At 45.6% G+C, this 51,481-nt stretch overlaps 12 protein-coding genes and 2 non-coding genes across 17 annotated transcripts; 6 read left to right on the top strand and 8 right to left on the bottom strand.

The window, feature by feature from the left end:
• The first annotated feature begins 3,755 nt into the window (after positions 1-3,755).
• NCU09982 (cytoplasmic dynein 1 light intermediate chain) lies at positions 3,756-6,576 on the top strand. The gene is made up of 4 exons (XM_952872.3): positions 3,756-5,032; positions 5,095-5,188; positions 5,254-5,975; positions 6,063-6,576. Exons 1-4 carry the CDS (start codon positions 4,331-4,333, stop codon positions 6,195-6,197), a joined length of 1,653 nt encoding a protein of 550 aa, XP_957965.3. The 5' UTR covers positions 3,756-4,330; the 3' UTR covers positions 6,198-6,576.
• A 3,000-nt stretch (positions 6,577-9,576) lies between these two features.
• NCU09981 (hypothetical protein) lies at positions 9,577-10,623 on the bottom strand. Its single transcript, XM_952871.2, has 3 exons — positions 10,102-10,623; positions 9,941-9,978; positions 9,577-9,799 (listed from the first exon to the last, which is right to left on the bottom strand). Exons 1-3 carry the CDS (start codon positions 10,373-10,375, stop codon positions 9,701-9,703), a joined length of 411 nt encoding a protein of 136 aa, XP_957964.2. The 5' UTR covers positions 10,376-10,623; the 3' UTR covers positions 9,577-9,700.
• A 3,013-nt stretch (positions 10,624-13,636) lies between these two features.
• On the bottom strand, positions 13,637-16,810 carry NCU09980 (DUF255 domain-containing protein). Its single transcript, XM_952870.3, has 3 exons — positions 16,089-16,810; positions 14,324-15,994; positions 13,637-14,260 (listed from the first exon to the last, which is right to left on the bottom strand). Exons 1-3 carry the CDS (start codon positions 16,486-16,488, stop codon positions 13,827-13,829), a joined length of 2,505 nt encoding a protein of 834 aa, XP_957963.3. The 5' UTR covers positions 16,489-16,810; the 3' UTR covers positions 13,637-13,826.
• A 966-nt stretch (positions 16,811-17,776) lies between these two features.
• NCU15021 lies at positions 17,777-17,866 on the bottom strand. Its single transcript has one exon. It is a non-coding gene; the product is annotated as a tRNA-Pro (tRNA).
• Positions 17,867-18,527: 661 nt separating this feature from the next.
• On the bottom strand, positions 18,528-21,217 carry NCU09978 (hypothetical protein). The gene is made up of 6 exons (XM_953003.3): positions 20,517-21,217; positions 20,229-20,435; positions 19,772-20,134; positions 19,285-19,673; positions 19,115-19,178; positions 18,528-18,999 (listed from the first exon to the last, which is right to left on the bottom strand). The coding sequence occupies exons 1-6, from the start codon at positions 20,957-20,959 to the stop codon at positions 18,726-18,728; spliced, it is 1,740 nt and encodes a 579-aa protein (XP_958096.3). The 5' UTR covers positions 20,960-21,217; the 3' UTR covers positions 18,528-18,725.
• Positions 21,218-21,524: 307 nt separating this feature from the next.
• Positions 21,525-23,013, top strand: NCU09977 (hypothetical protein; the record flags this gene model as incomplete). Its single annotated transcript, XM_953002.2, has 3 exons — positions 21,525-21,767; positions 22,195-22,446; positions 22,579-23,013. The coding sequence occupies 3 exons, from the start codon at positions 21,525-21,527 to the stop codon at positions 23,011-23,013; spliced, it is 930 nt and encodes a 309-aa protein (XP_958095.2).
• Positions 23,014-23,074: 61 nt separating this feature from the next.
• NCU09976 (rhamnogalacturonan acetylesterase) lies at positions 23,075-23,974 on the bottom strand (the record flags this gene model as incomplete). The annotated part of the gene is made up of 2 exons (XM_953001.1): positions 23,075-23,736; positions 23,827-23,974. 2 exons carry the CDS (start codon positions 23,972-23,974, stop codon positions 23,075-23,077), a joined length of 810 nt encoding a protein of 269 aa, XP_958094.1.
• A 529-nt stretch (positions 23,975-24,503) lies between these two features.
• On the bottom strand, positions 24,504-29,658 carry NCU09975 (multidrug resistance protein 3; the record flags this gene model as incomplete). 3 transcript variants are annotated; one of them, XM_011394988.1, is made up of 11 exons in its annotated part: positions 24,504-25,322; positions 25,395-25,588; positions 25,642-25,757; positions 25,817-26,346; positions 26,404-26,579; positions 26,641-27,220; positions 27,267-27,422; positions 27,479-28,507; positions 28,566-28,620; positions 28,687-28,874; positions 28,931-29,619. In XM_011394988.1, the coding sequence occupies 11 exons, from the start codon at positions 29,093-29,095 to the stop codon at positions 24,612-24,614; spliced, it is 3,900 nt and encodes a 1,299-aa protein (XP_011393290.1). In that variant the 3' UTR covers positions 24,504-24,611. The 3 variants fall into 3 exon arrangements, with proteins under 3 accessions (XP_011393290.1, XP_011393292.1, XP_011393291.1); XM_011394990.1 differs by having other exon boundaries at positions 25,642-26,346; positions 28,931-29,658; XM_011394989.1 differs by having other exon boundaries at positions 25,817-26,579; positions 28,931-29,095.
• A 178-nt stretch (positions 29,659-29,836) lies between these two features.
• On the top strand, positions 29,837-33,517 carry NCU09974. Of its 2 annotated transcripts, XM_011394987.1 has the most exons (7): positions 29,837-29,890; positions 30,030-30,343; positions 30,660-30,683; positions 30,774-31,416; positions 31,494-31,792; positions 31,878-32,590; positions 32,664-33,517. In XM_011394987.1, the coding sequence occupies exons 2-7, from the start codon at positions 30,254-30,256 to the stop codon at positions 33,235-33,237; spliced, it is 2,343 nt and encodes a 780-aa protein (XP_011393289.1). In that variant the 5' UTR covers positions 29,837-29,890; positions 30,030-30,253; the 3' UTR covers positions 33,238-33,517. The 2 variants fall into 2 exon arrangements, with proteins under 2 accessions (XP_011393289.1, XP_011393288.1); XM_011394986.1 differs by lacking the exons at positions 29,837-29,890; positions 30,030-30,343 and having other exon boundaries at positions 30,416-30,687.
• Positions 33,496-34,436, bottom strand: NCU09973 (hypothetical protein). The gene is made up of 2 exons (XM_952998.2): positions 34,337-34,436; positions 33,496-34,266 (listed from the first exon to the last, which is right to left on the bottom strand). Exons 1-2 carry the CDS (start codon positions 34,343-34,345, stop codon positions 33,745-33,747), a joined length of 531 nt encoding a protein of 176 aa, XP_958091.1. The 5' UTR covers positions 34,346-34,436; the 3' UTR covers positions 33,496-33,744.
• A 457-nt stretch (positions 34,437-34,893) lies between these two features.
• Positions 34,894-36,647, top strand: NCU09972 (hypothetical protein). Its single transcript, XM_952997.2, has 2 exons — positions 34,894-35,404; positions 35,492-36,647. Exons 1-2 carry the CDS (start codon positions 35,101-35,103, stop codon positions 36,280-36,282), a joined length of 1,095 nt encoding a protein of 364 aa, XP_958090.1. The 5' UTR covers positions 34,894-35,100; the 3' UTR covers positions 36,283-36,647.
• Positions 36,648-37,001: 354 nt separating this feature from the next.
• NCU15020 lies at positions 37,002-37,093 on the top strand. The gene has a single exon. It is a non-coding gene; the product is annotated as a tRNA-His (tRNA).
• Positions 37,094-37,246: 153 nt separating this feature from the next.
• NCU09971 (hypothetical protein) lies at positions 37,247-39,426 on the bottom strand. Its single transcript, XM_952996.2, has 4 exons — positions 38,965-39,426; positions 38,544-38,903; positions 38,408-38,487; positions 37,247-38,347 (listed from the first exon to the last, which is right to left on the bottom strand). Exons 1-4 carry the CDS (start codon positions 39,001-39,003, stop codon positions 37,426-37,428), a joined length of 1,401 nt encoding a protein of 466 aa, XP_958089.2. The 5' UTR covers positions 39,004-39,426; the 3' UTR covers positions 37,247-37,425.
• NCU09970 (hypothetical protein) lies at positions 39,002-40,056 on the top strand (the record flags this gene model as incomplete). The annotated part of the gene is made up of 4 exons (XM_952995.1): positions 39,002-39,015; positions 39,170-39,464; positions 39,628-39,742; positions 39,860-40,056. The coding sequence occupies 4 exons, from the start codon at positions 39,002-39,004 to the stop codon at positions 40,054-40,056; spliced, it is 621 nt and encodes a 206-aa protein (XP_958088.1).
• Between the last annotated feature and the right edge of the window lie 11,425 nt (positions 40,057-51,481).

Here is a 51,481-nt window from a genome sequence, read left to right as displayed (position 1 = left end):
AGTAGGTAAATACACTAATCCGATTAGGATATAGACTATACATTACGTAATTAATTAGTACGCTTACTATACCTATCTACTACGCAAAATAGAGTTTAATTAGAATATTTGCCGGTTGCGCGAAATAGACTCTAATTAAAACGAAGGTTAGGAGAGGGTAATTTAGGAAATTTAATTAAATAATAACTATATTAGTTATTTGTAATATAGTTTTATAATTCGAACTAGAGCGAAAGTTATAGGTGGGCTATTAATTTAAAAATCCTAATAGTTCAAATATAGCCTATAGGTCGCGGAATTAATTATATACGATAAAGTATAGTAACTATCTATATATTTAATATATAAATAATATTTTAAATAGTAATTATATTAAGGATTAATAGTATATAAATATTGTAAAATATAGGTCCGATTATACAATTTTACTTATTAATTCTAATTAAAGCGAAGGTTATTAAATACTTTTAGGACATAATAATAGAGCTATATAGAAACTTTATATTGTAAGCTACTAATTAAGTAGGCTACTATAAAATATTAATCCTAATAGAATTTAATATAATTATTATTTAAATTTGCCTACTATTACTTTCGTCCCCTAAATCGAACATTTCGGATACTCCATTACCCTAATTAATAATAATAATAGGATTATTATTTTTATAATTAGATAAACTAAAATACTCGTAATTTTCCCCCTTTTTTAGCCGAACCTCTTTAGAATTGAATTATCGAAAAGTACCCGAAAATAATTTAAGTAAACCGTTATATTATAAATTTAGCGTATTAAAATTATTTGGGTTTGAAGGTCTATAGTATTGCGATACAAACCTATTCCTATATATTATATATATATAATTAATAATATCGATATTAATTAATAGATTAATATATCTACCGCTATTAGATCGCCCGAATTCTAATTTAACCCCCCTACAAATAATTACAGTAAGAGGCCCAATAGCCAATAATTCTATAAAAATTAATTTAATATTATACATCGAATTCTTATAGTATTTAATATTTAGGGTAAACGAACGATTAATATACTCCATCGTTAAATTAATCTCTTTCTACTAATTACTAATTATAGTATATTATATTAGTCTAGATTTTAGAATAGTATTAGATAATTCTAGGTTAGTAACTTCGGGTCGAAGGAGCTACGAGAAATAGAGTATTTCGGGCTTGTAATTAGTACCCTTTCTACTATAGAAGAAGAGTAGTAGGTAATTAACGATCTACTAGAGTATCCTATAATTACTAAATTAAATAGTACGAGTAAGAATAAATAATAGTTAAATAATATATAAGTATTAATAAACGCTATGGAATTATATATTAATATAATTATCGCTACCCCCTAAGTATTTACTAGTATATTCCTATAAAGTAAAAATTTCGTTATAAATATAATCGAATTATATAAATAAATAAGTAATTCTATTAACTTAAAAGGCAACCGCAATAGCAGCCTCAATACTATTCCAACTAAGCGTAGTAGGATTTAGAAACCCGTTATTAATAAAATTCTATATTAAAAAAGTAAGAATTTTAGAATAAAATATATTATAAAGGAATCTCAATTTATAGTAGAATTCAATCTTAAACTATTTTACCTTTTTAATCCTCCTAAAGCTATAGGTATCTTACTCTATAAGAGGCTAAAAGTACCGAAAAATTAAATTAATAAAATTTATTTTAATATAGAAGAATGTAAGGATAGAAATCATCTACTACTTATAATTATATACGTTCTATACCTTTAACTATATTAATATAATCTTACGAATATATAATATTATCTTCTAATTACCGTAGATAAAGAAAAACCTATTACTAAACTACGCCTAATCTATACTAAATAAGTCGAAAAATAATCTATTGTACAAACAATAGATACTAGCGAATTTACCCTTATTCTCGTTAATAGCGGGCGTTTAAAGAATATAATTTTTAGGTATATAATATTATTTAACTTTAGGGAAGCGATAAGTGGGAAGAGAGCCCTATTCGCCGATAAACGGAAAGAGGGATTTCAATTTCTCTATAACCAAGTAATTTATAGTAGGGCGAAATGATTATAGTATTTATATAAGAGTTAGAATAACCTAATACGGTCGGAAGGGAATAGTAGGCCGAAATTGGTCGGATTGGAACGGGCCTTAAATATTAGGATTACCTATTAATAAGCAAATTGTAAAGTTATATATTATATTCTATCGGCTAGTACCTAAGCCCTAAACTATATTTAAATAATTGTAATTATTATATATAATAATAAGAGTAGGGTTAAAAACGATACGTTTAAGGTTGGCTTAGAAGCGTTAGTATAAATTGTAAAATAAATAATTGATGGTACTAATTATTATAGAAATTGTAAGAATTTTAATTATTACTATAATCCTAATATAAAATATATAAATACTAAAAGTAAATAAGGTATTTTAGATATACTTAGCGATGCTATTAGTATATAGATATAAACCTATAATTTGTAAGAAGAAATCGGATTTACTGGGGGTAATAATATATATAATAATAACTAAAATTATATATATTATAGGCGAAATATAATCGTTGTAACGAATTTGTAGTCCCTATATTTTCTTATAAGCGTGGGTATATTATATTAAGCCTATAAAAAGCGAATATAGTTTAGGTATATATTTAGGCAAGCTATTAATATACTATTTAATAACTAATATAATTTATTACGTATTATATAAATCTACAATATTATATAGCTAGTCCCCCTATAAAGCGGAAGAGGTACTAAACTTTACGAAAGATAAAAATAGGTCGACGTATTTGGGGAGAAATATTAATTCCCGATAGAAATTCTTTATATTGTATAGATTACTTTATTATTAAAGTATATTATAACGCTACTACAATAGAAAATTTTATATATATAATTATCGTATAGCGTATTAATAAGTTGCTTAATATAGGATCCTAATAACTAATTATTACTTCGAATTATTTTAATCTAATTACAGATAAAGGGTTTTAATATCCCCTTAGGATATAAATATACCTAATATTCTTAAGTAAAACGAGTAAAATATTAATCCTAATTAATAATATTTAAATTATTCTAATCCTATAGTAGTAGGCCGTATTTAATTAGGTTTAAGGAGGTTAGGGGGCCGTAGTAAGGGGTTAGAATTAAAACCTTAGGGTCTAAATATATATAAATCGAATACATTACTATAATTAAAATATTTAGGAGAATACTAAGTTTAAACGAGAGGAAAGGCGAATTAAATACGAGCGTAGAAGGGTTATTAAGTAAAACTAGAATAACTATTTCCTAGAACGAATAGTAAATTATATTAAGTAAATTAAGTATCGTAAATTTATATACGTTACTCTAATTAGAATTATAATAAATGAAAACGGATAAATTACATATTGCGACTTTAGGGGTTTCGCTCTAGTTAGAGTTGCGGAGAACGAAAATGGATATATTACGTATTGCGATTTTAGGGGTTTCGCTTTAGTAAGAGTAAATGACTAGAGTTAAGGTGTATCTTAACTCTGACTAGAGTAGAGTTTAATTGCAATAGTTGGGCCCTATAGCGGTTGACGGCCGAAATGCTCAAAATTGGTTTAGACCTGCTACCGTAGAAACGGGTGGGGTGGGGTGGTTTTGGAGGTTAGTGGGTCTGACTGAGACTAGGCTAGGTGAAACCAACAGTCCCTCCGCCCCGCCCTGATCGACGCCCGACAGACGAAAGCGACTCCACCATATCGGAAGGGACTGGCAACGGTCCTCCCTGCGCGCCTGCGTGGCTCTCGTTCCCCAGCTCAATGCCCGGTCCACAGGCGCAACAACGAGCCTTCTGTGTCACGGCATATGTGTCGTCTGTTGGGTTGCACTTTAGCATGCGAACTGAGCGCTGGAGCACCTGGAAGCAACTCGCGTTTCGGGCAATTGACGGCCCGCTGCTACTGTAGGGAAAACACTTGAGAAGGTCCAGCTCACCAGGGCGGTTCCCGACTCTTATCGACCGACCTATGCGGCGTTCTCTCATCTGTTTGCCTTTCACGACAAAAACCCTTTCGGCCACCACTCCACGATCGCACGTTCAGCGCGCCATGACAAGGCCAGACCTCTCACGAGAAGAACTTTGAGCTCGTCACTGCGATATCCTCCCCAAATCTACGTCTCGGGTACAGATGCGATAGTCTCAGTGGAGCTCCTAACCTCAACAACGTCAACATCGCCTCGTACCGTTGAATTCCTTCAAATTTGGAGGATACAGACAGAATTGGGAGCACTCCTCAGTTGCCGTAGGACGGCAGAGACCGAACCTTAGACATGGCGGCCAACACGAACAGATACTCGACCTACACGACCGCGTCGACGGGTTCCGACTCCAGAAATGGCGAAAAGGAGAAGAAGGAGCTCTGGAGCTCCATGTTGGACTCCGTTGCCAGCGCCAAACGTCTCCCCGAAAAGAACATTTTGCTCCTCGGTGGTAGTGTTGACTCCCAGCGCGAGTTCTTCGAATCCCTTTCTAGGAACGAGCTCCGGCGCAACACCGACCGCCAGGGCTCACGCAAACCACCCATCGCAAACAGCTTCGCCCTCGGATACACATATTACGACGTCCTAGATGCCGACCAGGAAGACACCCTAGCGCGCATCTCTCTCTACACCCTTACCGACCCCTCGCCCGCATTTGCCTCCCTTATACAGCCTCTTATCACGCCGCAGTCGATACCGAATACGCTGATAGTTATCCTGCTGGACTGGTCACAGCCTTGGAAATGGATGCGCCAACTGAGAGAGTGGATTTTACTGTTACGAACCGTCTTTCAGAAACTCAACCGCGAATGCTCGGCAACTATGGAAGAGGTCATGACCGTTTGGAGGGAACGAGGTCGAGGTGGAGGGCTCAACTTGGATGGTACCAGTGCTGTCCCGACTACGTCTGCGGATGCTGATGTTTCCCTTCCGGTTGGTCCTGGAGAGTGGGAGGATGCCTTGGGTATGCCACTTTGCGTGGTGTGCCAGAATGTGGGTTATTTGACTGGAAGAAGCTGCGTGGACACAAACGGGAAGCTAACGTAATGATCCAGGCCGAGAAGATGGACCATTTGGAGAAGACTCAAGGCTGGAAAGAAGAGGAGTTTGACGTGGTACTACAGTTCCTCCGAACGATTCTCTTACGGCGTAAGTCATGTCCATCCGGTATCTCTTTACTCAAAGACATGGAACTGACAGATGCTGTTTCACAGACGGCGCATCCCTCATTTACACCACTCCCTCGTTGCCCTCACAACTACCCACTCTAGTGCACTCCAGCCTGGGCATTCATTCTCTGCTCAAGAAGCAACCACTCAAACACAACGTCATCGACAGAGATAAGATTCTCGTGCCCCCGAACTGGGACTCTTGGGGTAAAATCCGTGTGCTCAGGGAAGGATTTGATGTCGAGGCGGTCAGCTCCGGATGGACAGCGGATCTAAGCATACCGTGGCCAAGGCAACCCCAACGCGTCGCCAATGGTGACGATGAACAACAAGGCGAGACAAACGACACCGAGACTGGTGATGAAGAGCATGAACTTGACGAGGATGAGTACGAAGAGCCAACAGAGCCCGATGGATCCTCTGTTGCATTGTACGAGGCTTCTGTACAAGATCCAACCATGGACGCGCTCCATATTGCCGGTTCGAGCAGTCACTCGACCAAGTTGGAAGTGCAGACAACAGAGACACAACAGTTCTTGGAAAAGCAGCTGAAGTTGTTAGATGTATACAAGCAAAAGAACGAGGAGCCAACCGGCCATCTGGCCAGGATAAAGAGCGCCAGGAAAACGACGTCGGACTCGTTGACGGCGGAGGACGACCACCTCAAACAGCAAGCCGAGGCCAAGGTCTTGGAGCATATTGGCCCGGTGCAGTTCAACATGGGAGGCATTCAGGTGGATGCCGACGACATGCTCCAGCGACTTAAGGTAAGGTTTTCGTCTTGTGCTAGCCCACCATGATCTACGATCTTTGTCATTGATTCATGTGCACCTGCTAACATGCTCTCTGCTCAGGAACGCCAAGCCTTCGGCACCTCGCCTGAACCTCTTAGCCCCGAGGACGAGACTGTGGAGGAGACTCCCCAGATGGACACCGAGAACCTGCAAGCATTCTTCACTGGCCTTATGAACAGGAGCCGGCAGTCATGAGCTCCTAACATCATTCCATCCCTAGTAATACCCATCTACTGCCGCTTTCTTCTCAATGACCGGTTTGCTTGTTGCCTCGTGTCCCATGGTTCCTCTTCCCCATCATGCGCGACATAACATTCCAAGGCAACAGTTTTGAAAGGTTGTGAGCATTCTTAGCTCCTGAATAAGGCACATTGATGCTTGAGCGTCGTAAACTTTCATACAAGCCGAGCCCATACCATCGTAAATGATGTTACACTCCAGTCGCTGACGGATCTTGTCCTATGGCTAAAATGATGTAGACACATCCTAAAAATGTACGATACCAATTGACGCACAGAACAATAGTAGAAACATGTATTCAGTCCATATATCTTGTTACAGTATATAAAATCGCAAGTACAGCAGCCGTTTAGTAGCGGGTAGGTCAGACATAGCATCACAGAGGTGCGAACGAGACAACGCTGAGAGTAGCAAACCCTAAAACAACTTGTTCAGCTGGTCACTTGACGACCAGCATCCCAGTGTCCTAGTGTCCCAACGCCCAAGCCTCCAGTCCAAGCCATCCACCACCCTGATTCATTTTGCCGATGGTGAAGCTGCCTGACTGCATACATATATATACCCTATAGTCTTGAATAATCCGTCAACTCGACCATCTTGAATCGCCGCCGTCGCTTTGACTACCTCCAAAACCTCAAAGAGTGATTTCCTTGATATGTGCCTCGAGGCTTCTCGATGAGTTTTAGACAGGTCGAGTGTCGTCGTTCTGTGAGCGAGACGTTCGCAAGTACGCTGAAGACACCTATGACAGTCACCAGCCTCCTCAACCCACCCCCATGTGATTGTGTCTAAATCGGTGTAACCTACCATTAGTGATGATAGCCATCACTTTCTCTCCCACCTCAGAGCCCTTGGGCAAAGGTTCATCAACTCACTCTGATCTCAAGCACGGCGGTTTGTGTGAAAAACTTCGAGCGTATCTACGACCAGCAAACCACCATACAGATCATCAGGTAACTGCTTTTGATCCTGAGAGGATGAAAGTTGGATTTCAAACGATGCCATGGCTGGTGTAGAAATCCTTGACGCTTCGTGGTATTACAATTTTCAAGATCTTCTCATCATCCTGAACACCCATTTTCAATTGCGCATTTCAGCTTCGAAGTGGGCAAAGGCTGCTGCTAATACCAGTCCTATCGCCGGTGGGAATGTTGTCGTGGGGCTCTTCATCCTATGTTGGTAGCTCATTATGTGCTGTGCTTTCGCTTTATATGGTGTGAAGTTGGATGAAATTTCACATAGTCGAGGGCCTGAGACGGCCCGTCAATGACTGAAGGGGAAGACGGGATGTAGTATCCGGCGCGAACAACAACAGCACTCTTCATTATTTTACACATGATTTTGGTCAGCATGAACAAGCTTGGTCAATTGGTTACGCTCTGGATGGGTGATCGTGCGGTATGACTTTGAAGCTATCACGAAACTTTTTGCGCGACCGAAATAACCGTCGCATAGGTGGGATCGGACTGGCGAGTCGCGACCTAGCATAAGAGCAAAAACGATAGGTACCCAGTGATCCACTGTCTCTTTCTCTCTCTTTGTTTCCTTTTTCTTTTTAGTTTTATTTTTCTTTTTATTTTCAATTTTTTTCATTTTTCCAAAGAGATTGGCCAATTCTTCTATTATAGGAGGGTCTTGCCGTCCTGGGAAAGACCCCTCAGGTCGTCACTTCGACATAGTCAAGATGGCGGAGAGTATGGAAAGAATTCGGCCTTGGTGCCGAGAATCCCAGCTAAGTAGGAATTTTGAACATCAGGACAGACCCTGCATCTGAGCCAGATAACGGGACTCCCCATCTAGGCAAGACGCCGTCCGCACTTAACCATTATGGTAGTTACCTTAGCTATGGCATACACACCTAAGACTGAAGATTTGCTGATTGATGCAGAATTGGAGGGTACACTTACAGGCAGCGAGGATAATTAACGCCAAGGTGCTCTGGTTAGTAACAAGTCAAATATATGATAAAAGCCTGGAAATCGATCCGAGTGATAGATTTACCAGCAGCGACCTTCCACGTTGAAGTGAGATGCAAATGGGCTGTTTGTGTTGTGGGGACTACAATAGAATGATCACAGCTTGAAATTGTTATGACGCAAGATGAACTAGGAAAATGAGAGGCATCCATTGAGATTATATCCGGTCTCCCGCAACATCCCTTTTTCTAGAGGTAGCTATGACTTCCCTGCTTTTCTCAAGTTCCATTCTGAATCGTGAAGTGTCCAACGAGCCGCGATCACAAGAAGCCATACTGCTCACCAAATATTCACAACCGACTTACCACATTCAAAAAGATGACGATGCCTGCAAATGGGCTTCCCGTCCGCGTTGGAGCCACGCATGAACGGCGCTTAGGTAGCCGCATACTATGCACATTGCGTACAAACAAATCCGCAGTGACGATCCAGAGGTATAACAGAACCAATCGATATACTTCCAAATAGATTTACCACCGCTACACAATTCCGAGAGGTAGATTGACCACTGCGGAGTGAATTCAATCTTGTTGTCTTGTCGAGAAGTCATTCGTTTCGCTAATGATCAAAGGAGGAGCATTCCTTCGACACCAACGGCTCGTCAACGCTACCAACTGTCCGGAACTAACAACGCCAATTCGCCACTTCCGCGCTTCTACTAACAATGAAAAAAAAAAATTCTACGTTTATGAAAGGCGTTGCGGTCCTAATCTGCGGCGCTTTTAGTGAAGCTTTAAAATAAATGATCCTAACGGACATGTGAATTACAGAGTCAGTTGTATCCTCCCGTCACATCAGATCCACATCCACACCACATCTACACCCAACAGCTCTGAAACCAAGAGAATGAGTCAACGTCGGGTAAAAGAGTGCAGTTGTGGCGGGAACAGCTTTGTCGAATACCAAAGACGTTGCCACATTTCCTCATTCATTTTGCCTTGTCAATATTCAACTTGCAGAGGGGAGAAAAATCAGAATCGAATTCAAGATCTGTATAGTCCAAGAAGTCCTCACCCATCACAGCAACGGTTTCCTGCATCGCCTCAATTCATTGACCCCCTCTCTCCTCAGGGCACATGGCAGTGCGGCCTAAACCCAGCTTGACAGCATTTCTTCTTCAGCTACCACATTATGATCTGTTCAATATTGCTTTAATGCGTTGACGACACAGGTTAACTAGCGTTCTTTGCCTCGCCAACGATCTTCCTCATTTGCATCCTCCATCTATCCATTACCGCGTCAACCGATCTTGCTTGATCTGACTCAACTGATCTTTGGCACGAGTACTAGGAGCCCATATTACTGTAACAACGTTCCCATTTCCACGTTTTCGTCACATCATGATGTATCCCAAATTTCAAAACACCCACCGCTATGTCGTCCTGTACCATATGTACCCCATATGTACCTGTCTCGTGCTACCATTCTTTCCCTCCCAAATGTGCCAGAAAACCCCCCCTTTTATTGCTGATTGATCGAACCTTAGGGAAGATTCAGACCATACATCATATTCATGCAACCCATGACCTGAATAAAGTTCGTCTCTATGCCATCGAACGTCTCATTATGCACGTCTTCTCCCTATTATTTGAGAATGAACCGAATATCCTGAATTAGCGAGAGATCTTCTGTCTATTTAGATGGGCAAGGTAGGTAGGTAGGTAGCGACTTGAACGGATGGTAGGGGTCAGGCATACGAGGGGCTGGGATCTGATCACTCACCCGTCCAAGTTTGCCGCCGACTTCAACAAGTCTGTTGACTATAATCATGGGAGAAAAGAGTTATCATTCATAGTTTACAAGCCTAGTCCAGTTATAGACTCCCCCCCTCTCCCCCGAAAATAGGTATGTGTATACTGTATAGGCAGATGGCGGCCACTTACGAGTCATCTCAATCTCATCCAGCAAAAGCCCAACCTTAATCCACTCATTGGTGGAATACTTCATAGCCCCTTGGGCGAAATAATCCCGGCGAGCCACGCTGAGTTTTTCTGGCAAGACACTCTGAAAGATTCGGAAATGAGCTATGACGTTATCTATTCTCAACGTCATTTCGACGGGGAGCATTGCCGTAAGAATGTCCTTGTTCAATAGGATGTCGACCTTGTTTGTCAACAGGGAAGCCTTGCAGATGTACCTATCCATGGTGGCACTCATCTTGGTGTGCGAGGTGATTTAGAGCAGGCGATTGATGGACGCTGAGGACGGGATGTTTAATCGGTGAACCCGTTGGTTGGGACGAGGCGGTCTTGGTCAATGGTGGTCGTGATGATAGGTGTGTCGATCGTGATGACTGTTGATAATGACTGTTTGAATAAGAGGACTGTTGATATACAGTAACCGGAGCAAACACCAACTGTTGAACATGTCATTGTTGATGGCTTGAAGACCGAACCTAGGGTGACGGGAGCATTTATCACGATTGTCAACATCAGGGGAAAAGTGCTTTCTCATTTTCTGACAGCTATCTGTCTACTTCACATCTGGCGCTTTCTCTTCGAGGAGCTCAGCAAGCGCGAACTCTTAATTTAGAAAACTACAACCGCGGTTAAATGACTTCGGAACTGTGACACAAGGGATTCGCTACTGTCACAGTCCAGTAGTGAAAAATGGGTTCCTTCCTGTCTCAATGTGGATGGGCTTGGTGGAAAAGACCACCTGCACCCGTCTCAAATGTACATGCAACCAAGTCCTCTCGCCCAGCAACCTAGCGTATAATTTCTGGGCGTTCGCTTCTAGCTTCCAAGGAAACCATGCGGAATCTGTAAGCATACAATTTCTGACTGACATGAATATTGCGGTATACTTACAGTTCATGCCTGGTTTCCCTGGAAGCTAAAAACGAACGCCCCGAAATTATACGGTACCATGGTCACTCCATGCATAGACAAATATACCACAAAGACTTGGGGTACAGCTTTTCAACTTCCAGGGAAATCAGGCATAATCAGACATACATATGCCCGATTCTGTGGATTTTATGCCCTCAAAAAAGAGCGGGGGAGACGTGTTGCTATTCTAAGGCTCTGTAAATTTGATTCCTCTGGAGCTCTTCCTTTTCCCAACTGTTTCTTCAAGGGAGCTGGAGGGTAGGGACATTCAGAATTACCATCTTGCGTAGAAATTTTGGTGGGTATAAATGTTGCAATGTGCTTGCAGACCCTGCTTGATTTTCTTGGAAGTTGAAAAGCTATGCCCCGAGTCTTTGCGGTACGCCCTAACTTTTGACAATTCTGGACTAACTGCTCTTCATGCACTATGAAGGGTGTCTTCCATCCGCCCCTAGTTCAGGGTACTTACTGTATATCCCAAATTCCCAAACACCGCTACTCCCATCCCGACAAACTCGAACACTTCATTCCCAACAGCTATTTAATGATTCTATCGTTTTGTCGGCGAAATGGAGGTACATACTTCGCGGAGACAGGCTTCTCGTAGGTGGGGGCAAATTTGAGGTCCACATTGTCGGGCTGCTTGGGTGTGGACTCGCCCCAGGGAAGCCCCAGAGCATTACACATGTTTATACGATGGTTGAGGTGTATAAAGGGTATTTCGACGATGCTTGGAGCGGCCTCACCTCCATCGGCAAAACCTTCGTGCTGTTGATTTCGAGCCGAACCAAATGACGTGTCCAAGTTAGAGAGGATCTTTCCTTCTTGCTGCTTAGGTCGGTAGGTAGGGGTGAGGAAGGGAATAGGTGATGATACAGGGTTTGGGATCACTCGCCTTGGGAACTCTGTTGCGCATGTCCATAATTGTTTGGACTGTCAACTCCACCTTCGCTAGCAACAGCTCCAACTTAGCCAGCTCTCTATCCCATCGACTAATATAGCTTAAACTCTTACGAACATCGCTAAATCCGTGCTCCAAGAATTCAAAGCGTCGGAATGGAGCAATGACCCAGTCCAATTTCAAAAGGGGGGTATATACAAGGGAACCAATGTCGAAAGAAAGACGAACTCATCCTTGCGTATGATGGCGAGCTTCACACTGAGCATGGCGAGCTTTCGACTGATATGCTTCAGTATTGCGTACATCTCGGTGGTAAACAAAGGGGACGTTTGTTGGCAATGCTTGTGATTTGCTGATTCGCTAGGGGTCGTTGAAATGTATTCTTGATAAATGGTGACTCTGACAACTAGGCGTTGTGTATACTAACAATCAAACGATTGTCGAACGAAATGACTTGAGAGTATGTTGATGACGGCGAACAAGACCGAGTTCGATGTTATGGGGAATAATCCTGAGAGAACCCAAAGTCATCAAAAGAAATGTACCTGATTTCTCGGTCAATGACAGCTTTGCATCTACTCCAGCTGGCGCCTTCCTTCAGAGGACCTCAGCAGAGAAGTACGACTACTTTGAGGAATCATGACCGCAGAGGCTTGACTTCCCAAACAGGTACCCAGCCATGATTCACAAAGGAATGGGAATTAGCAGTGTCATTCCAGCCTTAAGAAGCGAGGTCTTTTCTAGTCGGGTTTGTGGTTTGGTTTGACGATATCAGGGGAAAAGACCACCACGCATGGCACCCAGACGTGCTGTGGATGATGCCATCCAGTGTCAGTCACTGAACTCCCGATGCCAAACATCTCCTGTCGCGGGCCGGTGAGATAGGATGTATCAAGGACTCGCGTCTCAGATCAAGAGGGACTTGGCGACATATTTTCTGACGCGTGGCTGTTGGCATATTGTGTGATAAAAACTGGAAAGAGCTGGATATCCCGCGTTGTTCCCCCCACCCCCCAGTGCGCAACTGCTCTGACCTCATTAACTGCCAGTCATGTTGGGGCAAGTGCGTTCCGTAAATCTTCGAGGTGAGCGGACACTTTCATATTCGGAAGATGTTCCCAGTGTACGATGATTTCGAAATCTAAGCCACTGTTGAGTCAGAGGAGAAAGACACAAACACCGAAGTTTGGCATTACAGGGCCTTTTGTCGATAGTGATATCTGGAAATTCAAAGAGATGATGCAGTGATCGAAATTCTTCTTTGGACAATTCGGTGATAAGAAGAAGAAAAAAAAGAAGAAAAAAAAAGAAAAAGGAAGAATTGAAAAAGCGGTTGCGAGATGTCAACAGGGGTGGGATAGGAAGTCAAACTCAAGGTCATGGTAGGTCGCTGTGTTGAACCCTTACTCGATCGATAGTGGTAAACTGGTCGAGGTTCTGTGACAGCACCTAGACTAAGGACTGGCGCACCGTATGACTTGACAACATTAATATGATATCGATGAAGAAGAAGAAGGGGAGGAGGAGGAGGAGGAAGCCAACCTATATTTGGATGGATGGCCACGGTTTATAGCTTGGGGTGACAAGCCCTGAAGGGATGAGAGCCCAGGAATACCAGATGGCAACGCAAGGCTCTAACAGGTGTTGGCAAGTAATGTTATCACAGACTCGGTTTGATCCAAAGGCTTCGACAGTCAAACATCCATTACCGTGACAATCGGATAGATGGTATCAATTCCATTGCGAAATCCGCTCACTATGCAACTATTTCCATAAGGATCAATAATTCTTCCAAAACTTCAAGAAATCTGAGCGCGCAGGGCCGTGACAAAAATTCTCCTCCTTCCTTCGGCAGTAGCCACTCTATTCCACACGTTTACCCGCGCGTATCCGCCCCAAGCAACAGAGCGTTCGCCCCAGCCTTGGGCGTCTTCCAATATTGCCTCAAAGAAGCCGTCTGCTCGACTTTGACACGCGTCTCCCTGACACCCAACCTCAAAGTCACAACGCCGGCCAAGAGACTGACAAACAGCCAGGGATACTGCAGAATCTCTGCCTCGAAGGCATTGATTGTTTCAATAGCCTGACGAATGAAGGGTTTCTCATCGAGGATGGTACCGAGACGGAAAAGATTCGAGGCGGACACGGCGTTGGTTGACGGCTGGGACTTATCCATGCCACTCTTAAGGCGAAGGATGGTGTGACTGAGAGTCGCTTCCTCGGTTGAGTAAAAGCCGCCCGTATATGAATGGCGGAGGGAGGGAGTGCTGCCGACAACCGGTGTATCGTAGAAGAGTTCACTTTGCACATCTAAGAAGATGTCAGTATCTCACCGTTGGGAAATGAAGAGGTTGAGGAACATTCGGTGCGTACCTTGCAGCTCCTTCGCCCAAACAAGCCACTTAACCTCCAGAGTCGCCTCGTACAAGTCAAGCAAGCCCTCAATCAAGAATGCATAATCATCCGCAAACGCCCTTGTGTCGCTCGGCTGGTTGAACCAGAACCTCTTCAGCACCTTTCTGCTCTGTGTACCGTCCTGGACCCACAAGTTCTCCTTGATAAAGGCTGCGGCCTGCTGCGCCGCCTCCAAATATTTCTGGCTCTTTGTCTTATCTAGCTCTCTCACCACCGCAGCTGTTCTCGCGAGCGCCGAGATCACCATTCCGTTAACACCAACCACCACCTTCTCATCTCTCGCAGGCCTGGGTCTCTCCTGTTCTCTGTGTGCCCTCAGCCGTTCCCGTGCCTTTGCAATTATTTTCTTTACATCATTCACAGGGATGCCGAACTGCTTGGACAGCGCCTGGGTATCTTTACCCCAGACGGAGCACAGTACGTTCTGGTTAATGAACTCGTCATGAGGATCCTGGTCGCGGGGGATGTTCCCATCCTCGAGGACGTTCCAGTACGCTGCTGCCACTTCGGCAGACCCAGCGGGTCCGACCACGTCATCAAACTCGCGGCGCGTCCAGAGATAGTAAGCGCCTTCACGCATGTGCCGGTCGCCCTTGCGATAGAAAGAGTCTGCTGCCTCACTTGTAACGAAGCCGCCCCCGGAGAACTGAATCAGCGGGCTTGTGAGGTAATCGGCGAGATCGATCACTACGTCGGCAAATTCGTCCTCCAAAGAAAGCCGGGTCTCGGCGGCAGATGATTGAACGCGACCGAGCCAGGCGTCAAGGTATACGCCCAGAAGAAGTGCGTTCTCTCCGACCATCTTCTCAAAATGCGGCATGCTCCAGTCGCTAGTTACGCTAAATCGCATGAAGCCCGCGCCGACATGGTCCCTCAATCCACCATCGCGAATACGACGCAAGGTGCTCCGTGCCATGGAAGCGGCATTCTCGACTTCCTTGTCACCGACTACGTCTCTCACCTCTCTGGGAAACTGCGCCAGCCGAAGCAAGAACGAAAGCCGGGCCGGGTTGGGGAACTTTGGTGTTCCGAAGCCGCAGTCCACCGGGTCAAACATCTTAAAGATCCTGTCCAAAGCTTCATCAAGCTGGTCCAAGTCCAGGTCAGCGCCCGCCTCTACGTCGGCTGCGGCCACGGGAGCTACCACGGGCACTGGTTCGGCGGGTGTGCCGCTAAATGTGCCCTCCTGCGCGAAGTCCTGCAGCTTATGAAGCATCTCAAACGCCTCACGACGGCATCGCTCCTCCTGCTCCACCCAGAACTTGTGGATCTTCTTTGCTATGGCAAGGAAATCGTTGTAGGATTCTTCACCACCACCGTTGATACTGGAAGCCTCGGGGGTCGCTGCAACGCCACCGACGCCGCTGGCACCCCCACGGGCAGCAGCAAGGCTGTGCTCGGTTCCGGGACCGGGCCAGTAGGTACCGCCAAAGATGGGATAGAGGTCGGGGGTGAGGAAAAGGTTGAGAGGCCAACCGCCGGTCGCGTTCACAGCTTCGCTATAGTTCTGGTAGATGGTGTCGAGGTCGGGACGCTCATCGCGGTCGATAATGACGGGGATGAAGGACGAGTTCAGGAAGGCGGCAACGGCATTGTTGGAGAAAGAATCTTGAGTTGTAAGGCGACAGTCTGGGTAGATGATATGGTGAGCAAAAATCCGCAGTCAGAGCCGCCAGATGAGGTGGCAAAGGAAGGCCAGCGGGAACAAGAGACAAGAACATACGATGGTCGGCTAAGAAGCCAATATGCATAAAGATGGGCTTGTTTTCAGCCTGGGCGCGCTTCAGGGTATCGGCATTAAGCAGCTGCCAGGCAACAGGTGTTTTGGCATGTACGCGCACATAAGGACTTTGACTCTCGGCAGCACGATTCCGAAGCTGTCCAAAAGAGGCCGGCTGCTGTGTGTTGGAGGCGGCAGGAGCCCCGGGAATTTGCGACCCTGCTGCGCCCGGTGCTATCGAAGCATTGGCAGACACGGAACCACTACCGGTCCGAGACGGTAGGCTTTGATGAAGCTGTTGTTGGGAAAGTTGGTGTTGCGGTTGATTCTGTTGTTTCTGTTGTTTCTGCTGCTGATCTTGTTGTTGCTTTTGCTGCTGCTGTTGGAGCTGTGCGGACATCATCTTGGGCGATTGGCTGGCGGCAGAGTCGCTTTCTGGAATTGCTTCGAAGGCGACACTCAAAATGGGTAGCAGCTGGAGGGCAGGATGAGTCCGGAACGAACGTTTCCACTTGCTAGGGAAGAGGTACGTGCGGAAAGTGAAACCGTAGATACTAGTTGGGACAGAAGGTAGGAGTAGCAACAATGACGGTTGGGCTGATGTAAACCACACTGGACTCGAATACTACCGTAACGTAACGGAATCGTGAAAAGAAGGACGGGAGAAGCGTCCAGAGAGCACAGTTGGAACTTGGGGGCACAAGCAGCAAGCGAATCGAGTTGCGGGAAGCCGGGAACTGGCCCAACCTAAGGCGGGACGGGGCAGGTGGGGGTTGCCATGGAGGCGGCGGAGGCTACTTCGCCGTGGGTGGATGGATGCCGCTAGCAACCGGAGTCTTTCACCGGGCAACTTGGTGCACGACACTCCTTCGGATGCTATAACACTCACTGTGGCGGACGCCCGGTATGAGATTTACTCATTAGGAGCGGACCTTCTGCCCCGCCCTCCTTATCTCCCAACTGACCTTATCTGGGGCTTCTTACGCAGTACAGTACCTAGTCGATGGGACTCTCGCTTGGGCCGTGCGCTTTTTGTTTACAATCATCGCAGCTGCCCCTTTTTGGAGCTGCATGGTTGACGCCAAAACCAACGACGAGGCAGGAGTACAATGAAGCAGCACCTGCCAGTGGCTACTAATCGAACAACATTATCATTCCACATCAATTCTCCCGTACCTACCCGAGGACCTCCTCTTCGGATAAATCTAGGTCAATGAGTCACTTCGACTGCAGTTTGGCATGAACAGGCCCAAAAGACAATTACAACAGTCCAGTATCTCGTAGGCAGGCTAGGGAATATTTCAGTAGCGAGACTGGAACATCATCTCTGTTCCATAGCAAAGAGAGCATAAAAGTGGCTGGATAACAGAGCCAGTTAGCGGTAGTAGGTAACTAGCATATAAAGAAAATGAGAACACAGACTTCAATCTATGCAGATCCAAGTCGGTGTTGTCTTGATTGATATGTGTGTGTTCTTGCTGTACATAGTATATTTTGTCATCCAGTTTTTTCGGCGATGACGGAATGTCGTGGGAGCCCGAGACTTGTCGTTGGGACACCCGAAGCTTTAACATTACGAGGGATACAGACTGAACATGAGATATAGGGAGCAACGAGAAAAAAATGAAGAAAGACAACAAAAGAAGCATTATGTGAAATATGCAGAGACCAAAAAAAATTGCAAAAGAAATGGGGCCACCCGGGGATTGAACCCGGGACCTCTCGCAAGAATGCTCAGGATTGAACCCTAAGCGAGAATCATACCACTAGACCAGCGGCCCATTGTAAGCTGTTGAAACAATGCGCCAATGCAAGTACTTATGTAGGAAATAAGCCATGTGATTGATTCTCCCTTATGAGTAGTGGAATGTAATTTCGTACTCAGGTAGCGATTCATACATGTACTGCATGCGGTCCTCAAAATCATTTGCACTTGCGAACGATCATGTCGGACAGAGCGATTATAGGTTTACTAGAATGCTACGTAAAGTAAGCACTACTACAAATTCCAGGATGCATCGTCGGATGTGGTTGGTTGCATACGGTAATAAGCGCACGAATTTATACCCCCCCCCCCCCCCCTTAGACACACAGTAACCCAGCTCTGTCACCTTTTCTGACATCAAGCTGGTGGGTGCCTCAGCTTCAGTGTGAAATTCTTGTGGTACACGCTTGCCAGACTTTGTCCCAATTGCTTTGGGGAGTAACTCATTCGCATAGTGTCGTCGGGCCATATGAATCACAATGGCTCAGCTTCAAGTTCTTGCCGTTGCCAGAATCGTTGAGTGGGATGGAAGGTCGGCAAAGGGTGTTGCGCAGCCCGCCGCAGTGTATGTCAAGGTGGAGGTTATCTGAAGCAACGACTGCGGCTGCTGCTTGTCCCAATTTTAGATGCGGTTACAGAAATTTCAAAGACCACATGCGGCTTGCCTGTATTTTGGGTTGGTAAATGGAAGACAATCTGTGTAACATAACATAGCGTTTGGTTGTATGAGTTGAGTATGTCCGATGTTCAACAATGAGTTATGCTTGACACGCTGCACTTTACAACAACATCCTCGTCACCGTCGCAAATCTGACTGTTGTTATCTCGCCGCCTCGCCGCCTCGCCGCCTTCATCGTCCATTCAAACTTGGCTAACTAGGACTTGGAAGCTACTTCCGCAGGTGTGGACGTTGGTCTTCTAGGAGGTCTCTCCCACAGCAACAAGCAAGAGATAAACGCAATGCCAGAGAAAGCAGTCAGCAATATGTTTTGCTTGTTATATCCTTCTGCATAGATACTCCTGACAGCAATCTGCTCTTCTGATGGGAGGTTTTGGATCGCAGAAAGGGATTCGGATATCTCCGTGACGCGTGAAGGATCCAAAAGACTCGGGAGCCTGCTTTCGACGTGGTTGTTGAGTAGGGTTGAGCTGTGCAGTTAAAGAATTGTGTTTCAGTTAGGACGCCTAGGTTTACATGTCGTGGTGGAATGTAACGAAGTGCGAAGAATGGTGTAAGTAGTGTGGAGCTGGAATGGAAACGTACCAAACTGCGAGGGAAATTGTTCCCCCGAGGACACGGACTTGGGTGAGAGCACCCATCATTACGGCTGTGTGTGATTACACGTTTGAGGTCAGTTACCGCCACGATTAATCAACGGGCAGAGAGCCACCCTGGTGTACGAATGTAAATGGGGGAGACAAGAGAGAACTTACGAAGATCCGTAGAATCCACCACCAAAGGCGCCAATGTCAAGATCGTACTCAGAGTCGAGCCAAAGCCAATGCCCATGATCGCTTCAAAGCCGTACTGGCTCGCGGGAACATGAGCGTCGTCTGCGCCCTTAATGGGCAGGGTCGGAAGCAAGCAGGTCAGGCCTACGCCAATGAGCTGGAAAACCGACCCCACAAGAATGACATAGACCGGCGGAATGTTCCGGCTAGATGTCAGATACCCAGACACGGCGGTCGCTACAGGCGACAAGAGGAGCAGTGGCAGAAGAGCAATTCCGGCTTTTTGGGGAGAATATCCGTAAACGGCTTGCAGACTTTGGGGGATGTTGACGACGATAGCTGTGAAGGGGAAGCCGATGAAGAAAGAGGAACTGTTTGCCAAAAGGCAAGAGAGAGTAAGTGAGTGATCAATCAGTCAGTGTAGAGAAGGAGGTGCCGATGAGTAAAAGCAAAAAGTGGCACAACATACGCGAGCATGGCCGGCATCAACCGACCTTTGAGCAAACGGGGCGAGAAGACCGGCTCCTTGACCCATTTCGACCGTTCCCAGATGAAAAAGAGGGCGCCTGTTACGAAGGAAAGAACAAGTGTCGATATGACGGTTGGGCTGCTCCAGGGATACCTTGTTCCGCCACTCTCGAGCGAAAACACTAAGAGCATAGACGACGCGAGAAGGAGGACTGCGCCAGCGAAGTCGACCCTGCTCAGGTTAGAGGAAGTAACCTTGCTGCGCAGCAAGGCAAGAAGAGGTTGCTGTGGGTTTTGGTTGTTTTTATCGGAACCTGGGAGGAGCCATGCCAGAAGAAAAAATGCTAGACCTCCGGCTGGGCCACTGAAACTCGTGAGATGATTTTCCGTTGGTTAGCGCCGGGCACACGCAAAGACACATTGTTGTCTCGAAACCGAAGGAGATGAGAAGCTCATACTTGAGAAAGAACACCCAGCGCCAGCTGCCGTTTGCGCTCACTACACCACCCAAGAGGGGTCCGAGAATGCTTGCAAGTGCGAAAACGGTTGAGACGATGGCGATGTATCTGCCAAACTCGGCCTTGGGAACCAGAGTCGGCGCTATCACGATGGTCATGCAATATATACCGGAAGCACCCATCCCTTGAAAGGCCCTGAAGATGATACTATTTTATAGTGGTGGCGGCGGTCAGCAAGTCAGCCACTACCTCTAGCTTGGAAAGGGGGCCCGGGCGGTGACAACTTGCAGTTCGACGATATTGGTGGAGGCACCACAAAGACATGAGAAAATGATGAAGATGCCGAGACCAAGGAGGTACATGGTCTTTCGCCCGAAGACATCGCCGAGTTTGGCATATATAACCAGAAAGCCCGTATATGTGATGAGGTAGGCGGTGACAACCCAATCGCGTAGGTTAAAGCCGTTGAGCGTGTTCGTGATGGACACGAGCGAGGTGCTCACGATGGTAGTCTCGAGTGTCGACAGGAAGAGAGCTATCCACATGCCAAAAGTCAAGACGTGTTTTCTCCACCCGGACATGAAGGGGCCCTCGCGCGGCTGCTCGCACCCAGGACTGACACCGTCGAGGTTGTGTTCATGGATAGAAGGTGACGACGTTACTGTTGGTGCTGAGTTCTGCAGCGGTGCTTTCGAATCCAGCCGGTTTGATGGATCGCCTTTGGAGAGCATGGTGAGAAATTGGTAGTGAACAGGTCGAGTGAGTGTATGTAATGTGTACGGTATGAGCTATGAGATTGAACCGTTGGAGAAAACGCCGGCGTCTGATGTCAAAACGACGGAAGGAACTCATTCCAGTCAGGAACATCAGCAGGAAATGCCTCTACCTCCCGTCTACCTAGGCAAACAGCGCCCCAAGACCAGTAGTGCTGTAAGTGGCTTGGGTCCAGACACACAACGATCCAAGGAGAAGATAGCGAATAAGCAGCGTTCTTGCAAGGGATGGACAGCCCGGTACGTACCTTTCCATGATACCCGTACATAGATACCGGAAGGGCGGCCACGACGTAGTAGGGGGTATGAATTCTTAAATTACGACTATTACATATGAGCTTAGCAATGTGTGAGCGAGTGGAACATCAATATACATGTGAGCTACCTACTGAGTATACTTACTTTGATAGGGAGGAGTGTAACTTACCTAGGTAGGCAGTGTGGGTACTTGAACGTGTACATGCCTACTAGTAGGTAGGTAGGTAGAGCATAAAGGTAGGTTACTGGACCCTACATGAAGCCAATGGCGGCTAGAATAAGCCCAGATGGTAACCATATGGTCAGGCACCTCTTTCCCCTTCCTGTTCTTCAATGTCTATCCGACTATCGAGGCCCGGGAAGAATAGCCCCAGAACATTACTTCTCGCCCGAACAACACCTCATCATTAACCGGCACAGCGTCCATAGCTCCGTCGCACTTCGTTTGATCCGCACCCCCCTCGCAGGATTCTGGTGGTGGTCACGGTTGGCGGATCCACTAATTCGGGTAAGTTTAGCGCGTGGCCCAGGAAGCCTCCACTGACCGGCCCGATCCTAGCTCAGCCCTTCAGTGCTCCAGGGCAGTGCATGGTTTAGGTGGGGGGTGTCTACCTCTAGGTACCTCTACATTGGATGCTTCCATGTTTCCGACGTTGCTTCTTCCATTCCCGTCATTCTTCTCCTGTTCTTCCACTGCTTCTGCCCTGGGGAAGTTGGGCCACAAAATGGAAAGAAAGGGTGACACCTATTCGGCACTACGGCATGGCCGATCAGCGCCACTAAAGATCCCCCTGTCAGCTTTTTGTTTCTTTGTTATCGGCGAGTCGCTTCGTCGCCCAGTCCTTAGCTTCTTGCATCTCGGCCCAAACATCCAAACAACTTCCAGCCATGGAAACCTTTTCCCTCCATTCCATGCTGCCTGCTCAATATGATAGCTAACCACGGCGAATAACAGCTCCAATTCTGGAAATCTGCCGCACTCTTGCCGCTCGAGGCCATGTCATCGAGTTCACGACTCTCGAGGGCGTGCCGACCTTGTTGCGGCATACCCTTTTGTCTCAACCGTCCACCTGGTCGGCCGTGCCGTCACACCCAGCGAGGATCGGCAGCTTAACGACAAGTTCAGCAGATGGGACAACCATGAGATGATTGAGTGCGAAAAGTTCTACAACTCTTGGTGGCCCGAGGTCTAGCGCCGTCTGCTCCACGTCGTCGCCCACGTCAGCCGCCCTGACTTCATCTTTTCCGACTATCAGGTCGAAGCTGCTCGCGATGTTGCTCAGCATTGCTGCATCCCGCTCGCCTCCATGTGGCCGTAGATGCCGTGGCTCATGGCCCCCCATTTCTGGATTCCCGGCGAGCCCGGTACCCAAGTTTCGTTGCCTAACCAGCGAGCATGCCTCCATGTGAGATCGCCTCTACGACCAGATCTATCTCGTCCGATATGCGCCCCCCAGAGGGCAGTCTTGGATCATCCGTCCACCACCCTGTGTGTGACCCATGCCGGGCCATCGTCGGCCAACGAGGCCCTGTTCCATGGTGATCCAATGGTCTCTATGCCCTTTTACGGTGATCAAATCCAACATAGTCTTTGCCTGGTGGCCGCTGGCGTTGCCAAGGGTGTCGACAAGGATACATTCACACCCGCCCAACTGGCGTCCACAATTTCTGCCATGATGGTCGATAGCGATGGTGAAATGCACATCATGTTCATCGGAACGGTCCGCTTCGTTGGTGTAACGGCAGGGAGATGAATTAAAAGAACTTAAAGACGACTTCAATTAACCAGGCTTTCTAGTGCTCACCTCTCATTCTTTAGAAGACAGTAGGATTCCCCGCCTTCAAATATCCCTTCAACGGCGTCGTCCCGTTCCACGCCAACTTGACCGCCTGCGCAAACGCCTTCGCCACGAGATCCGCTCCCTCCGGGCTGGTATGCGTATGATCGCTGGGATACAGGCTGTTCGTCTTCGCGTTCCCCAGCTTCAAATACATATTCGCCACAGCCTGATAGTGATCCACGAAGCTGGCTTTCCCCGTTCCCGCAAGATTCTTCGCCGCGAGGCTTGCATACTCCACGAACCTCACGGGGGTTCCATACCCGCCATAACTGCCTCCCTCCCACAGGTTGTTAGGTGTCTGGGAGCTAAAGATGACGGAGGCGCCCTTGGCAATGATCGCCCTTGCGGCGGTTTCGACGTAGTGATTGAACGTGTAAACTTTTTCGCCCGTTTTACCTGAGACACAAACTTCGGAGCCGGTGCCGGGACAGTCGGAGCGGCCGTTGTCGGAGGCCGACCTAGGAGAGCCGCCGTCGTTGTGGCCGAACTCGATGACGACGATGTCGCCAGCGGTGACCAGGTTGGCAAGCTCGGTGAAGCGGCCTTCGTTGGTGTAGGACCGGGCGGAACGGCCGGGGACGGCTTTGTTGACGACGGTGATGCCGTTGAGGAGGGGGGGAAGGTATTCACCCCATCCTGTGTCAGGGGAGAAGAGGTTGTTAGGACGCTGGGTCTTTTGAAAATTGGAAAAGCAGGAAAAAGAATTGGATTAGGTGGCTAACTTACCCATGAGAAGACCCCCGGTCTTGGCCGTAGTGCTGTCACCGGCAAGGTAAACAGTAGGTGTTGCCCGCTTATCGCAGGGATTCACGCTCCGCGCATCAACACTCGCAGCAGCGAGGCTGGCGATCAATGCCGTGGACGAAAATCGCATGGTGGATGGAAGGGTTGAGGGTTGAGCACACACAAAACGCTGGTCACGGTATGGGTGTCAAGCGAGGAGAGCGTCTCGATGGCTGGAGGGTAATCGTATGGTTATTTATACAATTCGAAGGTGAGTTCTGCTGTGAGATCCAGGTGCCAATCGACAATGGTACCGTGCCTCAGGAAAATGCGACTCTTTCACGTGCGAAACGACGGCGTCCTCCCAAGAAAACCTCCTAATGTCGTTTCTGGTCGGTTAAAAAGAAGCCAGGTATGTGCCACGCGCTCGAATAAGGCATCGTCTCCCCTGGAGTGTGGGGAATCGGTTAAACAGGGAGGATGAAACACATACTGGTTCTTAAATGGTGGCATATTGCAATCGATCCGTTCGGAAGAATTATCGGACGCGACAGTAGCATCAAGGGGGAAAGTAGAGGTTACACAAATGCGGAAACACTACGCAAAGTCTGTCATTGTTTCGGTCCACGGACGGAGATGACCCGAAACATACAAGACGCCCGGGAATTGTGGGCCGATGACGGGCGAAGAAAAAGAAATTTGACGGAACTCGAAACTAAAATCTATCTTAAGTCGCTCGTTATATATGTAGAGACATGTATAACATGCATGACAAGCATACGGCATCTTCATCTATCCAAAGACTGTCCCAAACACATCTCATAATACATCCCCCTCATCCCCAACAACTCCTCATGCGTCCCCGCCTCCGCAATCCTTCCGTACGAAAACACAAAGATCTTATCCGCGCCCTTTATAGTTGACAGCCGATGAGCCACAGCCACCGTTGTCCGCTTTCTCCCCTTTGCATTTCCCTCAATTCCATCTCCATCTGCTCCACCTTCGCCCTTTGCAGCAGCATCCAAAGCAGCCTGCACCACCCGCTCCGACTCCGTATCCAACGCACTGGTCGCTTCGTCCAGCAACAGCAATCTCGGCTTCCTAACCAGCGCGCGCGCAATAGCGATTCTTTGCCTCTGCCCGCCAGAGAACTGCAGGCCCTGAGATCCGCAGGGGGTAGCTAGGCCTTCGGGCAACGAGGCAATGAAGGAGTCGATGTTGGCCTGGCGACAGGCCTCGAGGATTTGCTCGTCCGACACAGTCGCGTCAAGAACGCCCATGGCAATGTTTTCTCTTATTGATCCCTGGTAAAGAACGGGCTCTTGCTGGACTAGCGCAATGTTGGCGCGGTAGCGGCCGAGGTGGATTTTTTGGTAGTCTTCGCCGTCGAAGAAAACGGTGCCGCTGGAAGGATCATAGAATCGCTCAAAGACAGAGATTAAGCTGCTTTTGCCCGAGCCGGACGCCCCTACCAAGGCGACAAACTGACCCGGTGGGATCTGATGTGTTGCCACTAATGTTAGTACGCAAACAAAATTCGGCCAGATAATCAGGTTTGGGGCTGTACATACGTTGATGGAGACTCCTTTGAGGACTCGAGCGCTGGGACGGAGAGGGTATGAGAATTCTAGAGCTTGGCAGTCTATGGAAACGGCGCCGTTGCTACGTTTTTCGGCATCTGGTGGGTTATCGTCCTTGTTTTCGGAACGAACCGAGTCCCTGAGCCGGAAGATGAAGTTTGCGGCGTGCTGCGCCTTGGTAATGCCTATTCCAAAATTAGACGGGTACAAAATGTGGACATCAATTGGTGAGACTCACTTGTTGTGTAAGTAAAGAATGTGGCCGCTGCTTCGCCGGAAAAAATGACGGCGATGAACACTGTGTAGAATTGAGTAACGGTGTACTCTCCAAATGAAACCAATCGGCCGCCGTACCTAACCACGATGTGAGCTGGCTTGAACCTGTCATGCCAAGTAAAAATGAAAATATTTACCAAAAACCCAATGCCATCGACAGGAAGGAGATCGATTGGCTCAGAGCGTACCAAACCATCGTCCAGGTGAGACTCTTGACCGACGTTGCCGCAATAGAGCGCAGATTATTCTCATATCTGTCAAGAATCTGCCGTTCCATAGCCAGTGACGAGATAGTTCGAATGGCCATGATAGCCTCAGAAGCAATGCCAGTGCTATCCGCAAACCTGTCCGCAGTATCATCATCGAGCTTGATCTCCAAGCGAATTCTCAGATATCCTGAAAAGACAAGGGGTGGTAAAGCGCCAAAGACGAGGGTGAGCCCAAGTTTCCACCCAATCACAACGGCAAGAATGCAGCTTGAGAGCAAGTTGACCACCACGATTGCGATGACGCCCATGTTCATGGAGAGAAGCTCATGCAGACTTTCCGGTTCCTTGGATAAATGAGACACCAAAGCGCCTGGAGAGTTACCTGGCATGTCGAAGAAGGTCATGTCCTGCCGGACGACGCAGTCGAAGATTGTGTACCGATAGAAGCGGACCATTTGCTGGAGATAAACATCAGTCCTCATCAATACGACGACGGTAGGACAATGGGGACAAACCTGGGCGATAACGTTGCAGAACCAACCGAGCACCGCGTAGGCAACCAAGTTGCCAAGGGCTACGATAAAGAACATGAGAGAAAAGAAGTTGCCTCGTTCAACCATTTTGTCACCCTCAAGGGCGAAAGCGTCCATTATTCGGGAGAAGATGATGGCAAGAGCGGGATATGTAGCCCCTGGATTTTGGCTGTCAGTGTTCGTGAATTCCGATGAGAAGGTGGATGCCATGGATCTTACCTCCCGCGAGACAGCAAATACCCACCCAGCAAAAGGCAGGCCAGAGTACTCTTTGTTCTTGCATGAGGATGAACAAGCATCTCAAGAGGTTGATGTCGTCTTTCTTTGCAGCCCCTTCTTCCATGGCACTCGCGTCAGGAACAGTCTCAACTACGTTCGACGTGGTGTTAGCTATCGCAGCTCCTCCAATTTCAGCTCTGGTGTCCTTTTGGGGTTCGTCATCATCGTCAGGTTCTTGTCCGAGACGTTGTATTCGAACAAGGTGTGAATAGGTGCCCCCCAGGGCAACGAGTTGGTCATGGGTACCCTGCTCGATAAGACGACCGTTGGACATGACAACAATGTTGTCCGCATTTCGAATGGTGGAGAGTCTATGGGCAATGACGATCATGGTTCTCCCGACAGCAACGTTGTTGAGTGCTTTCTGAACAATCTGCTCAGCGTTAGGGTCGAGGGCACTTGTAGCTTCATCGAGTAAGAGGATTTGTGGGTTCGCAATGACGCTCCTGGCGATGGCGAGCCTTTGCTTTTGGCCCCCTGACAACATGGAGCCTCTCTGGCCGATTTGCGTTTGATAGCCCTGACAGAGTTAGGTATGATCGGCGAGGCAGGGTGATGTCACATACCTCTGGTAGTTTCTCTATGAATTCGTGAGCATACGCCGCGCGGCACGCATCTTCAACGAGCCGCTGCTTCTCTTCGTCGCTCAGATCAGCCATGGATGTTCCGGCTAACCCATTCACAACATTCTGAAAGACGGTGCCTTCGAGCATGACCGGTTCCTATTGATGGTGTCAGCTGGGAAAGGGCTTGTGAAGGAACAAGCCTGCATGCTTACCTGCTGAACAAGTCGGACCTTGGTTCGAAGCCACTGAAGATTGTACTCTTCTATTTTTCGACCATCCAGTGTGATAGTACCGCTTTCGGGACAACCCCAGCGCTCCAGTAGGCCTAATATGGAACTTTTGCCTGATCCGCTATATCCAACGATTGCCGTCGTTTTGTTTGCTGGAATCGTAAGGCTGAAGTTTTGCAACACTTTGATGTTCGGTCTCGAAGGGTAAGCAAATACGACATCCTGGAGTTCGATATCACCTCGACATTCAGCTGGTTTGATGCCTTCCTCCGACAAAGAGTCGATCTTTGACTTGCGGTCGATGACCTGAAACATCTGATGTGCGGCAGCGGCAGCCTTCGAAATGACGACCGATTGAGGAGCGATTTGAGTGAGTGCCTGGGCTGCCAGCAGCACAGCAAAGATAACAGTGACAATTTGTCCCGGCTCAGACACCTCTCCCTCCTTATACATCCTGATACCCTGCCAGAAAGCGAGGCCATATCCAGCGTACACGCAAAAGAATTCCACGGAGAACAAGACGGCGTAGTTCGGACTCTTCCGGGCACCGACCGCTTTGGCCTCATCAAGGATAGCTGCATATTTGCCGGACAGCTTGGGGAAGGCCCAAAAGGCATGAGCAGTTTTGACACTCGCAAACACCTCCTCGGCTAGCTTTGCTGCTCCGGAGTGAATGATCATAATCTCGTTTTCCTGTTTCGCGTCGATGCCCATGCAGATGCCGGTTACGATGACGATGACGGGCACGATGCAGATGGTGATGAGGGTCAACTTCCATTGTACCGCAAAGGCGACAACAAAGGCAGCGAAGAAGGTTGCAATAGCTTGGATGGCGAGGCCCAGCTTCTCCGATATCCCCTGATTGACGAGGTTGGCGTTGGTCGTAAGATGGCTGGAGATGGATCCGGCCTCGGGCAGGTCGAAGAAGGCAACTTCCTGGCGTATTGTTTGTTTGAGGAAGTCGATCCGAAGAGACCGTGTGATCCTGATGGCGTTGGTGGAGGCAAGGGTCTTGGGATGTATGTAAGTGGCTGATCAAGATGAAATCCCACATGGGAGGAATTCTTACAGTCCAGATGTATACGAGGACAAGTTTGGCGATGAAGAGATAGACAAAGTATAGTCTGGAAGTCCAAAGATTTTCTCAGCACCCTGTTTCAGGGGTCAAACCGCAACGGATAGAAACGTACGTGTAGTTATTGAGGCTGGAACGAAACTCTGCGGGGGTCGCTTTGCCGGCTATGAAATTGTTGAAGACTGTGACAAATTTGCCAAAGACAAGGTCCATCAAGGGAAGAAGAACACCAGACGCTATCATGCAAGTCAGGGCTGCTGCATGTGTCCACCAACCGATGTGGTCTGTGTACCTGAAGATTCTCTGAAAAGTTTAAAGGTGTCAACACATGTCTTGGATTGTTTGGACGCATCACTCACAAAGTAACTCTTGAGGCTCCCATCTTCGCATCTGTCTGATACATGAGGGGTCTCGTCTTCCTTTTGAGCCGCGCCGCAGTTGGGAATTGGTACGATGGCATTGCCTGCTTTTCTGCCATTGTCCGTCGCCGAGGTGCTTGAAGGTAATTCTTCGACCACGGCCATCTTGTTCGTCTGCGATGACGTATTGCTCTCTGTCTCCAAACCCACACCCGTCTGTTTGCTATGTCACACCTGAACACGACTCTGACCGGTATATATATAGTCAGGCGAGAAGCATCCATTCATCGATGGCAACTTGATATCAACCTGCCGTCCCTTGGCACATGCTGGTGGTCGAGTTTTGCAGCATCATGGTGTTGATCGCCAACTCAAACGATTTACAGGGGAGAGAGAAAAGCAGAAGGATCAAGCCGAGATAGCCAAGGCGCAGGGTCGTTTCCGCCAATTGAAATGTCCATTCAGGCCCAGGAAAAGAGCGTTCCGCACAATGGAAGCGAGCCATATCATGGCGTCCGAAAGGCCCCTTGCACACCTTATGGTAACATGCCGTGGTGAATCATAGTGAATACGGCAGCGATGACCGATCAAACTCCACATCCGCGTGCAGTCCATAGACAGTCACCCAAGAGATCAGCACAACCAAGACGAGTGACAACGAATCAAAGCACGGCACCGTGGCGGATGAGGGGAGGTTGTTGAGTTGTTGAAGGTCCAAGTAGGTTGCAGCAGTCTCGAATCGATGAGATTGAAGTGTAGCACTGTAGTTCGAGTAAAGTGGGGCAACGTCCCCGGACAGAGACGGGATCCGCGGGCCGCGATGCCAAGCATTAGGTGAATAGTCGCAAGTCGAGACGAATGGAAGACTCAGCAAGTCTCACAGCAGCTTCTCATTGCTTTCTCACAGCCTCAGCAGTCCTGTCATTTCAGCACAATACGAGGCTCCACATAACCTCAACTGTAGGTATTCTACTAAGTAGTGTATACCCTCAGAGCCACAGCAGTCTACAACAGCAGGGCATCTGTCTGCACTGCCTCGGGTGCCTTAGTTGTCAAGTTGTCAATGCTAATATCGTCCTTTTTTCCCACATTGCGCCAGATCTCTTCCGTCGTTCTTTTGTCACGCACCCATCCTTGAGGTTCGGGCGATAGGTTTTGTGTCAACTGGCTTTGGCCTGCGTTTAATATGAACATCAGTTCCTTGGCGACGCAAGCCCAGGCCACCTAAACTCCGGTTTGCACTACCCGTACAGTAACGGACCACCACTACAACCGTCCCGGTCCTTTGCATCAGCACAACCTTGAAGGAACCATACAACACACATGGACACAGAACGAGAGGCTAGTGGCGAGAGGGAGGCGGCCGAGGGAAACACAGCTGGGCTCAGCCCGGGGGCAGGACTAAAAAGAGCAGTAAGTCATTTCTGTTTCGGATCCCGCAAAGTCCCACGTTTCCCGTCCGGCATGCCGAAGACCTACAAGTCTGCATGACGGGGCCCGCTCCGGTCCGAGTCTGGCCTTACGGATCCCGGTGTGGTGCCCGCGGTGCCCGACCCGTACTCGACCCGCACCCGCATACGCTTTGGGCTTTCCAACTCAAGGCATCTTACTTCTGCACATCTTATTCCCTTTTTCCATGTCATCCCTTTGGGAATCTCCTACCCAGCAATGCTACATCGAATGCACGAATGCAGCTGCGTCTTACTGACTTACGCCGATCTAACAACAGTGCGATCAATGCCGGCTCCGCAAGGTAGGTAGGTCCAAGGCCATAATACTCTCACCAATGGTGCAACTGGTCCTGGGATTTCTAACCAAGCCCTTCCTTCCCTTAACTACATAGATCCGTTGTGACAAAGAGTCACCGTGCTCAAATTGTAGGACAGCAAACCGGTCATGCAGCTCGTCCGGAGTAGGCCAGAAGCCCAAGGAACAACGACAGCGAGTTCTCATCTCCGCGCAATATGAGCGCAAGATTGACCACTTCGGAACCCGGCTCACCGGCATCGAAAAGATGCTTCGTGAGCTAGTGGTCATCTCGCAATCCCGCAGCCCATCGTCTGAATCCTCTCTCGCTGGTGCCGGCGCCAACAACAATCACAACAACAATGTTTCACCCTCCAGCGAACCCCCGGTGGCCATCATTAGCGACATAGTCGGTGATCCCGACCGGGGCGAGATACCCCTTGACGGCGATGGTGACAACGACGACGAGATGGACTCGGCCTTCGAGGGCAACTCTTCCATGACGGCCCAGACCGTCTTCGCCAGCGAGTTCCTCGAAAACGCCGTGACGCAGACGTCGCTCAGCCCAAGCATGGAGTCGGCCCTGTCGTCCCTCCGGCAGATTGTGTGCATGCAGAACCGTAAGCGAACTAACCAGGACTCGAGGTTTCCTAACGCGAAGCCGATGCCTAGGGGCGGCACGCGTGAGCTGCCTATGCCCCCGAGCCCGGTGGTGGTGGGCATTCTCCGGGACATCAAGAGTACGGAAACATGGAACCTGCTTTGCTTGGTGAGGAAAGGTGTAGCTAACTCGAAGAAAAAAATTTCTCCTTTACAGATGAGCTGCCAGAAACATTCACATTGATGTGCACATTCATCGCGGTAGATGACTTTGTCGACTGCTGTCGCAGGGTATACTTCGCTACGGAAGATTACAGCTTGGCGACCTTCATCGTTGTCAATGCCGGTCTGTTCTACCTCTTCCAAGAGAAGGCCACAAGGGCGGACGAGGCTCATCAGGCCGAAAAGCTGCTCGAATACCGTAACCTGTGCCGAGACAATCTCGAGACGGCCCTGATGGCATTACCTCTGTTCATGCCGGCAAGAAAGGAGAGTATCGAAGCATTGTTGCTGGCTGTAAGTTTTCTCTCACTGTCACTCCAAAAATCCCTCTCTTGTCCGTGACATAACACGGGGTCGCTAACCCAGCTCTTCCGCCTAGGCTTCCTACGCCGTCGAAGCCTCCCGCTTCACCCTCGCCTGGCAACTCAACTCCTCAGCAGTCATGATCTGCCAAACCCTTGGCTACCACCGCCTTCCCACCACCATCTCAGGCGCTTCCGCCAACGACGACGTTTCCAACGACACCAAGTCCGCGCTCTTCTGGTTCGCCTACATGCTAGACAAGGGCCTCTCCCTCCGCTTCGGCCGCTCCTCCATGATCCAAGATTACGACATCGCCATCCCAAAACGCATGGGTCGGACCATCAACGTTGCCGACTTTTGGAAGGAGATGCTCAACCTGTGGATCGAGCACGCCGAGGTCATGGGCAAAGCATATGAGCAGCTGTACTCCATCGCGGCCCTGTCACGACCACCCGAACAGCGCATCGAGAGCGCGCGCCAGCTAGTCGAGGCCATTAAAGGGATAGCGAGGGAAAACGACGAGCTGATCCGCCATGCGCGCGAGACGGGCAAGCTTGCTGATTCCGGAAAGAGGGATGGGTTCACGGTGACACTGATGCTGCGGTCGGACGAGGTCACGTACTGGGCATCGCTGTGTCTGATATACCGCGCCATTCCTGCCGCTCCTGGGTTCGGTAGCACCTTCAACCCGGAGTGCATCGAAGCGGCGCGGCGGGCTGTCGAGGTCCATTTGGAATGCATGCAGATTCCTGGGTTGAGCCATTTCACGAAGGTTGGGTATCTTCACTGGTAAGTGCTAACAAGCCCAAGAAATATACGAATTGTGAGGTCCCAGCTCTAACAAAACACCAATAACCAACAGGACGATTCTTTACGCCCCGTTCATTCCCTTCATCGTCCTTTTCTGCCATGTCATTGAGACATCCAACATGCAGGATCTCGACCGCATGGATCACTTTGTCGCCTCCCTCTCCACCGTCTGCAGCATATCCGAGGCTATCGACAAGTTCAATCGCGTCTGTCAGGTCCTCTGCCACGTCGCACGCCTCTACGTCGAGACCAAGGCACAGCAACAGCAGGACCAAGACATGATGTTGGTCGGTCATGATTTCGACATGTACCTCAGTCAGCTCGGGTTCATGCCTCAGCAACTCCTCCATGATCAGCAGCAACAGCAACCGCATGCAACCTCCTGTTCGAACCCTGCCCATCAGCAGCGACAACACCAACATGGCGGCATGGCGGCACCAGGCGCTGCTACTGTCGTCACACCCAGTGTCTTCAATGCAGATGTGCCCGCTGGCCTTATCGATGCGACGCAAACAGCGCAGCTTGGAAACTGGTTTTCTGGCCATCGGCATATCATGAACTTGGTGGAGGAGGATTTATCGGGGTTTGAGCCGAGGATTTGGACGACTATGACCGGGGGTCCTTGAAGTAGAGAACTGGTGGGCGACAGATGTGTTGTGTCTTGCAAAAATATCCGGCGGCTTTCTGTTTCCCATTCGTCATTTATCTTGGTGGTCTCTGTGCTCCTGTTTTTTGCGTGCTGGAGTTGGGCGGTAGTTTCGGCAGAGTTGACTCGACGAGAGGATGGCGCAAAAATTCGATCCTTCTGTAATAGCGAATTTGGCGTTCAAAGCCGATAGGCCTCATTCCCGTGTAGTCCAATGAAAATTAGGAGATTTAGTACTATTCGCTAGAAAGTAATGTCGGCTAAGGTTGGTAAGTAAGCAAATACGCTTTAGTCGAACTATCTTTGCGCTATTCTCACCTTAGGATCTTCTTCGTTGGATCCCGGAGCATAGTTACACTAGGTAAATTCGCCCCAGAACCCGTCGATGGCTACTGCATATCTGTTGGTCGGATTGCTGTTGGTTGCAGGCGCAGTCCCTTTCCAGCACACTTGGGTAAAACTGATATCCTCCAATGACATTTCCCGCTCAATCAGTCGGTTTCCTAGGATCGTAAACCTCGTATCCCTCGTCTTCGGTGTCGCTCTCAACCAGTTCGCTTCTCGGTGCCCTCTTAATCCCTGGCTGGCCATCTGGCGCTGTATCACCGCTTGTTCCTGGAGCCGGTGCAGCAGTCTCTGATGTAGCCAATTTATTCTCCCCAACGGGAACAAAGGCGCTCTTAAACCCTGACTTTTTAAACCCGCCCTTCTTGAATCCACCGCCGCCGCCCCCAGCAGCACCAGCACCGCCAGCCGCAGCTTCTCCAAGCTTGATGGAGATGACGCCCTCATTTTTTTGCTCCTGTCTCCTAGCACGTGCGGCAGCTTGGGGATCCCGCACCATCTGCTTCATATCCTTAAGGCGCTGCTTATGGCTGTGGTCGTAGGAGGAGAGATGGGCTTCATAGTCGTTCATACGACTGTATCCCTTTTGGCATAGCTGGCAGTAGAAAGATTGGAGGGCTTCGCGGGCGGAGGAAGTTTGAGCTGGTGGGAGGGTTTGGTGGCGCTGTTTGAGGGGATAGTTAACATATCGCCATCAGGATCACGTGGGGAGCCATGGCTATATGACGACTTACTGGAGGCATATTAACGGTAATGTAAACAAGACCTATCAAGTGGGATTTTTTTGCGTTAATGTCAATATACGACTCTCGGGATGTCAATTATGATGTTTTCAGATTCGGTGCGTGTTGGACTTTGGTATGGTTTGTGGGAAGTGAACAGACGTAAAGTTGCAACTCGAGATGATGCGCGCCTGCGTGCGAGGTCACACCCAAAAGACCAAGAACTGCCGACGGCACGAATCACAGCAGTTGGTTTAATGCAAGTTTGACGGACAGCAAGGAAACGTGGGGAAGCTATCCCCACACAGAAACTCCACCACACCGCCAATCCCCACTGCACCAGGCGGTTTAGAGGATACCTTACCTACTGTCCTTACGTTGGCGGGACCTCCAAGCTACCTAGAGGTACCTACATGGACTGCGTACATAGAGCAGGTACTTGATGCTTGACCAGCGAGGGATCCACTTGAGGACCCCAACGGCTGCCAGGTGAGCCAGTGCGGACCCACCCTTGCTCCAGGTCACTCAACAAATGCGCCAGTACTTACGCACCTAAAGAACCCCCGGCCGAAACCCTCCAACCCATCTAGCTTTCCAGGCCTTGTATGATTCCTGACGACAAACCTGCCCAGGTCTCCTGAAATCCCAATTTGGATCACAAACAGCATCGGAAGAGACGAATTGGAAGGAAAACATTCTTAAGAAGGACGAACGAACAAGGAACGGTTGCGAGAGACTGGCGCAACCCGACACTTCCAACCATAGCCAGTCCAGTCATGGATCCTCACGGCCTGGACCCTCGGGACCACCAACTAAGTCACAAGGCGTCGCAAGAGACCTTTATCTCGCTTGTACAACTCGACCCAGAGCCGATACAAGACCTTTACCAAGATGACGGTCCCGACTTTGACCCAACAAGAGATGCCTCGCCCTCGGAAGACGCCGCCGAAGGCGGCTCCCTAGCAAACTCGATACATTCTCTCAAGTCATCCGGATCAGGAGGGGCAGCCGGAGGTGTAGGTCTAAACAATATGACACCACTTGGCTTAAGCGGTAGCGGTCATGGAGCGATATATTACTGTAAGAACATCTCCTCCCCTCGGACTGCCACTTCTCCCACCCCTGGGGTAAATTCCGGCTCTTTCAGCTAATATCCCCCTCCTCTAGTAACCCGCATCCAACGCTACTCTTCTTACACCTTCTCCCTCTTCGCCTCCCTACACCTCGCCACAACCTCCGTCATCCCTCTCCTCGCGCGCTCCGTCCCGGCCTCCGAATCCTACCTCCTTCTCGCACGCGAGATTTACCAAACGCCCCTCTCCGAGCCCTTACTCGTCGCTCTTCCCATCGTCGCGCACGTTGGCGCCGGTCTGCTGGCTCGCCTACTCCGCCGCCGCGAGAATCTCCGACGCTACTACGGCGCCGGCGACGAAAAGACACATATGGGCCTGGGGATCACCAAACCGACCGCGCGCTTCTTGCGCAGCGGCTGGCCGCGCCTCAGCTGGATTGCGCTCAGCGGGTATGGATTTACGGCAGTGGTGGCCGCGCACGCCTTCATGAACCGCGGTCTGCCGCTTGTGGTAGAGGGAGACTCGGCCAACATTGGTCTTGCGTACGTTGCTCACGGGTTTGTGCGACATGCGTGGACGTCGTGGGCGGCTTACGCCGCGCTCCTGGGGATCGGGTGCGGACACATGGTGTGGGGATGGGCAAAGTGGTTTGGTGTGTCGCAGGGCGCTGGCTGGGTGTTGGAGAGACACACGGGCGTGCCGGAGGTGGATAGGAAGGCAAGGCGGAAGCGGAGGAGGAGGCTGATTTGGATCAATGCCGTGGCAGCCGCGGCGACGGCGGTGTGGGCGGCTGGTGGACTGGGAGTGGTTGCGAGGGGAGGGGAGACGCTTGGGTGGGTGGGAAAGGTTTATGATGGGTTGTATGACAAGGTGCCGTTGTTTTAGAACAAGCGGCTTGGGATGACATACGGGATGTGGAATGGGATGGGATGGGATGGGATGGGATGGGATGAACTGAAGGGGATGACAAGGCATTCAATTGAGGTTTTCGAAAGATGAGATGGAATGGACATGGTGCAGCGCAATGCACGCGCGCCCGAGACACATGGCCGACACGGCGGTGCATTCAAAACCCGTTTTGGCGTTTAAGATTACATATTAGGTTTTATGATTTTGTAAATAGCATGCATGGTTGACGCTTAGATGATACGTACCAAGACATGAACATGATGGCATCGGCTCTGCGTGAGGTACTCTACATGCTGCTGCTTGTCGGTATGCTACATATAGAATTGCATTCAGTTCTCTTGCCTTTCGTCTGAACACTGCTTGACTGTCTGTTCTCGTTCCTGCAGATCCAACGTCGTTCCATTAGTTGCAGTCTGAGTAAAGAGTTCCATCGTTAGGCACCCAACCTGAATTGATACGCGCTCAATGTCATACAGGAGTGTTGGCGAGGTTACCGCTCAAGATCTGTTCGGTGTTTCCAAGCTTCTATGCGCTAGAGGTAGGGGTATCCCCAATCCTTGTTGCAATCGCCTATCGCGCACATACAGACACCTATCTTAGGTTACTGTCAAGGGCGGGAGGTACAGCATAACCTTTCCGCACTCCTGCTCTCCCATACGTAGGCTTTGCCTCATTAGCCGTCCCTATCAATAACAGGGATTGTAGTATAGTGGTCAGTACTTCTCGTTGTGGTCAATTTGACATACAACGATCCGAGAGGACCCAGGTTCGATTCCTGGCAATCCCAACCTTTTTTTTCCATTTTCAGCCTTGCCGGCTGGTTGTCTTTTGGCACCATCCTTCTGCTTTCTGATTTTTTTTCTCTTACATAGTTTTGGGAGGTCTAAATGCAAGTAACTTGGTTGTAGATCGCCCAGCAGAAATAAAAAAAGTAATCCCAAAAAGAATAGAGGATTCGAAGGTGTTGGTGACTAGTAAGATAAGGCCTACTTGGATTAAAGAAGCAAATGATAGTTAGAGATCAATGACCAGTCAAGTCCCTCGGTCCCTGGAAGCTTTCCAACGCCTGTACGCTTCGATGTCCCAAAATTATATGACAAAACTGCTATGCTAGTTGCCTCACATACCGAACCCAGTGTTGGCATAATTCATATTCGACCATCCTCCCGCAGCGCCATAGCTCCGTGTTTCCGCACCGCTGGTGAAGCACGTGTTATGCTGTATGATGTTGCTCTGGGCGATTTGAATCCGCCCCTTCTTCTTGTCGCCCACACGGTGGAACGTCATTTGAGGCTGTTCCTCCGTTAGACTCAGCGCCTGCTGCTCGGTGTAGCCAAGGCTAGCAGGCGGCGGCGGCGGCGACGCCACAGCCACTGATAAATGTGATGGCAATGGCGGAGGCGGTCCATTAAGACGAAAAGGCGGATTCTCTCCTGGCATCAGAGGTAAAGAACAAGCCGGGGCGCTCTGCCTTCTCGAGAGCGTTATCTGACCCGGTCGGAGAAAATGCAACGCTCTTGACGCTTCTTCTGACACCTGAGTCGTCACTGGGGCAAGGGGCAGTTGATATTGATGATCCAGTGATCCTTCAGGGCGCCAGGCAGGTTCTGTAAACATTGGAATGGAGCAAGTGGTTCGTTGATCGGTAGGCGATAAGATGTAGTGTGGTGGGGGTGTGGACTCCCCTGGGGAGTACCCTTCGGCCGAACTTATGTGTAATTCCGGAGCGAAGGCGCCTGCGTTGTCTATTCCAGGTCCAAGCTGTGAAGATGAGAATGTCGCAATCGAGTCGTTGGGCTGGAACTGAAATTCCAGCTGTGAAGAAGGGGTCATTTGGACTGTAGGAGGAGATAACGACGCGCCCGTCAACGAATGATAACTCGGTGTATTACCGAATGAATTTGTCTGGTTTGCAGATGTTGTATAGACTGCTTGACTTAGGGGCGATATAACGGCTGGCACTATATCGAAATGATTTTGGTTCGTAACTGTCGCCTCACAGCGCCGTAGGTGCTCGTCGAACGATGGCTTTTTTACGTATCTGCGGTTGTTAGTGACCAGGAACAAATTGAATGCTTGGCGGAGTCTCTGCATGACTTACGTTTTGCTGCAATACGGGCAAGAGAATCTCTCTGCCCCTATGTTGTGGACACACTTTTCGTGATTCTTCAGGGCTTGGAACTACTTTCATCAACACTCGACATGATTCAGCCACCCTAATGACCCGATGGACTCACTGTCATAAATACTTCCTGACACGGCTTACTCCTGCATCTTAGAGTGCCTGCCCTTCGCCACATGGTCAACTCTTCGTTGAGTTGTGCAAGTTTCTTCTTCAACTCTGTCGCTTCCGTTTCCTTATTGGTCATTTTCAGACGTTCAATTTCCTCGTATAGCTGTTGATTGGTCGCCGCGAGAGACGCGATGGCGTTTTCAGTCTGTTCCAAGGCCTCCCTAAAGGTCTGTACGCTGGAATATTGTTCAGGTCCGGAATAGTGTTGAATGCCGAGGGCGGAGTCTTGGAGTGTTGTGAGAAGTTGTTTAAAGCGCAGCCCATCAGATTGTTCCCTGTCGAGGGATAAAGGGAGATACGCCATCTGCTCAACTGTTAGATGTGTTGGAAGTTTGATAAAAAAAAAAAAAAGTATGAAAACACACCTCCGGTTCCGTATGGTGCGGTCCAGATCGAACGTCCATGACGCCAGGGAGGTGAGTTGCGACTTGTGATAAGATTTTCTGGATTCTCTGCCAAGGTTAATGAACAGGAACGAGACAAAAATAGAGAAAGACGAAGAGGAAAAGATGACCCGTAGACCGGGCTGAATACCGACACGGAATTTCATGATTGTTATTCACGGTAGAGATTGGTGGATGACTTCAAGACCCCCTCCTTGTCATCCTACACAGTGGCCCCCGCCACGGGGAGCTTTTTTTGGGCCCCGGTCATGGTCAAGGTTGGCTCTTATGGCGTTGGCTTGGTTCTAGCAGTTCTTGCTCGGTTCGACAGCCCGCTTTCGCGCATGTTGGCTTGTGCGCACCATATATGGAAGTTCAAGTATGCTATCGCCCGCCCGGCGCCTTTGATGTATAATCACTCGCTTGTGGCAGGGTGTAGGGACAGCGAGGCGCCTGACTGCCATGCCCTTAGCAATAATGAGGTGCGTTTTCAAGCATGAAGTTGGAGCTACTTACTGGGCTGAGCCAGTTAGAATGAGCATTGATGTGACACTTCAAGGGGCTGTTATTGTGCGTAATCTGGTGGGAAGGATTAGCACGGGGCGCATACGATGCCCTGCCGCTCGTATGTCTGATACCCTGAAGAGCTACCATACTCTGTTGGCGTACCTCACGCTGCGTCTTGATAAGACGTCGTTGGCGCACCAAGCTCTTGAGTCAGTGGGTTGGCCATCCCATCACGGCCATCTCTTCGACAGTAGTGTGTCTTGGCGGACAGAAAGTTGACAGTCAAGACATGCCATCCTTGACTCACATCAAGACTACTGATCCCAAACGGTAAAGTGGTGGAATACCCTGAATTACCAACAAATGACAGGCATGACCCAACACGGAAGCTACTCAACGAGGCGTGCCAGATGGTATGGGGGCTGGCGGTGTCAGGGCCGCAGTAACCTCCATGATTGGCGGGGACGAATTGCACAAGCTGCCTCGGCAGGTCAAGACATTGTGCCATCCACTGAACTCCAGTATCGGGACTGCATGGCCGCATCAAACACGGTTATAGCTGCTTGAAGTTGGCACCCTCCCTTGTTGTTCACTACAAAAGTGTCACCGGGTAAAGGGTGGATCGGTAGACATGGAACAGCGACAAGAGCTGGGTAGATTTCTGCTTTCGAATTAGCTTGAGTGATCCAGAACAATGGCAAAGCATTAGCTCTTACGAAGACCTGACGTGACTGAAGCGAGGGACCAGCCATGTCTTCTGAACTTGGAAAGATAGACACAGGTTCAGCATATCCATCAAACAAACACATAAGAAAACAGGTTCAGTTTATTTTCGCCGTGCCACCTCAGATCGTATAGTGCAAGATAGAACCCCCCGTAGGCAACACCGGATCGATCCAAGATAACAATGCCGTCAATGACACAGTGCTGGATGTGTGGCAATGACACGACCGGCTGGTTGAAAAATGGTGATGGCTCGGGGATTACAAAGGCAATGTTCTAGAAGAAGATGAGAACGAGCAAGAGGAACAAGGTGCTCAAAGGCCGTACGACACACACGTCTAGCGTTTTGCCTTGATGGGCCGAGTCTGAGACTTTCGTTAGCGTACACGTCTCGGACGGAGGCCAACAGGAAGGCCTGAATCTGCCCCCGATTGGCGGACGTTGAAGGTTTCTCAATGTCAGGGAGATTTCACCGGTTCGAGATTGGACGTGCTCAGGTCGCTGCTTCGAATCCGGGAAGAGTAACCGAATCAGGGTCGATTGGCCGTGATAGGTGCATGAAGGTCAGCCGTGTTGGGGTCGGCTGGGATTTAATTGATCTAGCCAAAGCGCTGCAACCACTAGGACCGTTCTAGGATTGCAAGACTTGAGTATCCGTGCCAAATGCGACGCCTGTGAGCAGTACTATCCAGGAACCAAGCCAGGAGCTGGAATGGAGTGTGGCGTCGATCCCATGTTGACGTAGATTCAGAATGGTTGTTCACGAGGAGCAAGGTATGTGTAGGATCCTATTGGATTGCTAGTAAAAACACTCTAGGCGGCACGCACGTGTATGAGAAGCTGCCGAGTCAATGGTGAGGATGATGATGTCGCTCCAGTTCGAGGGAGAGAATGGAAGGAAGCGGGAAAAGAGCGGGAAGTTGTCGACGGCAGACTCGAAAACGACTTGAGGAGACGACGTTGACGGTTGGCGGGCTAAGCAGATTTGCTTCCTGATTGGTCAATTGCACGTCCCACCAGGCAGCTGCACGTAAGTCGCTACCTTTTGGGGTTTAGCGGATTGCGAACACCGTGCGCCTGCTCACCTGGGGCTTCAGGCTGTGTCTCTCACCACCGCACAGCGTACATCTCCTCGACAGACGGGAGTATCGGTTGAGCGCAGCAGCCTTTCCTCCATTCTGTGCCGCATCACCTAGGTTGGTTCTTGGACCCTCTCCTCTGGCGAGCATGATCGGCGTCGGAATCCTCCGCTCGGACGGCTCCCGCCCGGACCATCCGGATGCTAGGCCTGGGCCTCACTCTGGATATCGGTCCCGAACAGAGCTACCACTCTCCTTCGAACATCCGCTCTTTGCAGACGACCTCGCAAACTGAAGGCAAATCAGACTCCTTCCCCTTTCAAGTGCTATCTGGCTATCATACGTACTCCACTGCCGGTTTCTCTTCATGCCCTCGGACCTCAAGTTCATTCACAAGTTTTTTGCACCAGGTTCCACGAGCAAAAGGAGATAATGATTTGGAGCAGCTCAGCAATAAGATGTATCTTGGCCGCCAAGTAACCAATGCTTGCTCGCCAGCCCTTCAGTCCTCTGTACAGTTCGACTGATAGCCAGGGACCTAGTTACATGAAGATTCTCGTCATTGAGTAGTGTCATTCAGGTCTCTGCTGGGCTGGGCCACTCAACGACCCTTGATCAAGGTACGTACTGTGTACCAGCATTTTTGTTGGATGACAATGCCCTTTTGAGAATTTTGGCTTGTCAAATTCTCCCGCCAGAGCTATTAATAATAGGGCACCTATAACATCATGTCTCCATTACCCTTGAATCCGACATATGCTCGCTGCTCTATTTGGGGCCATTGCTGCCCCGGCGTGCTGGGGACAACAGCAACCCGCGGCGGTAGGAGAGTGATACTATCAACTCATCAACTGATAGTCTTACGGATTCGGTCTAGCTCTCAAACCGGATTAATAAAGACTGCGGATATTGCAATTTTACCACACCCACACACGGACCGTCAATCTACCTATGTAATAAGCACACATCTCCCAGCGCGTCGCCTCTGGAAGTACCACGAGATTTGGAACAATTCTCAGCACATACACCAGCTGGTACATCGAAACACATGCAATGTCGCTAAGAAGTAAAAGGCGAACACTTGTCGTGTTTCTTGTGACCTCAGATACCCGGTACAGTGAAAACCTCTGCCTTTGCCAATGATTCCGGTAGCCAAATTTCTTAGCGAAAGGGGGTTTTTAAGGGGGGTTTTGGCAAAAGGGGGGGGGGGGGGGGTAAAAATCTGCAAGGGTTTTTACTGTAATCGGTCTTTCGGGGTCCGCGACGCTTTCCAGACCCTGTCGTCTTTACTGGCCTAGCCAGAGCCTTCGGGAACAGGCCCTGGCAGCGATCCTCCGACCCACTCGCATGTCAAGCACTTCACTGGGTCGTCGGTTGTGTAACCGTGACCATGGTGCATACACAGCACCCGCCGAGCCGCCTATGGGCTATGGCCATGCGATACCTATCGATCAAGGGTCAAGCTCTTCACGTCTCTGGTATATACTTACAGTAGCTGGGCGGGTCAACTACAAGGGTAGGGTGTTAGTATCTTTCGCGGGCGCTCCCTACGTAAAATCCTGCACGCACTACCCAAATTATAACGCACGGACTGAAAACCCCCTTTTCACCCGTAAAAGAATTGTTAGTACTATTTGAGTTTTGCGGTTTTCCTATTAGTATATTCCCGTATAGCCCTTTTCGCGCTTTCGTATACTTTTTGTATAAAGATTAATTAAAATATTAATAGTAAAACGTTTTATATACTTCCCCGACGTAGCCGTACGGCCGCTATAAATTTTATAAACCCTAATATTAATCGCTTATTATATAGAGGAAGGTTGTGAAAACCTATAAATAACTCCTAAATTTTATATTATACTATTTATTATTAGAATAAACCTATTACTAACTTTTATTTAAATACCTATAGTACGCTTTATAAAACGTATATTTTATATTTTAAATTTATAAGAATTATATATACCCGGTAGCAGACCGAACGGTGAGAAACTTAAGTAGAAATAGACTAAACGAACCGAATTGTAATTATATAAGGACTACCCAATTTAGTTCTAGTAAATATACGGGGGTTACGGCGAGGGGAACTAAATACTTAAATCCCTCTTAGTAGTATTGTCACAGGCATTACTACCATGTTCCTATATATAAATAGGTGCTACACTACAGTAGTGCAGCCAGCTTGCAGCTATCTGGGTGCAGTACAGCAGTCACGTACACACGTGCTGTGGTCCGTGTATTAGACCCACAGCGTGCCCTACATAGTTCTCGTACGCGCATAGGATTCTCTTCCTATTCCTCGCACAACAATTAAAGTCTTAGTTTAGTATTTACTCGCAACCCGTAATATTTTATTATACCTAACCATCGTATTAACGTGTAATAAATAATTTCGGATAGACTAAAAGTAGTACGAAACTACCGCGGTAATTTAGTCTTTATAAAATTATATTTAGCCAATTAATATAGTCGCTAGCAATTAATTAAAATATACTCAATATCGGTCGATACAAAACGAGAATTTCGTTTAAGTACTACGATAATTTTAGAATTGTAAGTACAATTAATTAGTATCTTTTTATTTATTATCGTTTAGAACTACAACGAGATATCTAATCCCGGTAACCAACTATAATCCTAATAGAGTTAAATTGACTTGCGTAAGGTATTCTTAATACTATTGAAGAGCTTCGATTAGTTCTAGTACATTTATAAAGAGGAAGCAATTAGCCTCTTAATCCCTAAAGACTTCGCTAAGAAGGCTAGGGATTTTAAGGAGGTTATAAAACTACTTTATTATTTTAACGCTAAATTTAAGGATTTTAATAATAAGGTTAATACTATTATAGAAATAAAGGATAAATTAGTAATTATATTTAAGAAGGAGGTAGAAGGATTTAAGACTTACGTTACTATATTTGAGAGCCTTAAGGCTTAATAGGCTATTTAAGTTAATTAGTAATAGTAAAAATATAATAGTATTATTAAGGAGAATATAGTCCTATAGAAGAATATTATTTCCCTATAATTAAATAACAATTCCTTACGTACTATTATTATTTAGAAGGAACGTAATATTATAGTAGTGGAGTAATAATATATTAATTCATTAATTATATCTTAATCCTAAAATAATATGTTCAAAGAGATAAATATTAATTATAAGGAAACCCTTACCGAGGCCAACCGAACTAAAATCCTTTACGAGGAATTTAATTATATTAAGTAAAAGTTTAGAAACGCTTAAATCGAGGCTTAATTTAGTGCAATTAAATTAGCGGCGACTATTAAGAATCTTAAATTCTTCGTACGTATAAACAACGCCGATAGTAATTCGGATATTTATAATATTGAAGAGGAAGTTTCTAAGGAAGGAGTAGGAGGTTTTCGCTATACTAATAGTAATAGTATAAGAGGAATTACTATTAATAGTATTAGTATTAGCGGGTTCGGTATTAGTAGTATAGGAGGAGCCGGCGAATTTACTAGTTAAAAGTTTAGAATAAGCAGAGGATTTAGCGGTAAAGGATTTAATAAATTTAAAGGCCCTAGCGGTCCTAGAGGTCCTAGCGGTAATAGTAGTAATCCTAGTAACTATTTTGTCGGCCTAGGAGAATATTATTATTTCGTCCCCGCCTTAATTACCGATACTTACGTTTACTATTGTAATTTAATTAAGGATTCCGAGTAGTTTATGGGCGAAGAGAAGGATATATTTAAGTACTATAATTAATTTATTATTTAATCTATAACTATTCGTATTTATTAGGAAATTAATAGTTATAATTTTATAGATAAAAAGATTAAGCTCCTTTATACGATAGGCTACTTAGGTAGTGAAGTTAGAGTCACTATTATTATAAGTATAAAAAAGATTTTAAATAACCCCTATTACTCGGTAGCTTAGGATTAGCTTATTAATTAGGGGTTCCTAGATTATTTGGCCTCCTATTTCTAATAAGGTAATATTATTATTATTTTTAAGAAAGCTATAGCCTAATTGAGGTAGGGCGCGGGTTTTAATAGTAAATTTATTAATTTTATTAACTTTAAAGTATAATTTACTATATTAGTAGATAAGTATAGCTATAATATAACTACGAAGGTCCGTATATTGAAGGATAAGGTTAATAAGGACTTCTATATTATAATATTTTACTAGTATAATACTTTTAATTATAATAATTGGGAGGGATAGGTAAAATTATACTGCAGTTTATCTAAGTTATTTAATAATACTACTTTCTATAATAACGGCGGTTAGGCTAGTAGTAGTAATAATAATAATGGAGGAGGCGGTAATAGTAGTAATAATAAGTATCGAAACCCCGAAGCTATAGAAATTAACTATATTAAAATAAATAAAATCGACCCAGAAATTATCCAAGCCCGTTTTATAACTAAATAGTATATTAAATACGGTAAACCCGGCTATTAAGCCTATAGATACTATAGTTAAGTTAATTATAGAGGTAGGCCTAAAATTATTAGTAATACTAATTCTAGTAACAATAGTAATAATAGTAATAGGGGCAACGGCAACTCCAATAGATAGTAAATTAGAATTATAGTAAACTCTACTACCCCGAAGGAGGCGGTTGAAATAGCAGTCCCCGAAGCCGATATTACCTAGTAGGGAAATAGCGAACCTTTAAATTAAGATATATCTGAAGGCTTAAAGGGGATTAAAGAGTTAGGAAAGAGGAAACGAATAATATTATTAAGAATATAAATGTTTAATAGGCTCTTATTTATTAGAAAGGCGAACCTTTATTTATAAAAAGTTTAGATATTGGTAAATAGAATACTACCCTCTTATTTACTTACCTTTAGTACCCCTAATATAATAATAAAATTAACTACTTATTACTAATCGATTCTAGCTATATAGGGAAGGCTTTTATTAATAGGACTTTCGCCGAAAAAATTTACTTTATAATATATAAGCTCGATAAAGCGAAACCCTTATATTTAGTAGACAATAGCTTTAAAGAATAAGTTACGTATTATATAAAAACGATAATAAAAATCGGTTGCTATAAAGAAATAATTTAATTCTTCGTAGCCAATTTAATTTTCGAATATTCTATTATCTTTAAATAGCTATAATTGCAATTCTATAACTTAAATATTAATTAAATAACTAATAAAATTATATAGAATAAAGGATATATAGGGAATTGTATTAATATAGTAAAAGTAGTTAGAACTATAGTAATTCTAGTATTCCTAATTTTAAAACCAGCTATAACTATATCCTTAGGTAAGGAAAAGAGAATAACTAAGGTATTAAAATAGCGGACGGCTATTAATTTTAAAAAACTCTAATTACTAGAATAGGTAGCTATAAATTAGTTATTTATATACCCTACAGAGGTACTAAAGGGAAATTAAACATTAATAATAGAAATTCCCTTATAACTAGCAGTAATTAGGGAATTTAAGGAATTACTTAACCTTAAAAGGAAATTAAATAAAGTCTAAATAATAGTAGAAATTAAAAATAGTTAGAGGGTGTAGATTATAGCGAGACTAGAGTAAGTTAAATATACCTACCTATATTACTTCGAGCCAGTAAATCTAAAAATAAACCCCTTCAATACGAAGGACTTTAAGTTGGTTAATACAAAGACTTTTATAATAATAATACAATTAAGAGGTATCTATATTAGTTCGATTACTTAGGCCGAATTAGAAGAGCTTTAGAAGGATAAAGTATATATAGCTATACCGGCCCTCTTTGAGGACGCTTAGAAAAATATTATATAAAGTAGAGGAGATTTATATAAAAAGTATTTTAAAAACTCTAAAATTTATAATCTTATTAATATTTATAAAGTCGAGGCTATAGGAAATTAGCTCTCAACCGTATCCCTTAAATTAGGAGAAGTAGTTTGTACGTTCGTTGACTGAGTATATAGTTCGGGGAAGGAATTAGAACCCCCGAAATAAAAATTAATACTACTAACGGATATTAACTATATTTACAGTATTATAGAAGAAAATATATAAAAATTTATAGATAAGTCTACGAAATTAAAATATACTCTCAAGGAAATTAGGGATTGCTTTCTAAAAGAATATAAAAATTTATTTAAAGTAATTAACCCTATAAATATAGAGGTACTATTAAAATACTACTCTTATAATTATAAGATCGAATTTATTCTAAGCAACGATTTACTATATTTAAAAGCGAAACCTATATTACTCTAAGAATTTAGGGTTATTAAATAGTAGTTTAATAATAATTTTACAAAAGGATTTATACGACCCTCTATATCTAATATAGCCTCTCCGGTATTGTTAGTACGAAAATTAGGTAGTAGGGTAAGGATTTGCGTCGATTATAGGGGTATTAATAATATTTTATTAAAGAACCAATACCCTTTACTATTAATTAAGGAAACTTTGGACGCTATTTATAAAATAAAATAGTTTATAAAGGTAAATATTATCGTAGCGTTTAATAGATTGTATATAATAGAAGGCTATAAATAGTTAATAGTTTTTATTATACGATTCGGGCTATACGAATTACTAGTATATCCCTTCGGACTATTAGGGGTACCTACATCCTTTTAGAACTTTATTAATAATATATTGTATAATATTTTAAATATTTATACTACAGCTTACTTTAATAATATTTTAATTTTTTTAGAGATATACGAAGAATATATTAAATACGTCCAGGAAATATTCTAGCAATTAATTAACGCTAATTTACAAATTAATATTAATAAATATGAATTCTATATTTAATAAACGAAGTACTTAAGTTTAATTATTACCCTAGGAGGTATTGAAATAAATCTAGATAAAGTTGAAACTATTATTTACTAGGAAGTACTAACGTTTAAATAATAATTGCAATAATTTTTGGGCTTTATTAATTTCTATTAACAATTTATAATTTAATTCTCTTTAATAACTAAACTACTATATAAATTAATAAAGAAGGGTATAAATTAGTAGTAGGAAGGTAAGTATAAAACGGCGTTTATATTATTAAAAGAAATATTTATAATAGTTCTAGTATTAAAGATTTATAATTGGGAGAAATTTATAATTATAGAGGTTAATACTTCTAATTAGTTATTTAGCAAGACCCTCTCCCAATTGTACAACGACGGCCAATTATATTTAATTACTTATTTCTCTACTAAATACTTAATAGCGGAATATAATTATAATATTTATAATAAGGAGCTACTTACGGTAGTGAAAGTATTAGAAAAATAGAGGCTAGAATTAGAGGGAACTATGTAACCGTTTAAGATTATTATAGATTATAAAAATTTGAAGACTTTTAGTACTACGAAGAAGTTTATACCTAAATATATACGTTAGTTAGAATTCTTATTACAATTTAATTTTACTATTAAGTATAGATTGGGTTTGATTAATATACGGCCGGATGCTTTAAGTTAGAAACCTAAATACGTCCTTAAAAACGTTTCTAATAATAGATTTTAAGTGAGGGAGAAGCTATTAATTAACTTAGAATATTTTAATGAGTTATTTAATTTTAATAAAATTTATATAAATATTATATTGGATAAGGGGGAACTATTAGTAGTTTATATACTTGAGGGCGAGGGCGAAGGAAATAAGGTAATTTATATCGATAACCTTATAATAAAGTTTTATAGTAATTTTATAATAATAGTTGAAATTATAATAGTAATTAAGGAGGGCGAGCGGTAATTGAAATATTTTAAGAAAGTCCTACGTATTCCCTTTATAGAATATTACTTCGTTAATAGTAAAGTAATATTTAGGGATAGGGTAATAATACCGCCCGATAATAATAAAATTTAGTTGGAATTAATTTATAGAACCTATATTTTAGTACTAAGCGGTTATCTGGGAAGGGATAAAATATTTGACTTAATAAATTGTATATACTGGTAGCCGGGCTTAACTATAGTAGTTAATACTTATTATAAAAACTACCTTTCGTATTTAAAGATTAAGCTTTCTTGAATAGCGTTTATAGGCTTCCTAAAGCCGCTATTGTTACTTTATATACTATAGCGGAATATTTTAATAGATTACGTAACGCCGCTACCCAAATTAATAAGAAATAGGAAAGGGGTAGTTTACTAGTATATTACTATAGTAGTAGATAGATTAATAAAAATAAGGTATTTTATTCCTTACGAAGGTTTATTAACCGAGGAGTTAGTAGAAAAGTTTATTAATTGTATTTATACTTTATATAATTTATTAAATACTATTATATTAGATAGAGGTATATAATTCGTATTTGTATTTTAGTAATAATTATTAGATAGATTGGGTATTAAATTAAAACTATTTATATTATACTATAAGGAGACGAATAGTTAAATAGAGAGGATTAATACGGAGATAGAATAATATTTTTGAACCTTCGTTAATTGGGCTTAAGACGATTAAATAGATTGGTTAGCGTTAGCCGAGTTCTAAGGTAATAATTTCCAGTTAGCGACTATAGGAATATTGCTATTTTTTACTAATTATAGATTTTATTTTCGAATAGGTATTAAACCCTCGAAGCTACCCCTATTAGATGCATTACTAGAGTAACGGTAATAAATATTTAAGGCTAACGAAATCGTAGAACGTTTTAAAGTAATTTAGAATAAATTAATTATATTATTAAGGTAGGCTTAAGACCGGTATGAAGCGGCGGCTAATATAAGACGAATAGACGCCCCTAAGTATAAATTAGGCGATATAATTATATTTAATATAAAGAACTACGCTATAGGTTAGCCGGTAGCAAAACTATTATTAAAATTTGAGGGTCCCTTCTATATAATAAGAGTAGATTCCTACTTATTAAAACTGTTTTTACCGATAAATATAAAGGTTACTTATATAGTTAATATTTCGAAAGTTAAACTTTATATAGAAGGTCTATTAGGATAGTTTGAGTTGGTTATAAATATTAAGGCTAATAAAGGGATGGTTGTTATAAGGACTAATAATTTCGTAGAGGAATAATATTAGGAGTTTGAAATATTATTAGATTATTAGAAGGTAAGGAATAATTAGTATTATTAGGTATAGTAGATTTATTATTCCCCTAATTAGTAACCGGCGGTAAATTTAGAAGGTTATAACGAGTTAATTTAGGAGTTTTATAATATTCGCTTAGAATTAAGCCTTCCTTACCTAATTTTTAGAAAAGGATTTAAAGTATAATAAAAAATAAAGAACTCTCTATCCGAAAACCCTTAAGTACCCTCCGATAATATACTAATACCGTTAGGGCAATTATTATTAGAACCGGCTTCGAACTAATTAGTATAGCGAAGTACTAAATTGAATAATAAATAATAAAAGTTAAAAGACTAGGGTAGTAAAAACTCTAAAAAAGGAGTTCAATTCGACTTATTCCGCGTACCCTAATCGAATACCTTATAATTTACCCTTTTATAGAATAACTATTAATAATACCGAAAGATAGTACGTTTTATAGTAATTTTACGTCTCTTATTCCCTAAATTAGCTATATATATAATTAATATTAAGATTTGAAGATAAGAAGAATCTAAGAGTCTTTATAAATTAATAGTATAATAATTAAGCGTTTAAAAAAAAAAAAATTATAAGTAGGGAGTTAAATATATAAATTCTTTAATATTTATATTAATAGTAGCTATAAGCATTCTATATAAATTATTATACTATAGGTATCCCTATAGTACCCCTAGTAGGGCTAATAATAGTAAGAATTATTAAAGTCTTCTATATATAATAATTAGAATATTTAGAATTAATTCCTAGTGTATAAATAGATTATTAAAAGTAATAATAGTTCTTACGGTAGAAGGGTCGGATTTAACGATATTTTAATTAATATTCTACCCTTAAACGGGAATTAAAATACTAGCGGGCATTAAATAATTTCCTGTTTTAGTAAAAATTTTACCGGCACTTAATTAGGTATAGCTACGGAAAAGGACCGAGAAGGCCCATTTTATTAATAATAATAGATTTTTCGAGTAGGAGCCTCATTTTAGAGGGGGGTAGTATTACAAGCATTACTACTATATTCTTATATATAGATAGGTACTATACTACAATAGTACAACCAGCTTGCAACTGTCTAGGTGCAGTACAGCAGTCACGTGCATACGTGCTATAGTCCGTGTGTTGGACCTACAGCGTGCCCTACATAGTTCTCGTACGCGCAC

The sequence above is a fragment of the Neurospora crassa genome, linkage group I (assembly GCF_000182925.2).
Source record: "Neurospora crassa OR74A linkage group I, whole genome shotgun sequence".
Taxonomy (NCBI): Eukaryota; Fungi; Ascomycota; class Sordariomycetes; order Sordariales; family Sordariaceae; genus Neurospora; species Neurospora crassa.
Note: the sequence above shows the minus strand (reverse complement) of the source record. Positions and strands in the feature narration are given on the sequence as shown.

Coding starts and splice junctions, on each gene's coding strand:
- NCU09978 (XM_953003.3), bottom strand. CDS start 20,959: ATGCTCTCCAAAGGCGATCCATCAAACCGGCTGGATTCGAAAGCACCG. Junction 19,674..19,771: donor TTGATGCCGGCCATGCTCGC/GTATGTTGTGCC, acceptor TTTGGCAAACAG/TTCCTCTTTCTTCATCGGCT. Junction 19,000..19,114: donor ACAATTTCCCTCGCAGTTTG/GTACGTTTCCAT, acceptor TTAACTGCACAG/CTCAACCCTACTCAACAACC.
- NCU09974 (XM_011394987.1), top strand. CDS start 30,254: ATGGACACAGAACGAGAGGCTAGTGGCGAGAGGGAGGCGGCCGAGGGA. Junction 30,344..30,659: donor GGGCAGGACTAAAAAGAGCA/GTAAGTCATTTC, acceptor ATCTAACAACAG/TGCGATCAATGCCGGCTCCG. Junction 31,417..31,493: donor CATTCTCCGGGACATCAAGA/GTACGGAAACAT, acceptor TCTCCTTTACAG/ATGAGCTGCCAGAAACATTC.
- NCU09980 (XM_952870.3), bottom strand. CDS start 16,488: ATGATGTCCGCACAGCTCCAACAGCAGCAGCAAAAGCAACAACAAGAT. Junction 15,995..16,088: donor TGGCTTCTTAGCCGACCATC/GTATGTTCTTGT, acceptor TCATCTACCCAG/ACTGTCGCCTTACAACTCAA. Junction 14,261..14,323: donor TTGGGCGAAGGAGCTGCAAG/GTACGCACCGAA, acceptor ACATCTTCTTAG/ATGTGCAAAGTGAACTCTTC.
- NCU09971 (XM_952996.2), bottom strand. CDS start 39,003: ATGGACGTTCGATCTGGACCGCACCATACGGAACCGGAG. Junction 38,488..38,543: donor GTCAGGAAGTATTTATGACA/GTGAGTCCATCG, acceptor TGATGAAAGTAG/TTCCAAGCCCTGAAGAATCA. Junction 38,348..38,407: donor TGCCCGTATTGCAGCAAAAC/GTAAGTCATGCA, acceptor TAACAACCGCAG/ATACGTAAAAAAGCCATCGT.
- NCU09972 (XM_952997.2), top strand. CDS start 35,101: ATGGATCCTCACGGCCTGGACCCTCGGGACCACCAACTAAGTCACAAG. Junction 35,405..35,491: donor TCATGGAGCGATATATTACT/GTAAGAACATCT, acceptor CCCCTCCTCTAG/TAACCCGCATCCAACGCTAC.
- NCU09981 (XM_952871.2), bottom strand. CDS start 10,375: ATGAGTGCCACCATGGATAGGTACATCTGCAAGGCTTCCCTGTTGACA. Junction 9,979..10,101: donor GGATGAGATTGAGATGACTC/GTAAGTGGCCGC, acceptor CCATGATTATAG/TCAACAGACTTGTTGAAGTC. Junction 9,800..9,940: donor TCGGCGGCAAACTTGGACGG/GTGAGTGATCAG, acceptor CTCAAATAATAG/GGAGAAGACGTGCATAATGA.
- NCU09982 (XM_952872.3), top strand. CDS start 4,331: ATGGCGGCCAACACGAACAGATACTCGACCTACACGACCGCGTCGACG. Junction 5,033..5,094: donor TTTGCGTGGTGTGCCAGAAT/GTGGGTTATTTG, acceptor GTAATGATCCAG/GCCGAGAAGATGGACCATTT. Junction 5,189..5,253: donor CCGAACGATTCTCTTACGGC/GTAAGTCATGTC, acceptor GCTGTTTCACAG/ACGGCGCATCCCTCATTTAC.